The following is a 72089-nucleotide window of genomic DNA, read 5'->3' as shown; positions in this document are numbered from 1 at the left end:
ACGAATAGGGGTATGACATTTGCGGTCATATAGGGTTTCGGAAGTGCGGCGTTAGTACAAGAACGGTAACTATCGTAGTATGAGGGATCAACTAAAAGCGATAATGCGAGTTTGAAACATGTCTTTCCAGGATGTAAATCGTTCGTTTGCTCGGTTCGTCGGTTTGTGAGAGATACACGGTACATGTGTCTAAGCGGGTTCCCAAGGTCTCTTGTAACGCTAGAAGTGAAACGAGTATTTCGATACAGGATAAATGACGAAGATACACCGTGTTGGAATAGAATCTCTTAAGATATGTTTGAACAAGTCAGTTAGGGTTCGAAAAATGTTCGTTAGGACTATCCACCCTCGTGGCGAATACTAATGTAATATGAGGAGTTTATCTATCCATGGAGAAATGTTACAAGGAGTTTCCTTAAACGGAAATGCGAGCGATGAGGATAGGAGTGAAATGAGGACTGAGAATAGAATGGGCTTACATCTCGAGGTTGCCATAACGTGACTCTAGTTGTCAAAAGTTGAAGTCTGAAAGAGAAATGAGGTAGTACACGTAGTTGTATAGTTCGGGGTTGAATAATAGTTGACCGATTATCAGAAACACAAGGGCGTTAAGTCAAAGAAGAGTGAAGTATCGTTGGATGGTGTGCTATCTTAAATTCCAGTAATATCAGACGGTAACGGTGAAATATCAGAGGTGTGTAGTGTGGTACGTGATGACGAGAAAATTGATCGGATCCACAATTTAGTATTTGACTTCTTCGTGCAAAATAACGAATTTTAGTTACGTTAATTTTTGAGTCGAGAGAGTATGCCTTTCGGCGTTCATGTAGAAATATTTCCATGTTTGAGTTCCATCTGTTGCTATACGATTTTAACTAGAAATGTTGGTGTGAAGAATCACGCTCAAGGTTCGAACACGGAGAGGTTTAAAGTTTTTCCCTTAGTGAGTTAACGAGTTTAAAAGTCGGGTAACACGAGAAAAGTCAGAAATGAATCTTCGGTGATAACAGGCGAGTTCTAAGATTTTACGAATACAAGTCTGAGTTGAGAGAGTTTCATGATCACGTGTGGCTTGATTTCGAGATTGATTGTAATGCCTTGACCATTAACATCATGGTCTAGAAAATTGGACTTCGTTCAACAGAAATTCTCACTCGGAGAATTTGGTATAAAGTTGCTCTTTTCTCAAAAGTTCGAGCGTAAGATGGTGATGTTGTTCGTTTTCCTTCTTTACTTAAATAAGTTAAGATGTCATCTATAAATACGATAACAGATTTGTCTAGATAAGTTGCATACGTGATTTAGGAGGTTCATGAATACGGACGGAGTCCTAAATAAATCAAACGGTACTAAGAGAGATTTACAACTAACGTTGCGAGTTCGGAAATGGCTTAGGAGACATCGTCTCACTTAACCCCCAATTGATGATAACCGGAACGGAGGTCGTTTTGGTATACACACGGGATTCATGCAAGAAGTCATGAGGTCATGGATGCGAGGGAGAGGGTATCGGTTTCCAACCGAAAATTACTCAGTTCACGATAATCTATACAAGATGATGGGGAAACATTTTTTTTTTTTTTTTTTTTTTTTTTTTTTTTTTTTGCGAGCTCCCTAGTTCTATAGGTGTCAAGTCAAAAGTCTTAACGTATATCCTCCAATAAAATTTATAGGCACACAATATTTTCCGTTGGTCACTTAAATCGTCTAAGTAGTATCTAGGGAAAAAGTGGAATGTAAAGAGCACGAGTCAAAGACTTGTTTATAAAATGTCTAACGGTAACCGAATCGAATAAACATGAAACGTGAGAATTTCGAGAACAAACATACCCGTGACTAGTCCATCGTCGTCTCGGGCATCCTAGGCGTTGATGTTGAAAGTTTAACGGCGTGCGTTGGGGTTGATTTTCTTATTTGGGCACGCACTCCTAAAATGACCCGGTTGGCCACATTCAAAACAAACACCCGTCTTGGGTGCATTGTGCTCCTTTTGGGAGACGGGAGCGGTATTCCTACAATCGTGGGCTACATGGCCACTTCTTTGACACTTCAAGCAAAATGGTTTGCCACATTCGCCTAAATGATGTTTGTAGCACTCGTTACAATACGGTAGGTGTCCGGTATAACCTTTCTTGCCGTCGGAGGTGTAAGGCTTCTTAGCAAAGTTGTTGTTGCTTGATTGAGAGGGTTCCCACTTCCTTTTGTTGCCGCCCGATTTATCCTCGGCCTTAGGTGCCGGAACTACGATTTCGTCAACCGTTTCAATTAGTTGGCGAGCCATGTTCATAGCGGCTTGATGAGTAGTGGGTTTGGATGACATCACCCCTTGTTTGATGCTTTTTGGAAGACCGAGCATGTAGAGCTCAATCCTTTGAGATTCGGGGTTAACAAGATTAGGACACATCAAGGATAGTTCGGCGAAGCGTTGATTATAAGCCTTAAGATCGTTTCCGACCGCTTTCAAAGCTCTTAGTTCTTCCTCGAGCTTTCGGGTTTCTTCGCGCGGAAAATATTCAACAATCATCTTTTCCTTTAGATCGGCCCAAGAGAGGGCATGAGCTTCATCGGTACCCACCGATTGAACATAGGTGTTCCACCATGTTAGAGCAATTCCGGAGAAAGTGTGAGTGGAGTATTTGACCTTGTCTTGGTCCCGACAACCGCTTATGCTAAAGACGGCTTCCGTTTGCTCAAACCATCGGGTGAGCACGACCGGTCCCCCGGTTCCATCAAAAGTGTGAGGTTTGCACCCCATGAAAGCTTTATAGGAGCATCCCTCGTTTGAGTTTCCGGCTCCATTGTTGTTGTTGTTGTTGTTGTTGTTGTGGTTGTTATTATTATTGTTGTTGGATGAGTGACCGGCCATGGCCGCATCTACGGCGGTAGCTATCATCCGTTCGAGAGCTTGTTCGGGAGTTTCATTGCGGCGTACACGACGAGGAGCCATTGTTCCTTCAAGACACAAGAATATCGTTGGTTAGTATTTTCAACAATACTAACCGGAGTATGGAATAAGGATAGAGAGGAAATTTTCCTTGACTCGCCCTAAATTCTTTATGTCATAATGTCGGAACGTCCATGTGAATCACCGTAATATAATCCCGGAAATTATATTACCCTGATTCTCATGTGCATTTAACATTACTTCATAAAGTCAAGGTGGCGCATCAACAAAATTTATCAACGTAAGATCAAGATCGAATACGAGTTAGATATGATAGAAGAGTTCGAGTATAAATGCACAAATAGTCAAGTAATTCCTACTTCAGTCTATATGCCGGTTGTAGTCTAGATTCACCTATGTACCCTATGACTCGGGGTGGACACAAATGAACTCTAAATCCCTACAACCAAGGCTCTGATACCAACTGTAGCGACCCCGACAAATCGTCAAGTGACGGCGTCGGCTACGTGGGTCCCATTACCTGATTATAAGTCTTTAAGATAACGTTTGACCAAAATATGTCGCCTTCATTTCAAAATAAAGATTGTTTCAAAGTTTACAAGAATTGTTCAACCAAAAGTTAAGTTACAAGGTTATAAGTACAAATGAAATCTAGGCGACACGGTTTAAAGTAAAGTCAAAAGACGTTCCACGAAAAACATGTATACTCGACATCCAATGCAAGTATCAAATAATGAGCGGAAACATGTATCACATATCGTGCAAGACCTGAGAAAAACATAGAAATCTGTCAACGAAAACGTTGGTGAGATCATAAATGTATTTGTAAAAGTATATTTTGAATCACAAGGTTTAGTATCAAGGCGTATACATCTCTAAAGATGTGTTTGTAAACCACAAGATTTAGTATAAAGTGAATATCAAGCGTATACATCCCAAAAGATGTTGTCTGTATCACGAGCACCCAATTACCAAAACTTAACTGAATCTTCCCTCTGAATTTTGAATATAGTGTTAGAACATACACTATGCACGTTGAAATTATATTTCATCCACTAACGGTAGCGAACCGTCTGAATGAGGGTTCGTTAAACCCGTATGGCCACACAACATAATCACTCGCTTACACTTACACCCTGCAAGTGGAACTAATGATAATTGGATTGAGGACTTTTGTTCTAACTCGTCTGTATCTTTGTATTCGTATTTGTGTTCAAAGTATAAAAGTATGAAAAGTATATATACATGTGAAATGTATATAAATATGTAATGTATATGTTTCTCAGCCCACGATTTAAAAGAATAAAAATTGTTGAAAAGGTGGGACTATGATCTCACCTCAAGTGCACGAGTATAAATGTACTTCACAAAGTAAACGTGTGCATGAAAGTTGCTTAGCCTTGACCTAAACAAGTAAGTTATATCAATTAATCGGTTACGACACAAGGTCGGGTGAAATGTGTTCAATTAGTCCTATGGCTCGTTACGACTCAATCATAATAGCATATGAATCAAATTGTCATGTTTCATGCAAGGTACAAGTATAAAAACATGTTAGAACGATTGCACAAATATTTGGTTAAGTTTGATTAAAAGTCAACTTGGTCGGGTCAAAGTCAACAGAAAAGTCAACGGGGTCGGGTTGGATATCCGACAATTTTTCTAAGTTACATAATCATATATGAGCATGTTGGCCAAGTTTCATGTTAATCGGAAGTCCGTAGCATAGCAAACATTTTCATGTCAAATGACCAAGCGAACAGCCAGTTTTAGCTAAATGGGACGGCGTCCTGTGAAGCTAGACGGCGTCCCGGTTTGAAGGCTGGGACGGCGTCCCGAGAAGCTAGACGGCGTCCCGGCTGGTTTCCAGGCCCTGTTGTTTCTAAGTGCACGAACCAACAATCAAACAATCACATTTTATGATCCGCTAACAATTAGAACAAGTATTTTATATCATCGGAAAGCTCTTTCGACAAGGAACACATCTAAGCATTTTTCATCAAGCAAAAACATCATATACAATAACCTAAATCCCGTCAAGTGATCAATAAAGGTTCATTTCAAGTTTCAAGTTCATCAATTTGCAATTCAAGACTCGGGAATCCAATTTATACATATGATATGCCGTTTCGAAGGTAATGAAGCATGTAATACAACTAAACACTTATCAATAACGTTAACAAGCATTCAACGCATCAAAAGTTTATCTAAAGCTTATCAAACCCTAGTCAAGTATCACAAAAACAATAATCATGTTAATGAAGTTTCCTTAATCAACCTATACATCAACATGAAGCTAATGATGCTAGTAACACTTTTAAAACATGCACTTTAACAATCTAACAACATTTGGTCATCCAAAATCAAAGATTTAGCAAGCAATTTTCATAATGAACTAGTTACACCAAAAACAACAAATCGAGCATACAAATTACATACACGACATCACAATGAGCCATAGACACTAATGAACACACTTTTAAGTCAAGAACACGAATTTAAAGAAATCTAGTGTTTTAGAAATGTTACCCAAAAGTGATGAAGTTGGTATCAAATCGAAGAGGATGAAGAGGGGATCACGAATATGTATTTTGTTTTGTTGCTAGCTCCCTAATCCGGATTTAGATGATGAATTTGTGGTTGAATGTTGAGAGGATTTGAAAGTAGTAAAAAGAAAGAGGAGGTGAAATGAATGGATGAAAGGGAGAGTTGACCCTTTGACCTAGTCAAAGGTTTGATCCTTTGGCGAGTTTGGTCCCTCAACTTTGAATCGGGTGCGAGAAATAACCGAACGAATTATTTTAAGTTACACGGGAGTACGGGAGATATTACAATCCGATAACGAGAATTTTTAAAACGTTACTTAACAAAGGATACGAATATAGATACGAAGGGTATTATTAAAAAGAAAAAGACGGCGTTAAAAATAATTTAACGGAAAAGTGCGGGATGTTACACCTTAGCTCTAGCTCGCTCGGAAACTCGTTTTGAAAATTACTTGGACAGTACTCCGTCGTAATATTTTATGTACATTATTATTTTTGTATCGCAAAAATAATAATACTAATAATAAGATTAATAAGATTAATAATAATCTTAATAATAATAATAATAATAATAATAATAATAATAATAATAATAATAATAATAATAAATATTATACGGAGTAATATATATTTGTGTATGTGTGTTTGATTTTTCATTCGAGCAAAACACCTGAATTTATAGTACCTGGCCTGGAATCTGGAGTCATGCGACTCGCATGGAAATGGCCTTCTGGCCATGCGACTCGCATGAGGACCAGGGACAGCTCACATTGTTTTGGCTCCTAGCTTGTCGACATAATATAAAATAAATATAAATATAATATATATAATTTAAATTAATTAATTATATATTATATTAAATTCACGTGCATAGTTGACTTGTAATTTTTGTTCCGATAAGTCGTACGTTGTCACTCGACTTATGTCCCGGTTCCGGTTTTTCGAACGCCCTTTCGTACGCTGAGAAATCTTGTACTTTACGTTTCGTGAATCGTACCTTTGTCAAAATATAGTCTTAAATCATCCATAAAATATACCACTGTAGCAAAGTTACTGTAGCAAAGTCAATTTCACTGTAGCAAAGTCAATTTCACTGTAGCAAATTCACTGTAGCAATTCACTGTAGCAATTTTTAACTGGTTCATCTTAAATTCAATTTTTACTGTAGCAATTCACTGTAGCAAAGTCAATTTCACTGTAGCAAATAGTGATTTTCAAAAACACTGTAGCATTTTGAGTAATGTGGCAATTTGAAAACACTGTAACAAATTAGTGTTTAACTGGTTCATCTTAAACGCTTTAGTTAACTTATCTAAATATCAATTGAATTAATAAACGAATGTTACTATCGTTTATTATATATATGTATATATCTTTTTAATATACATAAATCAGTTTTTAAATACACATTGGAAGTTATTTATAAATAAATTTTAATAATAAATATTTCAATTTATCATATACATTCAAATAGATATTTAAACCAATAAGTTTAATGTACGGTATCAAACAATTAATACATTGTTACCTTTTCATGTTATAGTATATATGTATCTATTTACATATAATTGTTCGCGAATCGTCGAAAACAACCGAAGGGTATTTAAATATATAAAAGTAATTCAAAAATTTTGAGATTCAGTTTTACAGACTTTGCTTATCGTGTCGGAAATGTTAATCATACAAATATTAAGTTTAAATTTAGTCGAAATTTCTGGGTCATCACATGATCACAACTCAAACTATATATATTTTGGAATCAACCTCAACCCTGTATAGCTAACTCCAACATTCACATATAGAGTGTCTATGGTTGTTCCGAAATATATATAGATGTGTCGACATGATAGGTCGAAACATTGTATACGTGTCTATGGTATCTCAAGATTACATAATATACAATACAAGTTGATTAAGTTATGGTTGGAATAGATTTGTTACCAATTTTCACGTAGCTAAAATGAGAAAAATTATCCAATCTTGTTTTACCCATAACTTCTTCATTTTAAATCCGTTTTGAGTGAATCAAATTGCTATGGTTTCATATTGAACTCTATTTTATGAATCTAAACAGAAAAAGTATAGGTTTGTAGTCGGAAAAATAAGTTACAAGTCATTTTTGTAAAGGTAGTCATTTCAGTCGAAAGAACGACGTCTAGATGACCATTTTAGAAAACATACTTCCACTTTGAGTTTAACCATAATTTTTGGATATATTTTCATGTTCATAATAAAAATCATTTTCTCAGAATAACAACTTTTAAATCAAAGTTTATCATAGTTTTTAATTAACTAACCCAAAACAGCCCGCGGTGTTACTACGACGGCGTAAATCCGGTTTTACGGTGTTTTTCGTGTTTCCAGGTTTTAAATCATTAAGTTAGCATATCATATAGATATAGAACATGTGTTTAGTTGATTTTAAAAGTCAAGTTAGAAGGATTAACTTTTGTTTGCGAACAAGTTTAGAATTAACTAAACTATGTTCTAGTGATTACAAGTTTAAGCCTTCGAATAAGATAGCTTTATATGTATGAATCGAATGATGTTATGAACATCATTACTACCTTAAGTTCCTTGGATAAACCTACTGAAAAAGAGAAAATTGGATCTAGCTTCAACGGATCCTTGGATGGCTCGAAGTTCTTGAAGCAGAATCATGACACGAAAACAAGTTCAAGTAAGATCATCACTTGAAATAAGATTGTTATAGTTATAGAAATTGAACCAAAGTTTGAATATGATTATTACCTTGTATTAGAATGATAACCTACTGTAAGAAACAAAGATTTCTTGAGGTTGGATGATCACCTTACAAGATTGGAAGTGAGCTAGCAAACTTGAAAGTATTCTTGATTTTATGAAACTAGAACTTTTGGAATTTATGAAGAACACTTAGAACTTGAAGATAGAACTTGAGAGAGATCAATTAGATGAAGAAAATTGAAGAATGAAAGTGTTTGTAGGTGGTTTTGGTCATTGGTGTATGGATTAGATATAAAGGATATGTAATTTTGTTTTCATGTAAATAAGTCATGAATGATTACTCATATTTTTGTAATTTTATGAGATATTACATGCTAGTTGCCAAATGATGGCTCCCACATGTGTTAGGTGACTCACATGGGCTGCTAAGAGCTGATCATTGGAGTGTATATACCAATAGTACATACATCTAAAAGCTGTGTATTGTACGAGTATGAATACGGGTGCATACGAGTAGAATTGTTGATGAAACTGAACGAGGATGTAATTGTAAGCATTTTTGTTAAGTAGAAGTATTTTGATAAGTGTATTGAAGTCTTTCAAAAGTGTATAAATACATATTAAAACACTACATGTATATACATTTTAACTGAGTCGTTAAGTCATCGTTAGTCGTTACATGTAAGTGTTGTTTTGAAACCTTTAGGTTAACGATCTTGTTAAATGTTGTTAATCCAATGTTTATAATATCAAATGAGATTTTAAATTATTATATTATCATGATATTATCATGTATGAATATCTCTTAATATGATATATATACATTAAATGTCTTTACAACGATAATCGTTACATATATGTCTCGTTTAAAAATCATTAAGTTAGTAGTCTTGTTTTTACATATGTAGTTCATTGTTAATATACTTAATGATATGTTTACTTATCATAGTATCATGTTAACTATATATATATCCATATATATGTCATCATATAGTTTTTACAAGTTTTAACGTTCGTGAATCACCGGTCAACTTGGGTGGTCAATTGTCTATATGAAACATATTTCAATTAATCAAGTCTTAACAAGTTTGATTGCTTAACATGTTGGAAACATTTAATCATGTAAATATCAATCTCAATTAATATATATAAACATGGAAAAGTTCGGGTCACTACATATGTTGCGTAGTTGATCGTAGTTAAGGTTGCCATTCTTTTAGTAGTATTAGTTGCCTATAGTAGTGGTAGTTGACTGGTTATATGTGCACAAGTTGTTGTTGTTGTTATTGTTGGAACCTTGATCTGTTAGGTTCAGCTCTGAGAGGTCAACCTAGTTGTGGTTGGGTCTAGTTGGCAACTGTTTGTTGAGTATAGTGTTGAATGACGCATCACCTGCGTGTGGATGACTATACTGGGGATTCAGTAGTAAGGACTATCAGTAGATTCTATCCTGATCAGCTAGGGTCGTGTGCCCGTACAAGCCGCCGGTCCTCTAGTTGGAGCAAAGTTGCTAGTTACTAGTTGTTAGTTGTTGTGTGTTGTGTGTGGTTGTATGATGTTGTTGTTATAGGAGTACAAGTTGGTACTGTATGCTAGACCTTTTGATAGTTTCATTCACTTAGCCTTGTGCTAACCCCTCACCTCTTCCCTTGCCGGTTTTGGATCTTAGTGCCGGTGGGGACGGGAGTCGGGCTAACGATATGTTTGACAAGACGAACTTTGATGTCTTAACTTTTCTAAAATATGTAGTTAGTTGTTTAACGTAACACCTGTGGTTTGTAATTAAGTAATTAACGAATGATTTGTAATAATCATGTTTGTAACTAACTAAGGGTATTTATGTAAAATAAGTCTTCAGCTGTGATATATATATATATATATATATATATATATATATATATATATATATATATATATATATATATATATATATATATATATATATATATAGTGGTAGGATCAAGGGGGAAGTAACCAATCGGGGGGAAGCGGGAGAAATAATTTTTTTTTTTTCATTTTTTGAAAAAACTTTGTTCACGAACATTATAGATTGGATGAAAATATGAACATTTAATAAAGACACTTTGTGATAAATGTTTTTATTTTGGCGGAAAAATGCTCGAAGAAGTAATATATAACAATTATCGTGTTTTTCGAGCGTATGTTGAGGTTTTAGATATTAGGATTTATAGGGTTTAGAAATTTAGGGTTTAGGGTTTAGATTTAGGATTTAGATTGAGTTTTTAAAACGAACGGTTTAGAGTTTAGGGTTTAGAGTTTAGGGTTTAGGGTTTGGTGTTTTGAGTTTATGGAATAAACCCAAAACACCAAACCCTAAACCCTAAACCCTAAACTCTAAATCGGACTAAATTTTACTTCACGAACAATATTATCTTGAATATTATTTTTGTCGATCGTTTTCCCGCCTAAATCATAACATTCATCACGAAGTGTCTTTTCTAAACGTTCATATTTTCATGTGATCTTGATGCCGGAAAAAAAATTCCAAAAAAACGAAAAAAAAATTTCTTCCCTCCGCTTCCCCCCGATTGATTACTTCCCTATATATATATATATATATATATATATATATATATATATATATATATATATATATATATATATATATATATATATATATAAGGGTGTTACAAATGTGGTATCAGAGCATAGGTTTGGTCGCATGTACATTGTGTTGAATGTCATGTTTCTAAACCTTGTGTTGTGTCAAACATATCTGAGGGGACGGGATAAGTGAATGTAGGGAATACATGCGTTAGTTGATAGGTACTAACCTGTTTTTCACTAAGATTTGTGTGAGTTGTTGTGGTAGTGCAAATATGACAGATAATACAGGAAACGCAACTGGTCCGTCAGCCCCCGGAACATTCAGAGTCCTAGATGAAGATGGGTATGTGTCAGAAGAAGATCCGCATGAGCAAATTCTAGATTTAGAAAGTAAGTTAAAGGAAGCACGTGATCGAATAAGGGAATTAGAACAACGCCAGATAATAGTGAATCCAAGTGGTAGTGTACCGAATCAAATATTTAGTGGGTATCCGGTGCAGTCAAATATTTATCAGTTAACTGGAAGTGCTTTCCAACAACAACAATGGTTACCACCTCAGTGTCAATTTCCTCAACAGTATCAAGTGCCACCTCAGTTTAATCAACAGTTCACAAATCAGATGTGGGGTCCGTATCAGATGTCGACGTTTCAACAACCGAAGAAATGTACCTTCAAACAGTTTATGCATTGTAATCCACCAGAGTACTCAGGAAGTTCTAACCCAACGGTAACCCTTAACTGGTTAAGAGAAATAGAAAAGGTTTTTGAGGCCTGTCAGTGCGAAACGGAATTACAGGTTATTTATGCTAGTCGTATGTTGAAAAATTGGGCAATGATTTGGTGGGATACGGTTATTTCTAGTATACCGAAAGAGCAAGTGAGCATGATTACTTGGGAATAATTTTATAGTAAAGTTTGTGAGCAGTATTGTTCGTCCTATGACCTCAATTGAATTAAGACAGAATTTTTGGAAATGAAAATGACACCTTAGATGACGATAGATGAGGTGATTGAGCAGTATATGGATATATTAAGGTTCGTGCAGCAGTGGGTTCTAGATGAACAGTCCAAAATTCAGCATTTTGCTAATATAATTTTACCAGAGTACAAAACAATGGTTAGGATGGTGATGACGTTATCTCAAGCGTTTGTTATGGCTAAGATGGTAGAAGATGATGTCAGAACAGCAAGAAACAGAATGGAAGGTTATGTGATGGCACAACAAGATCAGGTGATGAGTCAGTCGGACACTAGGTCAAAAAAGTCTGTTAAGTTGAAACAGAAAAGTGGGTCAGAACAGAGTGGGTCAGTATCAAGTCAGAATTCTTGGTGTAATAGTTGTATATCATCTCATAGTGGTCCTTGTTCGGATTCAACCAAAAAAATGTTTGAGATATGGTATTGTGGGACACGAGATTCGAATGTGTTCATTCCAAGAGGATGTATGTTAGAAATGTCATCAAGTGGGGCATAGGTCAGCTCAGTGTCCGTATGTAAGAGGATCAGGTTCTGGGGCGAGGCCAGGAGTGCAGTCGGGATTGGTAGGTGGATCTTCTGGCTCTTCAGTAGGGCATAAAAGAAAGAATCCACCTACGACAACAGCAAGAGTTTATCAGATGGTTGCAGATGCGGATGTTGAATATTGTAACATCCTCAATCGGGCCTAGATGTAAGATTACTAAAGTGCCCTTAAGTTAGTATTGTGTTATTATATGCTTTTATTTTTATTTAATATTTATTATTATTTAATAATGTGGTTAGGATCAGTTTGTGACAAGGGTCACAGAACAGGTTTGGTGAGTGGGACTAACTGGAGAATATAGTATATAGAAGCATGTTATATTATGATTGCCATACTTGTTAGATATACTTATTGTTGTGGTTAGTTAGTTGTTGTGATGACTGCATGTAGTTGATGCTTGTCTGCTGGAGCCCAGTGCGTCCCTATTGTGTGGTAGCCGCTCAGTAGTAGATTATCTGAGCTGGTTGCTGGTATTTGGTGAGTGGGACTAACTGGAGAATATAGTATATAGAAGCATGTTATATTATGATTGCCATGCTTGTTAGATATACTTATTGTTGTGGTTAGTTAGTTGTTGTGATGACTGCATGTAGTTGATGCTTGTCTGCTGGAGCCCAGTGCGTCCCTATTGTGTGGTAGCCTCGGTAGGAGAGATCAACCTGCGGGTTGGGTTCCTCTGTGGTAGCCTAGACAGCCGTGGTGTATATATATGTGAATGACGCGTCCGTCGCGTGTGGATTATGTATATACATACGGTGGTGGAAGAACTTCTGGTAAGCCCCAGTCCGATCAGCTGGTGGTTAATGGTTTGGCCGAGCCGCCAGAGTCTCTGTAGACGGCACGTGGGTGATGTTTGTGTGTTAGACTATGTGACATGATTAGTATAACAGTTATGTATGCTATGTTCTGTAGTTAGTCGTACTCACTTAGCTTCGTCCTAATTCCCCTCCATCTCCTCCCTGCAGGTTGTTAGCTTTTGTAGATAGTGTTTTTGGGAGAAGACGGGCATGATGATGTTATGTTTGACAGGAGTCAACTCTGATGTTGTCTTGCTTTATGAAAACAATAATCTTTTTGTAAATATGTCTTCTCTGTATAAACAAGTATTTTGTAATGACACGTGACACAGGTTGTATTAACAATAGTTAATGTGGATATCGTATTGAATTAATATTATGCTTCCGCCACGTATATAAAAAAAAAAAAATTTAGCGGTGTCACAAATATGATGTGAATACAGGTATGTTTCAAAATCCTCGTACTGTTTAGTGGTATATATATATATATATATATATATATATATATATATATATATATATATATATATATATATATATATATATATATGTTTGTGTGTAGATTGGTAGATCTTGATTGTAGTGTAAGATTTACTTTGATGAGTTATGTTGTTGTATGTTTGGTTGCGACCCTTGTGTGCCTTGTGGGGTAAGGGTGATCCTTAGGTTAACAGTCTGGGATTGAAAACTGTGACTTGGATAGAGATTTGTTGTGATTTATGTAGTGGACTCTTTGACGCCAGAAGACTATTAGATAATGATATTGTTGTTACTGATGTGATGGAATGAGGGTTGTGTTAATTGGACAATTCTTTTGCTTAACAAGATGTATGATACTGTTAGTTGAGCGTATTTTGACATTGAGGAACATATGTTGCGATTTCCTATGCTTGCTAGATATGGGGTAATGTTAGTAGATTATATTTGAACATTTGATGGACAATGTTTAAATAACTATGATTGGACATATGGTGTGATTGATTAATTATTAAGTAGCTTATTTATTTGCCGAGGCATTTGAGGAGATTCGTTGGACTTAAGTTAGTGGATGGAACAAGTAGTATTTTTCCGTTTCGAGCGACTCAGAATGAAGGTTTGATTCAGGATAATATACTTGTGTCTGGCCAACAGAAGTGTATTATGGTGAATCATACAAATTTCTGGGAAGCTGGAAGAAAAATTAGGTGGCCTGTGCTATATTGGATTATGATATGAATGGACAAAAGACGAATAACCTGGAATATTGCCTTGAATTATGGACAATTTTGTGGACATAGACACATGACTTAGAATGATAACTAATTCTATAGCCTGAGCTTGGAATAATTGTGAAATGTTGACTGTGTTAGAAGTTAAATTTGATGACAGATTGTGAAAATTCGATACAGAATGACTTAGAAACGTGAACTTTGACTTGGATACTTGGATTGACAGTGAAGATTTGTGGATTCAAGTTGTTGACCAGTGGATATGGTGGTAATTTGTATTGTATCGGACGTGAGTAAAAGTTAGAAATTCCATATGCATGCACTTGTTTGAAGAAAGACGATGGGTATTGGAAGGGTGATTTTCTATTTTTGGTTGATTATTGTGAAAGCCTTAGTTGAGTTTACGGTTTTGTTGACCGTAGTTGACCCTATTCCGAGGACGGAATCTCTTTAAGGGGTAGATTTGTAACATCCTATAATCGGGCCTAGGTGAAATGACCATATTACCCTTGGGTATGGCGTAATTAGTAATTTTAGTAATTATATGTTTATAATTATTTGTTGTTTTAGTTAAGACCAGTTTGTGACAAGGGTCACAGAATAGGTTTGTTTATTTAATTTGGACTCCGTTAGGGCCGCCTAACGAGGTACGAAAGATTTTAAATAACTGTTAAATACCCGTGTGTTGAGGTGTATGTGGTTTTAACCCAAATAAGTGACTATGAGCTGGTTGTTCAGCTCATTTCTCTCCATCTCTCTAGAAACATCACCTAAACACCCCTTACCTAACTTCATCTCCTTCTTGAAACCCTAATTCTCTAAATCTCGATTTGAAGTTTGATTTGTGTTAGAAATCGGTTCTTTGTGTTTTACTTATTCAAACAAGGTAAGAATTACCCATTTTCATTACCTAAATTTGTGTCAAATTAGATTTGAAGTTAGGTTTTTGTCAAAGTGGGTTTTGATGTCAAATTGGTGCAATTTGTTGTTGTTTTGATGTAATATTTGTGGGTTTATGTCCCAAAAGGTTTTATAAACAAGATGTGATAAGTTTTGAGGTCGAAAACGAGTATATGGTTGAGATTTGGTGAATTTTGGGTCAAATCCGTAGCTGTGTTCATCTTATCCATCAGATAAACACACTCGGCCGAGTGTCTCTTGACACTCGACCGACTGTGTAGACGATCGACCGGTTGAGGGACACACTCGACCGAGTGTGTCTGAGTTTTGACCAGATGATTTAAACTTAGTCAGTCGACCGTGTGTGAGGACACACGACCGTGTGTTGACACAGTCGACCGGCTATGTGAGTAAGTCAACCGAGTGTCTTTGTGGGCAGAATATTTTACTAAGTGTTGATGTCTAGCCGTTATGTTTCCTGCGTGACTTATGATGATCAGGATGTAAATTCTGAAAATGCATAAGTGTTAGGAAGATTTTTAATGACACTTTTGTTACTAACTTGCTGTATTATGCTGTTTTGTGCTAACGGACAGAAACTAACTTGATTTCCTTATGTTTAGGTGATAAGGATAAAGAAGAAGCTCAGTGATAGATTATCTGAGCTAGTTGTTGGTATTCGGTGAGTGGGATTATCTCTTGGTGTAGTATAGAGTAGCAAGTTGCGCTACTATGTTTATATTGTTGATAATTGCCATGATTAGTAGTTATGTTGCATAGTTGATCGCAGTTAAGGTTGCCATGCTTTTAGTAGTATTAGTTACCTATAGTAGTGGTAGTTGACTGGTTGTATGTGCACAAGTTGTTGTTGTTGGAACCTTGATATGTTAGGTTCAGCTCAGAGAGGTCAACCTAGTTGTGGTTGGGTCCAGTTGGCTACTGTTTGTTGAGTATAGTGCTGAATGACGCATCACCTGCGTGTGGATGACTATACTGGGGATTCAGTAGTAAGGATTATCGGTAGATTCTAGCCTGATCAGCTAGGGCCGTGTACCCGTACAAGCCGCCGGTCCTCTAGTTGGAGCAAAGTTGCTAGTTGCTAGTTGCTAGTTGTTGTGTGTTGTGTGTGGTTGTATGATGCTGTTGTTATAGGAGTACAAGTTGGTACTGTATGCTAGACCTTTTGATAGTTCCATTCACTTAGCCTTGTGCTAACCCCTCACCTCCTCCCTTGCAGGTTTTGGATCTTAGTGCCGGTATGGACGGGAGTCGAGCTGACGATATGTTTGACGAGACGAACTCTGATGTCTTAACTTTTCTAAAATATGTAGTTAGTTGTTTAACGTAACACCTGTGATTTGTAATTAAGTAATTAACGAATGATTTGTAACAATCATGTTTGTAACTAACTAAGGGTATTTATGTAAAATAAGTCTTCCGCTGTAAATAAGTCTTCCGCTGTGATATAGATATATATATATAGATATATATATATATATATATATATATATATATATATATATATATATATATATATATATATATAATAAGGGTGTTACACGTGCTTTATCTTACCAACAAATACATTGTTTATTGCATAATAAATCATAAATAAATAATGATGACTTAAAATGAGAATTTTAAAAGTCAAATTATTATGAAAATTAATTTCTGATAAAAGACATTAATTACTTGCTAATATAATAATTACACTCTTGAACGAAGTTACAGTATAGATAATCTCTAAATAAAAAGGTATTTAGTATAGTAACAAAAACATTTAAATAGGATGTTTTTGGTACGTTAGAACTATTGGAATATTTACATTAGCTTAAAATGTATATGTATTGCGCCATCTATAGCTATGATAGGTAGATTTAAATGGTATTAACTAATAGCAAATACTTTGAGAGTTAATACTTAATTGTCAATGATTATTTTTTGAAATACCATATACTTACCAAAAATGAGAATAAAAAGTATTCATCACTATATGAAAAATATAATAGAGAAACAAAATCAATCATAGCCGAAAACGAATATAAGATCGAACAAATTGGATAACAAAATAAATTGAATTGAATAATATAATAATAAAACAAAAAGTCTAATACGACTGTTTAGATGCACCGAAATTTTTTATAAGTTATTATAATATGCATACAATATTTATGACATCATCACATAGCTTTCATTTGAGACACTTGTCAAGACATTGCATAAGATTATGCCAAGTAAACAATAATTGACATCATCAATTTACAATTTTATATGATACTATATATATATATATATATATATATATATATATATATATATATATATATATATATATATATATATATATATATATATATATATATATATAATTTTTCTAACGATAGTTTTAGAAATGATACTCAACTTTTTTTATTAACATTTTATTAAAAAATTATTTAAATAGTTCAAATAAAAATAGTTTACCGTTTATAGAAAATTGAGGTAAAAATGTTACTTTTAACTAGAATTTGCTCTAATAAAAACTAGCAATATGCTAAAAACATATTACTCCCTTTGTCCCAAATATCTATCTTCAGACAAAAAACACATAGTTAGAAAATGTTATTATGACATCGTATCCTATCCTTCGTTTTTTTACCATCGACCGTATTTTACTTGTGTTGCTGCCTTTTCTTTGCCCAACGTTGCTAGCCTTTCTGTTCCATCGTTAACCGCTACTATTGTTTCACTTCACCTGTTGGTGGGATTAACGAGGTCTTTCCGGATATCCCATCGTCAATTTACACTTCCTTGCGACGGGCTCAACGTACCGCATGAAAGCTGTCTATAATGTGTGGGTTGATTTGACCTTTTTAGTAGTTTTAAGGTTAGGTTAATAGTTTAGGTTGTAGTAATGTGTGAAACATTTTTAGGTTTTGTCTATGATGTGTGGTGACGATAGTCGATGGTTTCAACTAGCTCAATGTACATATATGGATTTATGTGGTGTCAGTAGATATGGCTATTTCAATTGATTTGTTCACGGTTTGGTGTTTCATATGATTTACATCGCTCTGGTTCTTCAGTGTGGTCTTTCGTAGAGGCATTATTTACATGTGATTTATCTCTTTGGTTCTTTTTCGTACATCTTGTCATCTCGAAGAAACCTCGACCGGTTTGGATGAGCTATTGTTAGTGTTCTTGATTTCTTTGGCGCTTGCCTTGTTTTCCACATAATACTGCTCTAGCGGGTTTACTGACCACTTAAGTGATTACATACTTCCTCATATATGTTTTGTCCGTGAGGTTTCTACTAGAACTGTAAATGAGCCGAGCTACTCGAGTTCGACTCGTTAAAAGTTCGATTCGAGCCGAGCCTAAACGAGCTCGTTCTCGAGCTTGAACATATTTGAAGCTCGTTTAATAAACGAGCTAGAACGAGCTCGCGAGCCTAAACGAGTTTTTCGTATATACACTAAACTTTATTTTTATAATTAGATAATATATAATTATATAATAATAGTTACAATTATAGAAATTATAGTTAAAATAATAGTATTAAATATGATTTTAAGTGAATAAAAATTACCTAACAATAAAAATATAAAAATTAGATTTAAATAAATAATATGAAGAAAAATAAAATGATATAATTAACGAGCTTAAGATACTAGGCTCGAACCGAACCAAGCCCGAGCTAGATCCTACCCGAGCTTGAGTTTGGCTCGGCTCGTTTACACCCCTAGTTTCTACCTTTTGAAGTCTCGGGCGGAGTTGAAGTGGATTCACATCAGTCGGATTTAAGTGACGTGAATTTAAGCCATTTCAGTGTCTTCGGTTCTAGTTACTACGCCTCCAAGTTGTATGTAGGTGGTCGGTGAGTTCGATGATTGTAGTTTTTAAGGCTTCTTGGGGCTTATAGAGCTGCTATTCGCTTTCATCAGATTGTCACACGTTCTCATAATCAAATGCAAGTTGATGATTTACTTTCTGATGTATCCCTCAGTTTGTGTTGTGCGAAGAAAAAAATTGATGGTTCATACAGTTGTTTGTTGGTGTTTGTTGATATTCGTATAAAATAATAGGGTCTAGTTCATTGGTAATCTTAAATATATCGTAAGATTTTGTAATCAGAATATCAGATATGTGAGTATGAATCAATTAGTACCCAATTAGATCTTTAATTAGATCTTATCTATTTTGTCAAAACAATTTTTCCCTTTTTAAATGTGTTTAAAAATTAGACATTACAATTCATGATTATCGGAACAAAGTCTTCAATTTATCATGTTTGATTGTAACATACTAACACCAATACATCATGTTTGCTTTTTGGCGTGACAACATGAAAATACTTAAAATAGACTATTCCTTGCACCTTTTTATTCTTTGTTTTATGTATTTGTTTGATTGTTTGATTTATCTGATAATTGATGATGCAACATGAGTGTGTTTGGACGAAAGTAGCTGGAGCCGGAGCTTATAGCTGGAGCTGGAGCTTATGAGCATGAGCTGGAGCTGGAGCTTATTTTTGAAGCTGGTAGCTGAAGCTTATTATTTTTTATAAATGTTTGATAAACTAGTTGGAGCTTATTTTTCAGTTCATAAGCTCTACTTTTTTTCATAAGCTACTACAAGTAGCTTATTTTTTCAGAGCTTATGATTTTCATAAACTCTACTTTTTTTTCTACCAAACGAAGCTTATGACTTGGACTTATTAAAATAATAAGCTCAAGCTCCCATAAGCTTCCATAAGCTCCAATAAGCTACGCGCCAAACACACCCTCGTTAACCTTTTCATAATGTTCTTGTGCATTTTTTTACGTCGAGGTTGCTTCAGACACACCTAAATAAATCAGTTAATCTGAAATGCTACTATTGGTTTGATTCGCTTAAGTTAGTTCGATTAATTGGGCTATTCGATTCTGAATTAGTCTTCAGTTAAGTTTACTCAAACCACACATCCCTTATCTTTTACATTTTTTCACAATTCCACCAATTATTTATTTGTTCCACTTAAGTTACTTTAATCATATCACGAAAGATAAGTAATCGAAACATACCACCAATGTTACTGATATGTCGATATAATAATAATAATTAAGCTAATTAGATAACCAAATTACATCAAGAAGCGCAGATACAGCAAGTAATACGCAGTTGAAGAACGCAAAAGCAATTGAAACTCCAACACGATCACAAAAGTGATGTAACGGCTTACAGAAATTGGGTAGAGGTGCATGCTGAATCCCTGTTCGGTTTAAATTAGTCACACCTGTTGCAGCTGATCCAGCACTTACAGTCACATACGCAAACACCTACATACATTTACATTAATGATTTATATAATAAATCCTAATTAATTACTTACAAATAATCATTCGTTACATGAAAGGTTGGCATGCTTGAGTAACTGTTGTAACAATTACTAAAAGTTTTAATCGCTAGAGGTGACAATTTAAATTGACTTCGATTTAAGTTTCATATTTAATTTTAATTAATTTTTTATAGTCAAAGGATAAAACATATTGTTCGAATTCACCGAAAATATATTTTCAACGCATAAAAAATTAGATTATATTAACCAGTTACAAAACTTATGCTCTACATGTATAAATTATTATAAACTATATATTTGTTAGAAATAAAGCACGTGAGCCCTAACAAGACTAAATAACTCTAGGTTATCAAACCCACTTACAATAAACGAAAATAATTGATGTATATGAAGAAACTAGCAAAAACGATAAAGACAAGAGAACTTAACGAGATTATATGTAATCACAAATGATTACTTTAATCCTCGGCCACCAAAGAGAGATCTTTTATTAATAAATTTCGTGGATACATGTATGAGTTACAATAAGATGCTTATATAGGCAAAACTCAACAAGAAAAAAGCTTTGGGAACAAGAAAACGCGTTTTTGAAAACTTGCTCGTCAGGTCGAAGCGGCTCCGCACCCAGAATGGGACGCGCCGCCTCCAAGGCAAAATCCAAAACAGCCTTTTTCTTCAACCTTGAACCTCATCCATGTACTAGGCCGCGTCGCGCCCAGGCTAGATGCGGCGCGCCTTATAGCTACAATCAATTCTTCCTTTTCTTGTTTAACTCGATTCGCAGTCCAACAATCTCCCACTCGAAGATACGTTAAACAACATCCATCTTAACCTAACATCATCAACTTCATCATCATCCCACAATAACAACTTTGACCCGCTAATTATACCTCCTTTTGATACCGCCGGATTTGCACCCGAATCACGCCGCACTTCATTCGATAACCTTCGAACAAGTGAAGTCTTTCGACACCAAAAAATTACCGCTGAGCTATAATTCGATCCTTTTGTTACTAGCTTGGGAAACAAGAACCTCTCTTTGGCTATGGCACATACCTCCTTAGTTTTGGAGATAATTGTAACATCCCGCCTTTTTCCATTTACTTTTACGTTATACTAATTTAAACTCCGTTATATGTTTATAACATCTCCCGTTGATACGCGTTTTAAATTATCTCGTTTAGGTAATTCACGCACCCGAACGAAAGTTGAGGGACTAAACTTGACAAGGGATCAAACCCTTGACTAGGTCAAAGGGTCAAACCCCTTTCACCCATTCATTATCATCTCCATCTCTCTCTCTTTCTCTCTAGCAAGAACACACACCCAATTTCCAAATTCATTCAATCATCATCTAAATTCAATCTAGGAGGCTTACAACAAAATAAATTACATATTCGTGATCCTCTCTTCATCCTCTTCATTTTGATACCAACTTCATCTCGTTTGGGTAACATTTCTAAAACTCTAGATTTCTCTAAATTCGTGTTTGTGACTTGAAATGGTGTTAGTTAGTGTCTATGGCTCATTGTGATGTCGTGTATGTAATTTGTATGCTCGATCTCGTTGTTTTAGTATAACTAGCATGAACTTGAATTTTTGGTGTGTTGTTCTTGAATTTTAGATGATCATATGTTGTTAGATGTTAAAAGTTCATGTTTTAATTGTGTTACTAGTATCACTAGCTTCAGTTTGATGTGTAGGTTGATTTGAAAAACTTCAAAAACATGATTAATGATTTTGTGATTCTTGATTAGGGTTTGATCGTTCTTGAGATGAACTTTTTGATGCTTGAATACCATGAAATGTTAATTGTTAGTATTTAGTTGTAATGCATGTTTCATTACCTTCAAAACGGCATATCATATGTGTGAATTGGATTCCCGAAACTTAAAATGCATTTTGTGAACTTGAAACTTGAAAATGGACTTTAAATGATCACATGACGAGAAATCTGTCATTGGAAATGATGTTTTTGTTTGATGAAACATGTTTAGTTATGTTCCTTGTCAAAAGAGCTTTCCAACGATATAAGGTGCGAGTTCTAAATGTTTACGGTTTGCATTTTGTGCTAAAACGAATTTTGGATCAAGACTTGAACATTTGAAACTGGCCAGGTACCAGCTTCCGTGTATTGTCGCGGCGCGACAATTGTGGGCCGCGGCGCGGCATAAGCCGTGTCCAGGCTCTGACCTCTTTGGTCAAAATACGAAAAATGTTTGGCACACTATGGACCTCCGATTCACATGAGACTTGTTCTAACATGCTTATATATGAATAAAAACCTCAGAAAAATAGTTCGGGACCCGACCCGAACGTGTTGACTTTCGTTGACTTTGACCGACCAAAGTTTGACTTTTTGTCAAACTTAACCAAATGATTATGCAACCTTCCTAACTTGTTTCTGTACTTGTATCTTGCATGAAACTTGACAATTTGATTCACATGCTACATAATCGAGTCGTAACGAGCCATAGGACTAATTGAACATCTTTGACCCTTCGTGACTATCGTTATTGATACAACCTATTTGTTTAGGTCAAGACTAGCATTGTTCTTTGCACACGTTACTTGTCGAAGTACTTTTTGGTTCGTGCATACAAGGTGAGATCATAGTCCCACTTTTACTCTTTTTGAACTTACTTTTGGGATGAGAAAACACAAACGTTCTTTTAAACTACGTGAACACAAGTACAGGGAAAACAAACATTCTACATACGAGTTTGAACACAAATCCTCAATTCGATTATCATTAGTTACATCAGATGGTGTAAGCGAGAACTTATGTTATATGGCCATATGGGTTTGACAAACCCTCACTTCGGACGGTTCGCTACCGTCTACGGGTGAAATATATTTTCGGGAAACAGTGTATGTTCTAACACTATTATTACGGGGTTCAACGGACGGAATGTTAAGCTTTGATAATTGAGTGCTCGTGAATATTAACTTTTAGAATGTACTATGACTTTATCGATGTTGCAAATCTTGTGGTTCAACTTACTTTTACTCACTTACTTATTTAAACCTATGATTTCACCAACGTTTTCGTTGACAGATTCTCTATATTTTTCTCAGGTCCTTGAACTTAGGTTATACATGTTTCCGCTCATACTGTTTGATACTTGCATTGGATGTCGAGTATACTTGCATACGTGGAGCGTCTTTTTGACTACTTTTAATTGTGTCGCACGTGTTTCATACAAACTTTAAACATTGTTATGTACTTGTTATGGAAACTACTTTTGTAAACTTTGAAACATCCTTATTTATGAAATGAATGCGACATATTTTTCGGTCAAACTTTGTTATAAAGACTTACGACCATGTAATGGGACCATACGTAGATGACGCCGTCATTTGACGATTTATCGGGGTCGCTACAAGTGGTATCAGAGCCTTGGTTGTAGGGATTTAGAGTTCATTGGTGTCGACCCCGAGTCATAGGGTACATTGGTGAGTCTAGACTACAACCGGCATATAGATTTGACATAGGAATTACTTGACAAATTGTGCATTTATACTCTGACTCTTCTACTCATATCTACTCTTATTCTATCTAAATCTTGCGTTGTATAATTTAATTGACACGCCACCATGACTATATGATGTAATGTCGAATGCACATATGAATTAGGGTAATATAATTCCCGGAAATTATATTACGGTGACTCATATGAACATACCGACATTATGACATAAAGAATTTAAGGCGAGTCAAGGATAATTTTCTCTTTATCTTATTTCCATATCACGGTTAGTATTATTTAGAATACTAACCAACGGTATTCTTTTGTTTTGAAGGAACAATGCCTCCTCGCCGTGTACGACGCAATGAAACTCCCGAACAAGCTTTGCAATCCATGATAGCCACCGCCGTGGATGCGGCCATGGCCGGTCACTCGTCTAACAACAACAATAACACCAACCACAACAACAATAACCAAGGAGCCGGTAACTCTAGCGAAGGGTGCTCCTACAAAGCTTTCATGGGGTGCAAACCTCACACTTATGATGGAACCGGGGGACCGGTTGTGCTTACTCGTTGGTTTGAACAAACGGAGGCCGTCTTTAGCATAAGCGGTTGTCGGGATCAAGACAAGGTCAAATACTCCACCCACACTTTCTCCGGGGTTGCTCTAACATGGTGGAACACCTATTTTCAATCGGTGGGTACCGATGAAGCTCATGCCCTCTCTTGGGCCGATCTAAGGGAAAAGATGATTGTTGAATATTTTCCGCGCGAAGAAACCCGGAAGCTTGAGGAAGAACTAAGAGCTTTGAAAGCGGTCGGAAACGATCTTAAAGCTTATAATCAACGCTTCGCCGAACTATCCTTGATGTGTCCAAATCTTGTTAACCCCGAATCTCAAAGGATTGAGCTCTACATGCTCGGTCTTCCAAAAAGCATCAAACAAGGGGTGATGTCATCCAAACCCACTACTCATCAAGCCGCTATGAATATGGCTCGCCAACTAATTGAAACGGTTGACGAAATCGTAGTGCCGGCTCCTAAGGCCGAGGACAAGTCGGGTGGCAACAAAAGGAAATGGGAAGCCACTCCATCAACCAACTACAACAACAACACCTTCACCAAAAAGCCTTTCAACAACGACGGCAAGAAGGGTTATGTCGGAAACTTACCTTTTTGCAACAAATGCCACAAGCGTCATCACGGCGAATGTAACAAGCTAGTTTGTCACCGTTTCCAAGGTGTTGGTCATAGGGCCAACAATTGTACAAGCGCCGCCCCCGTTGCTCGAAAGGGGCTCAATCCTCCAAAAACGGTCACTTGTTACGAATGTGGCCAAACGGGCCATTATAAGAACGAATGCCCGAAAAAGAAAGCCAACCCCAACAACCGAGGCCGAGCCTTTAACATCAACACCGAGGAAGCCCGAGATGACAATGAACTAGTCACGGGTACGTTTCTTCTCAACAACTCTTATGTTACTTGCTTATTCGATTCGGGTGCCGATAAATGTTTTGTGTCTAAGACTTTGGCTCCTACCCTTCGCACTCCACCACACCCTTTAGATACTACTTATTCCATCGAAGTGGCCGACGGAAAACTCTTAAGTGCCGACACATATTACCGGGGGTGTACTTTGAACATTTTGGGTAAGGAATTTGAAATTGACTTGATACCCATGGAATTAGGGAGTTTTGATGTAATAATCGGTATGAATTGGATGGTCAAAAATAAATCTCACATTCTTTGCGATCTTCACGCAATCCGAATTCCTATCGAGAACGGTGAACCCTTGATTGTCTATGGCGACAAAAATTGCACCGGACTCAATCTCGTTTCGTGCCTTAAAGTTCGAAAGCTACTTCGCAAGGGTTGTTTCGAGATTCTTGCTCGCGTTAAGAAAGTCGAGGCCGACGAAAAGCGCATCGAAGATGTGCCAATTGTTAGTGACTTTTCCGATGTATTTCCCGACGAATTACCGGGTCTTCCACCTCATCGACCGGTTGAATTTCAAATCGATCTTATTCCAGGAGCCGCACCCGTAGCGCGTGCACCGTATAGACTCGCTCCATCCGAAATGCAAGAATTTCAAAGTCCAATCCAAGAACTACTTGACCGTGGTTTTATCCAACCTAGCCATTCACCTTGGGGCGCTCCGATTTTGTTTGTTAAAAAGAAAGACGGATCCCTACGAATGTGCATTGACTATCGTGAACTAAACAAATTGACGATTAAGAACCGATATCCTCTTCCTCGCATCGATGACCTCTTTGATCAATTACAAGGGTCTTGTGTATATTCAAAAATCGATCTCCGCTCGGGTTATCATCAATTAAGGGTTAAGGGGGAAGATGTCTCCAAAACCGCTTTCCGGACTCGTTATGGTAGTTATGAATTCCTTGTCATGCCATTTGGTCTTACTAACGCACCGGCGGTGTTCATGGATCTTATGAACCGCGTGTGCAAACCGTATCTCGATAAATTCGTTATTGTGTTCATCGATGACATATTGATCTATTCTAAAAATGAAGAGGAGCACGAACAACATCTCCGACTTGTGCTTGAACTCTTGAGACAAGAACGACTTTATGCCAAATTCTCCAAGTGTGAATTTTGGTTGAAGGAGGTTCAATTTCTTGGTCATGTTGTAAGTGATCAAGGTATTAAAGTCGATCCATCAAAAATCGAAGCCATTAGTAAATGGGAGACTCCTACTACTCCTACTCACATTCGTCAATTCTTGGGTCTCGCCGGGTACTATCGTAGATTCATCGAAAACTTCTCTTTGGTTGCACGTCCTCTAACCGCATTAACTCACAAGGGAAAGAAATTCATTTGGGAGACCGAGCAAGAATCCGCGTTTCAGATCTTGAAAACGAAGCTAACCACCGCTCCTATCTTGTCACTTCCCGAAGGCAATGATGACTTTGTTGTATATTGCGATGCCTCAAAACATGGTTTTGGGTGTGTATTGATGCAACGAACGAAAGTCATTTCTTATGCTTCTCGACAACTCAAAATTCATGAACGAAACTACACGACACATGATCTCGAACTCGGAGCCGTTGTCTTCGCACTTAAAATGTGGAGACACTATCTTTATGGAACCAAGAGTACTATCTTCACCGATCACAAAAGCCTTCAACACATCTTCGATCAAAAGCAACTAAACATGAGACAACGAAGGTGGATTGAAACTTTGAACGATTACGATTGCGAGCTTCGTTACCATCCCGGGAAGGCAAACGTAGTAGCCGATGCCTTAAGTCGAAAAGAAAGAGCGGTGCCTCTTCGTGTCCGAGCCTTAAACATCACCATCCACACCAACCTTAATAGCCAAATTCGGGTAGCCCAAGATGAGGCTCTCAAGGATGAAAACGTTTCACACGAGCTCTTGAACATTCTCGTCTCTCGATTCGAAACTAAGGAAACCGGACTCCGATATTTCGCCGGAAGGATTTGGGTGCCTAGTTATGGGAACCTACGAAGTCTCATTTTAGATGAAGCCCATAAGTCACGATACTCGATCCACCCCGGTGCCAATAAGATGTACCACGACCTTAAACAACAATATTGGTGGCCGAACATCAAAAGGGACGTAGCTACTTATGTTTCCAAGTGGTTGACATGTTCCAAAGTCAAAGCCGAACACCAAAGACCGTCCGGACTACTTCAACAACCCGAGATCCCGCAATGGAAGTGGGAAAGAATAACGATGGATTTTATCACCAAACTACCAAAAATGACGGGCGGTTATGATACCATTTGGGTTATTGTTGACCGTCTCACCAAATCCGCACACTTTTTTGCCATGAAGGAGACTGACAAAATGGAGAAACTTGCGCAACTTTACATTAAAGAAATCGTAGCCCGACACGGTGTACCTTTATCAATTATCTCCGACCGAGATGGCCGTTTTGTTTCTAGATTTTGGCGTACCTTGCAAGAAGCGTTGGGAACGCGTTTAGACATGAGCACCGCATATCATCCTCAAACCGACGGACAAAGCGAACGCACAATTCAAACCTTGGAAGACATGCTACGAGCTTGCGTTGTCGACTTTGGAAAAGCTTGGGATAAGCACTTGCCTCTCGCCGAATTCTCCTACAACAATAGTTATCACGCGAGTATTAACGCCGCACCATTCGAAGCATTATATGGCCGAAAATGTCGTTCTCCTCTTTGTTGGGCCGAAGTAGGCGACAAACAAATCACCGGTCCCGAACTTATTCATGAAACAACCGAGAAGATCGTTCAAATCCGAGATAGGCTTCGGACGGCCCGGAGTCGTCAAAAGTGCTATACCGACAAAAGACGCAACGACCTTGAATTTCAAGTCGGTGACCGAGTAATGTTAAAAGTTGCACCTTGGAAAGGTGTAATCCGTTTTGGGAAACGCGGGAAGCTAAATCCGCGGTATATTGGTCCTTTCGAAATCTTGGAGCGTATTGGAAACGTTGCTTATCGTTTAGATCTTCCGCCTCAATTGAACTCCGTTCATCCTACCTTCCATGTATCTAACTTGAAAAAGTGTCTTGCCGAACCCGACATCGTCATCCCTCTCGAGGAACTTACTATTGATGACAAGCTTCATTTTGTGGAGGAACCGGTTGAAATTGTGGACACCTCCGTCAAGACATTGAAACGAAGCCGAATCCCGATTGTTAAAGTCCGTTGGAACGCCAAAAGAGGACCCGAGTTTACTTGGGAAAGGCAAGATCAAATGCAAAAGAAATACCCTCATTTATTCCCAATTCCGGAAACGCAGGATTCCGAGGAAGAAACAACGACTACTACGCCTACTTAAATTTCGGGACGAAATTTCTTTTAAGGAGTAGGTAATGTAACATCCCGCCTTTTTCCATTTACTTTTACGTTATACTAATTTAAACTCCGTTATATGTTTATAACATCTCCCGTTGATACGCGTTTTAAATTATCTCGTTTAGGTAATTCACGCACCCGAACGAAAGTTGAGGGACTAAACTTGACAAGGGATCAAACCCTTGACTAGGTCAAAGGGTCAAACCCCTTTCACCCATTCATTATCATCTCCATCTCTCTCTCTTTCTCTCTAGCAAGAACACACACCCAATTTCCAAATTCATTCAATCATCATCTAAATTCAATCTAGGAGGCTTACAACAAAATAAATTACATATTCGTGATCCTCTCTTCATCCTCTTCATTTTGGTACCAACTTCATCTCGTTTGGGTAACATTTCTAAAACTCTAGATTTCTCTAAATTCGTGTTTGTGACTTGAAATGGTGTTAGTTAGTGTCTATGGCTCATTGTGATGTCGTGTATGTAATTTGTATGCTCGATCTCGTTGTTTTTGTATAACTAGCATGAACTTGAATTTTTGGTGTGTTGTTCTTGAATTTTAGATGATCATATGTTGTTAGATGTTAAAATTTCATGTTTTAATTGTGTTACTAGTATCACTAGCTTCAGTTTGATGTGTAGGTTGATTTGAAAAACTTCAAAAACATGATTAATGATTTTGTGATTCTTGATTAGGGTTTGATCGTTCTTGAGATGAACTTTTTGATGCTTGAATACCATGAAATGTTAATTGTTAGTATTTAGTTGTAATGCATGTTTCATTACCTTCAAAACGGCATATCATATGTGTGAATTGGATTCCCGAAACTTAAAATGCATTTTGTGAACTTGAAACTTGAAAATGGACTTTAAATGATCACATGACGAGAAATCGGTCATTGGAAATGATGTTTTTGTTTGATGAAACATGTTTAGTTATGTTCCTTGTCAAAAGAGCTTTCCAACGATATAAGGTGCGAGTTCTAAATGTTTACGGTTTGCATTTTGTGCTAAAACGAATTTTGGATCAAGACTTGAACATTTGAAACTGGCCAGGTACCAGCTCCCGTGTATTGTCGCGGCGCGACAATTGTGGGCCGCGGCGCGGCATAAGCCGTGTCCAGGCTCTGACCTCTTTGGTCAAAATACGAAAAATGTTTGGCACACTATGGACCTCCGATTCACATGAGACTTGTTCTAACATGCTTATATATGAATAAAAACCTCAGAAAAATAGTTCGGGACCCGACCCGAACGTGTTGACTTTCGTTGACTTTGACCGACCAAAGTTTGACTTTTTGTCAAACTTAACCAAATGATTATGCAACCTTCCTAACTTGTTTCTGTACTTGTATCTTGCATGAAACTTGACAATTTGATTCACATGCTACATAATCGAGTCGTAACGAGCCATAGGACTAATTGAACATCTTTGACCCTTCGTGACTATCGTTATTGATACAACCTATTTGTTTAGGTCAAGACTAGCATTGTTCTTTGCACACGTTACTTGTCAAAGTACTTTTTGGTTCGTGCATACAAGGTGAGATCATAGTCCCACTTTTACTCTTTTTGAACTTACTTTTGGGATGAGAAAACACAAACGTTCTTTTAAACTACGTGAACACAAGTACAGGGAAAACAAACATTCTACATACGAGTTTGAACACAAATCCTCAATTCGATTATCATTAGTTACATCAGATGGTGTAAGCGAGAACTTATGTTATATGGCCATATGGGTTTGACAAACCCTCACTTCGGACGGTTCGCTACCGTCTACGGGTGAAATATATTTTCGGGAAACAGTGTATGTTCTAACACTATTATTACGGGGTTCAACGGACGGAATGTTAAGCTTTGATAATTGAGTGCTCGTGAATATTAACTTTTAGAATGTACTATGACTTTATCGATGTTGCAAATCTTGTGGTTCAACTTACTTTTACTCACTTACTTATTTAAACCTATGATTTCACCAACGTTTTCGTTGACAGATTCTCTATGTTTTTCTCAGGTCCTTGAACTTAGGTTATACATGTTTCCGCTCATACTGTTTGATACTTGCATTGGATGTCGAGTATACTTGCATACGTGGAGCGTCTTTTTGACTACTTTTAATTGTGTCGCACGTGTTTCATACAAACTTTAAACATTGTTATGTACTTGTTATGGAAACTACTTTTGTAAACTTTGAAACATCCTTATTTATGAAATGAATGCGACATATTTTTCGGTCAAACTTTGTTATAAAGACTTACGACCATGTAATGGGACCATACGTAGATGACGCCGTCATTTGACGATTTGTCGGGGTCGCTACAATAATGGGTCGTTTGAGTCCGACCCGACCCAATTAACCCCATCGCCCAAGCGATCTACCCCTACACAATATCATCCACCCGATTCAACTTTCCAACAAAGAATAAACCCGCCAGTAGATCAAACATGTGGACAACACCATCAAGGCAGCCGTGTGAGAACGCAATCACACCCTTGATCTTCCACATAACCGCCTTTGCTTTCACCATTGGAACACCGACCACATACATGCGCACGTCTTTTGACAAACCCGATTTTCCATCTCGGGCTAACTCCCATTGTACGGATGTATCATTAACCATGACTCTTAAGAAAACCTCTTGTTCATCTTCCTCGGTCTACCACAACAAAGTTGTCATTGGAGAAGATCTACCCGAAGTACCGAAAGCTATAGTGTACCCAATTCGACCCGAATTTTCACTAGGTTCAACTTCCTTTGAGCTCCCACTTAAACAAGATCCCTCAACAATTCCAGAAAGCATTAGCATGCTAGGACTTTTAACGCCCAAAAAATCACCTAGTCATTCCTCCTTAGGAACTTCAACCATATACATGGTTCCCCTTTTAAATCCGCGAACAACCACATAATCTCCCTTAAACACTACACACTTTTGATCTCCAAATAGGACATGACAATTATCGTCATCCAATTGCCCAACCGAAAACAATCGACTCTTGAGCTTTGGAACAAACCACACATTCCTCAAGATCCAAGCATAATTCAAGTGTCTAACCACGAGATCACCAGTACCCGCAATTTCAAGTGTACTCCCATTCGCAACTCGAACCTTACCGGAGTATTCCTTGAAGTTCACCATCTCGTTCATGTATGGGGTAACATGATACGAGGCACCCGAATCTAAAACCCAAGATTCGTCAAGAACCACTTTTAGCACATCAACGCATCTTCGATCACCATAGTCGATACGCTCCCACCCGACTTAAGACTCGGGCACTTTGACTTATAGTGACCAACTTATGGACAGTTCCAACACACTACGTTCTTTCTCCTTGACGGACTTCTTGACCCAGCTCTTCCCCAACTAACACTTAGAACCGAACCCGAACTTCCATTCGAATCTTTCCTACGAATACCTTCGCTAAGAATCAAATCCCGAATTCCTTTAAAAGTTAACTTAGTAGTTCAGAATGAACTACTAACCGCCTTAACCGTAATGGCCCAACTCTCGGGCAAAGAAGATAGCAAAAACAACGCCTCAAGCTCATCATCGAATTTAATATTCACTGATTTCAAACGAGTTAAAATCGAATTAAATTCGTTAACATGATCCGCCGCCGAGGAACCCTCCATCATCCTAGAATTCACCAATTGCCGAATCAAGAAAACTTTATTCAAAGCGGATGGTTTTTCATGCATGTTATATAAAGCAGCAAGTACACCTGCCGTTGTGGTTTCACCACGATGTTGTAAGCAACGTTCTTGGCCAGAGAAAGTCGAACAACTCCTAGGGCTTGCCTATCCAACAACTCCCACTCGCCTTGAGTCATCTCTTCCGGTTTAATACCCTTCAACGGTTGGTAAAGCTTCTTTTGATAGAGCACATCTTCAATTTGCATCTTCCAAAAGCTAAAATCATTCCCATCAAACTTATCAATCTTCACATCACTCTTTTCCGCCATTGTTCCCGTGAAACCGAACTGAAGCTCTTGATACCACTTGTTAGAAATAAAGCACGTGAGCCCTAACATGACTAGATAACCCTAGGTTATCAAACCCACTTACAATAAACAAAAATAATTGATGTATATGAAGAAACTAGCAAAAACGATAAAGACAATGGAATTTAACGAGGTTATATGTAATCACGAATGATTACTTTAATCCTCGGACATCAAAGAGAGTTCTTTTATTGATAAATTTCGTGGATACATGTATGGGTTACAATTAGATGCTTAAATAGGCAAAACTCAACAAAGAAATAGCTTTGAGAACAAGAAAACGCGTTTTTGGAAACTTGCTCGTCAGGTCGAAGCCGCGCCACGCCCTGAATGAGCCGCGCCGCATCTCTAAGGCAAAATTCAAAACAACCTTTTTCTTCAACCTTGAACCTCGCCCATGTACTAGGCCGCGTCGCGCCCAGGCTAGACGCGGCGCGCCTTATAGCTACAACGAATTCTTCCTTTTCTTGTTTAACTCGATTCACACTCCAACAATATTATATTATATTATATTTTATAATCAAAAGATTAATAGATGTGTATATAATTATAAATTAGTGAAAGTCGATTAATGCAACTTTTACAAACACGGAAAGTTTTAATAAAATTTAACTGTTTTTTTAGACGGAGAGAGTATTATACAAATTTAACGTTTTGGACTCGTTAAACCCAACCAAGATTTTGCTAATGGGATGTTACTCATTATAACCCAAAATCGTAACTGTATTCTAATCATTCAATTATATAATATTAGGCCCAATTTGGGCTTACATGCAAAAGACCATCTTACATGTGTACTACATAAATGGATTCATAAGATCAAAAATACAGTTTGTGACATCTCTAAAAGAATATTTTAATACTCTAAATGTGCGTTTAACGATTGCTCCTTTTAGGTAATTGTTATTTTGTTTTACACGTTTTTGGATTAGGGAAAAAAAAATTCTGTTAAATTCATATGTAATATGGGTCAAGACTTACTGTTTACTCTTAAAATGATTGACATAGTATAAAACGCTACCTGATCAACAATAAGAATAAGCCATGCATGATTCCTAGACGAAAAGACCGATGTTTTTCTAAGTGTTCTTGAAACCGTCATCACTAACTGAACAAGCGAATGGACTCCCACAACCGAAGAAACTCCAACTAAATACCTGCAAATCAATATTAATGTCTTTTGTCAGAGACAGCATAAAAAAAAGCATGATCACCAAAATCATCATGAAATTAAGCAACTTAATCCCACACGCATTCACCCTCTTATCGATCCAAAACTACATACCGATAGTATGTTTAACTTTTTCGGTTCATAATAATCTTGTACGTTTCTAACTGCTTCTACAAAGGTAGCTAGATAATGCAAATTTAACCTGTAGCCGAGTTAAAGTTTGCATGAAATTAACAATTGTTTCAATTAATTATACTAATTTAATCAAACGGGTAAAAATTCTTTAATTTTACTGTAAAGCTTTTAAATTTATTCAATTATATAAATGCATGTGTACAAAAAATACAAATAAATTAATTTAGGACTCACGGGTTTCAATAAAACTTATAAAGGAACAAAAACACAAATTCGAAATGTGAAAGGTAAAAATCAAAGTCTCACATCGCTCAAGAGACAAAACAAATGTATGTATATAAGTCTAAAGGGAAGTTTATCTATCACCAATTGATTTTAGTAAAGAATGTACTCTTGGTATTATATTATCTTCAGCGACGGAGCTTATGTGGGGCAGGGGGTGCCATGGTCTCCCCAAAAAATATGTCCTTAATAGTAAATTTTGTAGTTTTAGGGACTAGACATGATAAATTTAAATATTGACCTCATCAACCTCACTAGCATACTGTACACGGTTTTAAAACTAGATCATACTAGCTTCATGACTTCACATATTTCTTCACCCCATTGGGCCTTTTGGGCTTCAAAAAGAAATCATATGGTTTGTATCATTATTTATATCGTATCTTGATTTAAATGTTAAAGTAATAGGTTTTTTATTAAACAACAAAACCTAATCGTCGTCTTGCGTAGTGGTTTATATCGAAAGAAAAATTGTAGAAATGTTTGATTCAGAGTCCGTAATTGATGGATTTAAGGACATTAAGGGTCGTCGAGGAGTTGTAGTGTTTTTCTTTGTCCACCATCAATCATTCTATCTACGTTATTTTGAACTTTATGGATTTTATTTATATATATGAGACTACATGTTTTGATTAAATTATTATGGCCTCTTCATTGTTAATGTTCAAGCTCCGTCGTTAATTATCTTACTATCTTTTTATTTTATTTTTTTTGACAAAAATACTAAAACTATATAAAAATCTAATCTCCAAAAAGGAGACTAGAAAAACAGAGATACAAGGAAACTGCCACGACTAAAGGCTCGAAGACAGAAAACAACTCTAACCATCTAACCGAAACACTAACTAAAACCGAGCCTTGACGTGGACTAGACAACACAAAAGAAAACAAACCCATACATCGGAGCTAAAATGAACCAAACAATGAACAAACACTAAAAACCTAATCAAGTACCACTATATGAATTGTTGATGCCGTCTTCCGCAGTTGCCTTATATTATCTTACTGTTATAATGTTAAGGAGTTCGTTTAATAACAATCTTTAACGTTGTTTTAAGAAACTTTTTTGCATATAAAAACCAGTAGTACATTTGTAAGTTACGGAGTAAATGTTTGTTTGTTTCCGGAAAATAGTTGATTATTATAATGAATAATGAATAATGAATAATGAAAACTTAGTGTTCAAATTTTTTTAAGACAACAAATATTGTTATTAGAAACTAAATACGACAACCCACTTTAAGCAAATCAATTTGATTTGGTCGGTTTCATGGTCGAAACCATTTAGTGCACACCTCTAAATGTGAATAGTTCATCTTACTTTTTGTAAATTTTTTAAAATAGTTGTCAAGTTATAAAAACTACTTCGTATTTAATATCATTAAATGCCACATTTTAGCCATATTTATTATTATTAACCATTTATTTTTATAAATAAATTAAGTCAAACCTATAATTTATATAAGAGCAAAACAGAAATTTAACAAACATCTTTTTAATCAATTTTACAAAATTGTTGAGAGAAAACAATTTTGAGACGTATAAAATATCTAAATTAATTAACTAATTGACTAATTGACAATGTACGTTACTATGGTCAGTGTGAAATTGAATGCATATAATCTTATTATTATTATTATTATTGATTATTGATTGATAACTCTACGTACGTTACTCTATATAATATAATTAGTAATGTAAAGAGTATCAAAAATTTCACTCATATTCTCACATTACTTTCATAAACAGGTGTTTTTCATTTAACAATCAAACTTTTAATAGGTAAATATGTTATTTCTCATGTGAAAAGTGTAGTTAGCGGATCTGTTTACTAAATTAATAAAGTGAATATTTTGACTTAGACGGAATTCAAGGAGTATCTAGTACTGTGCCATTGAGCATTCTCACGATCAAAATTTAAGAGGTAAATTAGTTTTAGTGATATTGAACTTACTGAAAGGATCCGGAGAAGGACCACTTGGAGTAAAGAGGTAAATTAAATCCATAGATCAAGATGCTCGATTTTTCTTGAGCCGAAATCATGACAAAAACTGATATTAAGGAAGCCGCTAAGGAAACAAAGCGTAAAATGATGAACACCATGTCATAGTTTAGTGAAAACTTTTTGGTTGATGTGACCGTACGTCCATTCATGGTGCCGGTTTCGACCTCGGCAGCAACTTTGATGGGGGTGGTATCGTGATCGTTTAGTTGTACGGTGGTTTCAAGTGGTGGTGGTTTGTGATCAGTTGACATCTTTGTGTTGTTCTTAGTAGTATATATGTAATGGAAAAAGAGAACATATATATTAGTGAGTTTTTTTTTTTTTTTTTTGAAATATAATATTCAACTTAATAGTATACTAGGGAATATATATTATTATACTAGTTTAATGTCGTGCAACGCACGAACTCATATATTATATTATTATACTAGTTTTATGAGTCCGTGCGTTGCACAACATTTGTATACAGTCGTAGTTGATAACTTTAATATTGATACTTATCAAATGAGAGATGATTCTCACACACCACTTTTTTGATCCTTGTACACTTTTGTCTTGTAAAATTACAGTTATGCCCCTAGAATGTTGAATTTATATTATTATTATTATTATTATTATTATTATTATTATTATTATTATTATTATTATTATTATTATTAAGGGTAAAATAAGTAATTAGGTGTACATGGATCAAAAAATAGTGAGTGGGGATCACATCCCTTATCAAATTTATTTTATAATACAATTATAATAATAATAAAAAATCCTTATTACTGATAACATTAGTATTGAATACTAATACATATATTATGAGCCCCTTCATTGAAATCATTTTAATTTCAAGTGACCAATAATCGATAAAACCCAAACATTAGCCCTAAAAATTTGTTTTAAAAATGATCGTTAAGAATAATATTTTATGTATATATCTAATTATGTATGTTTTTAATATAAACTAATTTTATTATGTCAATATCTCAAACGAAGCATAGCAGACATACATATAAACATCTATAAGGATTATTAAATAATTATTTTAACTTCAATTGACAACAATGAGTCCGTGCGTTTATATAATATCCTACAAATATTATATTAACGTATTTTTAAATTTATACTCAAACTGTAAATTAATTTTATATTATAAAATATCATTCATAAATAATATTATAATTTTAATAGAGATATATCTATTTTATAATTTTTATTAATATAAAAAATATTGTAAATAATTTTCAATAAACGACCATTTACAATTATTATCAATATTATCAATATTTATATTAAACGAATGTATCGGTTTAATATAAATCTAAAGTTATTATGATATTATCTATTTTATTATAGAAAACTAATAATTTAAACCTCATTTATCAATATTATTGTTAATAATATAATTATAACATCTTTAATATTAATATTAATATTATATTATATTAAAATTTGGTATAATATTTTGGGTAATGATATCTGTATATTAAATTAAATTAGAAAATTTAATAATTCAATTAATATATGGAAATAACTTATAGACTGACACGTGACAAAAATAAAGGAGGTGTTGACACGTGACAGGAATTAATGAGGACTTAACACATAGGATTATTATCAAACGATTTATATACTGCATAGATAGATACTCCGTATCATATATTATATATTATAATAATAAATATTAATTTATTTATATTTATTATTTATGATTACTAATATAAACCGTTACATTTATGGAGTAATATTTTGGAGGAAAATATTAAGTTTTGCTAACTTTGATTAAATGGGGGTTTGGTTTGTTAATTTTGTTGTCGCTTGATCGACACTGTTTTCATCATCCTTCTGGCTTGAAATCTCAAGTTCTATTTCCCTCATATACGAGGGAATATATATTATTATACTAGTTTTGGGTAATGATATCTGTATATTAAATTAAATTAGAAAATTTAATAATTCAATTAATATATGAAAATAACTTATAGACTGACACGTGACAAGAATAAAGGAGGTGTTGACAGGTGGCATGAATTAATGAGGACTTAACACGTAGGATTATTATCAAACGATTTATATAATGTATAGATAGATACTCCGTATCATATATTATATATTATAATTATAAATATTAATTTTTTTATATTTATTATTTATGATTACTAATATAAACCTTTACATCTATGGAGTAATATTTTGGAGGAAAATATTAAGTTTTTTTTTTTTTTTAACTTTGATTAAATGGGGGTTTGTTTTGTTAATTTTGTTGTCGCTTGACCAGCACTGTTTTCATCATCCTTCCGGCTTGAAATCTCAAGTTCTATTTCCCTCATATTGATAAATGGTTCTCATAGGCGTATCCTCAAATTAAAATTATTACATCTACTTTTATCTCCGAGCACTAATTGTATAGTTGTATATAGGTCCATGTAATTCCTGAGACGACCCGTCCTAATCCTCATGGACGAAATCTTTAATATATGGTCCCATTGCGAGATACTATCCTAAATATGCCACGAACGACTCCATGTAATACCTCTAAAATGAGCAAATGCACAGCGGAAGATTTCTTTCATACCTGAGAATAAACATGCTTAAAAGTGTCAACCAAAAGGTTGGTGAGTTCATTAGTTTATCATAATCATTCATTTCCATCATTTTAATAGACCACATGATTTCATTTAATCAATAATCATACACTCGTAAGTGTTTAAAATTCATTCATATGGATTGAACACCTGGTAACCGACATTAACAAATGTATCTAGAATATCCCCAAACATATAAACATCGAATTACTAAAGTAGTTCAAATTCTCTGACTGGGGCGTGTCAAAGCCCATAGATCTATCTTTAGAATTCGCGTTAATTGGTGGCAATTATAATAAACACCAATTCTTAGGTTACCAAGTTCAACAAGGGCGATATCTGGTATAACAATTCAACCGTAGAATGTAGTTTCAAGTACGTGTGTCTATTTCGTAAAACAGTTATAAAAGCAGCGCATGTATTCTCGGTCCCAAAATATATATTGCAAAAGCATTTAAAAAGGGAGCAAATGAAACTCACAATACGATATTTTGTAGTAAAAATATTCATACGACGTTATTGAACAATGCAAGGTTGGCCTCGGATTCACGAACCTATATCAAGTATATATATTAACACTTATAATTGTAATCGAACAACTTTATATTTATTTTGTTATGTATTCAGATTAATATTCTTATATATATTTTATTAGTACTTATAATATGTTATAATACTTATTTGATATATAATTCCATTAATGTTATACTATTGTATTACTTAAAACATAATTTTATGTAATATTAGTATAATATTATGTAATAAATATATTTAATGTGCAAAATATTCATTTGTTAAAATGATAGTTTTGAAGATATTGATTTACTAATATTAAAAATAATGATAATAATATTAATTGTATGAATGATACTAATAATTATATTTTTAATATTTTTAATAATAATAATAATAATAATTACAATAATAATAATAATGATAATAATAATAATAATAATAATAATAATAATAATAATAATAATAATAATAATAATAATAATAATAAAAATAATAATAATAATAATGAGTAATAAGTAAACTACCTCAAAGAAGTAGCACTTAAAAAAATGCCTAAGTCCGGGTTTGAACCCGCGACGTCCCGCTAATCCGATAACATCCCTAACCCAAATCTATATAGCTCGTTTTTCTATTTTAATTCCACTCCAAAAATATATAACCCATAATAACCGTTTCATCTTCTTTTTCATCTAAATTCCAAATCGACATCATCATCATCTTAAACTCACCTCCTCCTCATCATCATCATCATCGTGAGCATCATCATAAACTAATCATCAACATTTATCATCTAACACAATTAATATCATTAATTATCAACGTATCATAATCATCATTATCATCGATCACATCATCATTGTCTTCAATATTGATCACCATCATGCCTCACTATTATGTCATCATTCTCATCCCTGTTAAACATCTTCGACATCGTCATTATTATAAAACCACGATCGTATCATAATCTTCTTCATTTACGGTTTCCAATCTTGATCACCATACATGAAAACATCATCAATATAATCTTATCATTATCATCTATATCATTTATCATCATCGTTTAACATTATCGATTAGTCACCTTCACTAATGGACTTCTCGGCCCCAAACAGAATCAAAACACGGCCCAACACGAAATGAAGGACTTTGGCCCAACAACAACTTCTTACTCCATATACACAAGCCCAATGATATATGCTAATTAAATTGAACGTAATTAGTGGAGGTGGGGTCTTCGACAGACAAGCAGCATGATCAAAATAACTAAATAACTATCATGACACTCTTTATCTTTACTCCACCATCATAAAGTGAATCGAAAAAAAAGAAGGAAATAAAAAAATAGTTCAATCACCGATTATTCCTTTTCTTTGTTCTTTCATCATCACGACTCATTTATTCATCATCATTCTCATCGTTAATCATCATCATGATCACGTCCATCGTTTTCATTTTCATACGGTTTTTCATCATCATCAACCGTCGTAATCCCCATCCATGGTTTTCATTATCTTTGCATCGTCACTTGTTGTCATTGTTAACAGGAAACATAAACGATAGTGTAGCAATGGAGTCGATGGTGTGGCGGTAAAAATAATACATAACATTAACGGTAATAGTGGCTATTGGATTGTGGTGGTAATAAGGTGGTTGGTGGTGTGTGGTGATTGACGGTTGCTCGACATAAAACAACAAAGAAATAAAGTAAACACAGCTGGTGTGCGTGTGGTTGTAGCTGCAAAATAGGAAGAAGACGTGGTATTGATGGGTTTAAATCAAGAAGATGGTGGTGGCGGGTTTATGGTTGTGAAGGTAAACAGAAAAATTGTAAGTAAAGGGTGGCGTTCAGTTTAGTACAACCAACAATCAAATGGGTTTTGGTGATTGATAGGTGGTGTAAGGTGGTGTTCGGTTGAGGTGTTTCAACAAAGGTGACGGATGGTGAGGTGGTTCAATCCGAGGTGATTTCATGGTGGTGGAGTGAAGATGATTCATTCCCGGTTGCACAGGTTAACGAAATATAAAAATGGAAATGGTTTGTTGTAGTTTACGGTGGTGTTGTTTGGTGGTGATTGAGGAAGAAAGGTGGCCGTGGAAGGTGAAGGTGGCCCGAGGGGGTGGCGGCAAACAATATTTATGATGATTGGTGGCGTTCGTGATGGATTGAAACAGAAACGCAGCAGCATATAACTTCGAATAGTGAGGTTCAGTTTTGGAACTAGTAATTGGCTAGAAATAGTGCAGATGCACTTATTTTATGTTGGTGGTTGAACTGACCGAACAAAACAAAAAAAAATAAAATAAATAAGCGGCATCTGTAAACAAAACGAAGTAGTCACCCATTCAATGGTATTTGGGATCTTCTTGGGTGTAGGTTCACGAACATAAAGCAAAAAGAAAAGGTGATTTAATGGCTGATCCCGAAAAATGGTGATCCGAAATATAGCATCAGGTTTGAAGGATGAAATGTCCCGTTCTTATTGATTAAAAACGTTCCATATTAATTGATTTCGTTGCGAGGTTTTGACCTCTATATGAGACGTTTTTCAAAGACTGCATTCATTTTTAAAACAAACCATAACCTTTATTTCATAAATAAAGGTTTAAAAAGCTTTACGTAGATTATCAAATAATGATAATCTAAAATATCCTGTTTACACATGACCATTACATAATGGTTTACAATACAAATATGTTACATCGAAATCAGTTTCTTGAATGCAGTTTTTACACAATATCATACAAACATGGACTCCAAATCTTGTCCTTATTTTAGTATGCAACAGCGGAAGCTCTTAATATTCACCTGAGAATAAACATGCTTTAAACGTCAACAAAAATGTTGGTGAGTTATAGGTTTAACCTATATATATCAAATCGTAACAATAGACCACAAGATTTCATATTTCAATACACATCCCATACATAGAGATAAAAATCATTCATATGGTGAACACCTGGTAACCGACATTAACAAGATGCATATATAAGAATATCCCCATCATTCCGGGACACCCTTCGGATATGATATAAATTTCGAAGTACTAAAGCATCCGGTACTTTGGATGGGGTTTGTTAGGCCCAATAGATCTATCTTTAGGATTCGCGTCAATTAGGGTGTCTGTTCCCTAATTCTTAGATTACCAGACTTAATAAAAAAGGGGCATATTCGATTTCGATAATTCAACCATAGAATGTAGTTTCACGTACTTGTGTCTATTTTGTAAATCATTTATAAAACCTGCATGTATTCTCATCTCAAAAATATTAGATTTTAAAAGTGGGACTATAACTCACTTTCACAGATTTTTACTTCGTCGAGAAGTAAGACTTGGCCACTGTTGATTCACGAACCTATAACAATATATACATGTATATTAAAGTATGTTCAAAATATATTTACAACACTTTTAATATATTTTGATGTTTTAAGTTTATTAAGTCAGCTGTCCTCGTTAGTAACCTACAACTAGTTGTCCACAGTTAGATGTACAGAAATAAATCGATAAATATTATCTTGAATCAATCCACGACTGTGACGACCCCGTCAAAACACTTAACGGATCCGTCAGTTGGTCCCACAGCTTGATCGGACTTAAATGAATTAAATAAACAAAGTTGCATTCTTTTACTTCAAAATTTTTCCCAAAAAGGAAACAAACCAAAATATGTAGTTTAAAACAACCCAACATATTAATAATCCAAAAGTTGACACAAAACCTTGCCAACAAACCCACAATTTAAATTATCCAAAAATAGAATGCAAGCTTAAGTTTCATAAAATCTGCCCAAATGCATGCAGACTCTTCTAACGACAGCGGAAGCATCATATAACTCAAGTACCTGTGAAAACATGCAAGTAAACTGTCAACACAAAGGTTGAGTGAATTATAGGTTTAAATAAATAAGTAAACTTTAGACCACAAGATTTAAAAATGTTAGAAAACATTAAACATTATTCCATTATCAATGAGCCACCTGGTAACCACTTAACCCTTTATTTACCCTTGCCAAACACAATAAAAATATACACTTGGACAGTGTATCTACAACAAATTACGAAGTACTAAACATTCCGATTATAAATTGCTAGCGCGACTAGCTCGAAATGGGGTTGTCAAACCCGATAGATCTATCCGTAGGATTCGCGTTCACCAGTAGAAACCAATGATTACAGTTACCAGACTAGGGAATATTTTTGTCCAACTCACAATGAATAATTAAATTTAACTGTTACTTGTGTCTAACCGTAAATAAAAATCTGCATGTAATCACATCCCAAAAATATACTTTGAAAAGTATGTAAAAACAGGACTATAACTCACCTTAAATAGCAACTGAAGAAATCTCACAAACAAGCGAACAGCAAGTAAAGTAAAGTGATCAAGAAAGATCACAACGCCGACCTATAAATAAAGCAGGTCGAAATAAATAACTAACTTAGGCCAAGTCTTAGTATGATAGCTATTGTACATGTTGCAAGTAGGCATAGAACATTACTCAGCAAGCATCGGTTTGATTGGAATAGCATAAGGACACACACACTTTCTATTTTTAGAAAGTTTCTATTTTTAGCAGGTTTCCATTTTTGGAAAGTTTTCTACTTTAGGAAAGTTTCTATTTTTGGAAAGTTTCTATTTTTGGAAAGTTTCTATTTTTGGAAAGTTTCCAAATTTAGAAATTTCTATTTTTAGAAAGTTTTGAAGTTAGGAAAGTTTCCTTATTTAGAAAGTCAATAGAAGTCAACTGAAAGTCAAAGTCAACCGAAAGTCAACTCAAAAGTCAACCTTGGTCAAACATAGTCAACATTAATTTTAAAAGTGTAAGTTACAATAATAACATAGGTTATAATGTTAATTAAAGTCAAAAGTGTATAATAATGTCTTAACATAAGTTTAATTAAATAAAATGAATTATTAAAGTTAATATAAGTTGAAATGTTATAATTAGTATAACATAAGTATTTAATTAATTAATTAAATATTAATCATAATATAAATATTATTAATTTATAATAAATTTTAAATCATATCATAAGTATTATTAATTAATAATGAATTATTAATCATATCATAAGTTTCTAATTAAAATTATTAAATCATAAGTATTTAATAATTAAATCATAATTAAATAATAATTAAGTCTTATAATAATTAAATAATTATTTAATGTTTATTATAAGTCTTTTAATAATTTCTCAAAAACAAATTTAATACTTATCATAAGTATTTTCCTTTAATAATAAAAGTATTATTAATCATAAGTTTAATTAAAATATTAATTAAATTATAATTAATAATTAAATGATATAATAAATATTTATATCATAAGTCTTAAATAATAATAATTACTTCTTTTATCATAAGTAATTAATTAATAATGAAATCCATAAATTTTAACATAAGTTTAATCATTAACCATAAGTTTTAAGTTTAAAAGTTCATCGGGTCGTATCTTGAGCCCCGGATGTCGGTTTCGGGCAAGCCACATATGCAACTTCACCTACTCAAACCACCCGACACAATTATGAACTCAAGAACACTCCAAGAACAGTCCCTAGGCCGTGGATATCAGCCATGACAACACTTGGGAAAACAATTTACTCAAAACAGTAATTCGGGCACAACGGGCGAACCGTGGCTCGGATTTAGGTGACCCGAACATGAAAATTCGTCCCACCATCAGTCCTAACCAAATAACACACCCTAAAGACACCAAGGATAGTCACCAAGTCGGACTCAACCTTGTTCATGCCAAGAACACCCTTCAATCTTTAACAAAAATCAAATTAAGCATATCTAGGGCTCCGGGAATCGAAACGACATGAATCCGGAGTCTAAAATTAATGTCTTGATGAGAGGAACTCATTTATGTACTTTATTTTAACATTCATATCAGTTACAAAGTCAGAAAACACGAATCAAACTGCTGTCCAAAATTTACAAACCGAAAACATATGCAAACGAGTAATTCTACGCATCCAAACAACATTACAACAACTAATATACATCATACTAATAATATAAACTCATAATACAGAAATATAAATAAATATGAAAAGTTCTAGGGTTAGGGTTTTATACCCTAATCGAGAATCAAAGAATATAGATGTGTAGAGGAGATTGTGTAGAACGCGTTGGTGTTAAATGTTTCTTGATCCAAGCAATAAAAAGTGATGATTTTGGTGATGTATGGTGGTGGTGGCAACGGCACAAGAGGGAGGGAGGAGAGGAGAGAGCAAAAATAGATTTTTAGGTTTAAGAATGCAAAGTGATAAAATGAAAATGAATGAGAAAAATGAAAAACAAAGGGGGTACTCCCCTCCCCTTTGGTTCGGCCGAATGGGGTGTGTGGGGTGGGCCCCACTAGCCCAAGTTTGTTAAATGGTGAAATCCTTGTGGCCCGAAATCCCGAACGAAGCCCGAAACGCGAAAACACGCTTACGCGATTAAAAATCCGGAAAGATAACAAACGCGCGACGAAAAATAAATATAAATACACCTAATAATAATATGATCATAAAATATCATATTTAAAATATTTAGGATTTAAAAATCCCGAAAGCTCGACCGTTGGTTTAAAAACCGAAAAGATTCGCCGGATAGAAATCTGCGAGACGTAGAAACGTATAAATTAAAATATGAATACATATATTCACATAACACATAATAATTAATATATATATATATATATATATATATATATATATATATATATATATATATATATTATTACAAAAATAATAATATAGGTCATAGAAATGACGTGGCACACTAACAGTTAACGGTCGTTAAATAATTAACGGAAAAAGATAACGGAAAAAGTAGGGTTGTGACAGTACCTCCCCGTTACGGAAATTTCGTCCCGAAATTTAAGCAGGCGCAGGGGTTGACTCGGCATCTGAGAACAAATGCGGGTACTTCTGCTTCATTTGGTCTTCACGCTCCCAAGTGAACTCGGGACCGCGCCTAGCATTCCATCGGACCCGAACAATAGGAATTCTGCTCTGTTTAAGAGTCTTAACCTCTCGGTCCATGATCTCAACTGGCTCCTCAATAAAATGCAATTGCTTGTCAACTTGAAGTTCCTCCAAAGGAATAGTCTGATCAAATTCAGCCAAACACCTCTTTAAGTTCGAAATATGGAAAACATCGTGAACAGCACTGAGTTCTTGTGGCAACTTCAAACGATAAGCCACCGGTCCAACTCTTTCAATGATCTCAAACGGTCCCACGAAACGAGGACTTAACTTCCCTCTTTTACCAAAACGAATAACACCCTTCCAAGGCGAAACCTTTAACATAACACGATCACCAACTTGGAATTCAACATCTTTCCTTCCCTTATCGGCATAACTCTTTTGCCGACTTCTAGCAGTCCTTAACCTTTCTTTAATTTGAACAATCTTCTCTGTAGTTTCGTGAATAATTTCTGGACCTGTAAGTTGAGCATCCCCAACCTCATTCCAACAGACAGGAGACCTACACTTCCTTCCGTACAAAGCTTCAAACGGTGCGGCTTTAATACTTGCGTGGTAACTGTTGTTATAAGAAAACTCAGCTAACGGCAAATACTTATCCCACCCATTCCCAAAATCAATCACACAAGCTCGCAACATATCTTCTAATGTCTGAATGGTCCTCTCACTTTGACCATCCGTTTGAGGATGATAAGCGGTGCTCATATCCAATCTAGTGCCCAAGGCTTCTTGCAACGATTGCCAAAATCTCGATACAAATCGACTATCTCTGTCGGAAATTATAGAAACGGGAACACCATGCCTCGAAACAATCTCTTTCAAATACAAACGGGTGAGTTTCTCCATTGAATCTGTTTCCCTAATCGGCAAAAAGTGAGCCGACTTAGTGAATCGATCTACAATCACCCAAATCGCATCATAACCACCCGAAACTCTTGGTAACTTAGTGATAAAATCCATAGTGATACCTTCCCACTTCCACTCGGGAATCTCTGGTTGTACCAACAATCCGGACGGTTTTTGATGTTCAGCTTTGACCTTAGAACAGGTCAAACACTTAGACACATACTTAGCTATGTCACCCTTCAAATTATGCCACCAATACAACTCCTTAAGATCCTGATACATCTTTCCTGAACCAGGATGAATAGAGTATCTAGACTTATGAGCTTCATCTAGAATTAACTGTCGAAGACCTCCAAACTTCGGAACCCAAAGACGTCCCGCAAAGTACCTAGTACCATCAGCTCGAACTTCAAACTTCTTAGCTACCTTGGCTACATTCTCTTTCACGAAATTCTCCTCCTTTAAGGCTTCTTGTTGTGCCTCAAGAATCTGCCTAACGAGGTTTGATCGAACTGTTATATTCAAAGCTCTAACCCTTCGTGGTTCAGCCCTTTCTTTACGACTCAAAGCATCAGCCACAACATTGGCTTTACCCGGATGATACAAAAGGTCACAATCATAATCATTCAACGTCTCAATCCATCTTCGTTGTCTCATGTTCAAATGTTTTTGATCGAGAATATGTTGAAGACTCTTATGATCGGTGTACACAGTACTCTTAACACCTAAAAGATAGTGTCTCCAAATCTTTAGTGCAAAAATAACAGCTCCCAACTCTAAATCATGAGTTGTATAGTTCTGTTCGTGAACCTTCAACTGACGTGACGCATACGCAATAACCTTCTTTCGTTGCATCAAAACGCAACCATAGCCTTGTCGTGATGCATCGCAATAAACAACAAAATCATCATTACCCTCCGGTAGAGACAATATCGGAGCGGTAGTCAGTTTCTTCTTCAAAATCTGAAAAGCATTCTCCTGTTCATCCTTCCACTCATACTTTTTCCCTTTATGCGTTAAAGCAGTCAGAGGTTTCGCTATACGAGAGAAATCCTGGATGAACCTTCTATAGTAACCTGCCAATCCTAAGAACTGACGAATTTGAGTAGGAGTTTTCGGGGTTTCCCACTTTTCAATCGCCTCAATTTTAGCAGGATCAACTTGTATTCCTTGTTTGCTAACAATGTGACCAAGGAACTGAACTTCTCTTAACCAAAAAGCACACTTAGAGAACTTAGCGTACAACTCTTCTTTCTTTAACAAATCAAGCACTAACCTCAAATGTTCTTCGTGCTCTTCATCACTCTTAGAATAGATAAGAATGTCATCGATGAAAACTATAACGAACTTGTCCAGATAGGGTCTACACACACGGTTCATGAGGTTCATGAACACAGCAGGTGCATTTGTCAATCCGAACGGCATAACAAGAAATTCAAAGTGACCGTAACGGGTGCGAAAAGCAGTTTTTGAAACATCAGATTCTTTAACACGCAACTGATGATAGCCAGAACGAAGATCAATTTTTGAATAAACAGAAGAACCCTGAAGCTGATCGAACAGATCATCAATTCTCGGAAGAGGATAACGATTTTTAACAGTGAGCTTATTCAGTTCACGATAATCAATGCATAAACGAAAAGAACCATCCTTCTTCTTAACAAACAGAACAGGAGCTCCCCAAGGGGATGAACTAGGACGAATAAAACCTTTGTCTAACAACTCACGGAGTTGACTTGACAATTCTTGAAGTTCAGAAGGCGCAAGACGATAAGGAGCACGTGCTACAGGAGCAGCGCCGGGAACAAGATCAATCTGAAATTCTACCGCGCGTTGCGGCGGAAGGCCAGGTAAGTCATCGGGAAACACCTCGGGAAAATCCCTAACAATATGAACGTCATCAACGTTCTTTACTTCCTTACTAGGATCAACAACATGAGCAAGGATAGCATGACAGCCTTTGCGGAGATGTTTACGAACTTTCATACAGCTAATAAGGTTCAACTGTGTGCATTTCTTATCTCCAAAGACCATCAGTGGCTCTCCAATCACATCAGTAATACGAATAGCCTTATCATAACAGACGATCTCGGCACGGTTTGCAGACAACCAATCCATACCAATAACAATATCAAAACTACCAAGTTCAATCGGTATCAAATCTATCTCGAAATCCCTACCACCCAGATTAATGTTACACTTACGATGTACAGTCTTAGCAGTAAGTTCCTTACCATTAGCTACTTCAACAACATAAGTATTGTCTAAGAGAGTTAACGGCGTTTTAATTCTCGGACTTAATTTACTCGACACGAAACTTAAATCAGCCCCTGAATCAAATAGAACATAAACTGATAAATCGTTGACTGAGAACGTACCAGTAACAAGCTTAGGATCTTCCTCCGCATCCTTAGCATTAATGTTGAACGCTCGGCCGCGTGCAGTCTCTGCAGTCTTCTTGTTGGGACAAGCATCTCGGAAATGCCCCGGCTTCCCACACTCATAACAAACCCTTGGATTACCTCCATTATTCAATTTCCCATTACCGTTACCATTACCACCTCTATTACCAACATTATTATTATTACCACCAGTCGCGGGAGTAGCAGACCCCGGCAAAAGCACTGTACAATCTTTAGCAATGTGCCCTTGCTTAGAGCACCTCTTACAAGTAACTGTGCAGTAACCATCATGAGCTTTATAGCAACGAGGGCACACCCGCTGATTTCTGTTATTAGCACCTGAGGTATCCTGTTTCTTCTGCTGACCCTGGTTTTGATTGCGGTTGTTATCCCACTTTCGTTTCCCATTGTCAGCCTTCTTGACAACCTCCTCACTACTTTCAACAACTGTAGTCTTGCTTCTTCTCAACACCTTGTCATTAAGTTTGTGGGCCATAGACATAGCTGCCTCAATAGTCTGGGGTTCACTGGACTCAACCCCGTGTTCAATCTTCTCGGACAAACCATCAATGTAAGCCTCAATTTTGCGGTCCTCATCCGCATAAACCCTAGGACACAGCAAATTTAACTCGAAAAACCTTCGTTCATAGGCATCTAACTCGGTGCCATGCATTTTCAAATTCTTGAGCTCAACCTCTAGCTTCTTAAGCTCACCCCGAGGTCTATAGCGGGTGATCAATCTTTCCTTAAAATCATTCCAGGCCAATCCATAAGCTACATCGCTTCCCAAACTACTAACCAGATTGTTCCACCATGTCAAGGCACTATCCTTGAGAGTGCAACTAGCGAAACTAACTTTGTCCTCTTCACGGACCCGACTGACCCTGAAAATAGATTCGATTTTCTCGAACCAATGAGTAAGCCCTATTGGTCCTTCCGTACCACTGAATTCTTGGGGTCGACCAGCCATAAAAGTTTTGTGGGAGCATCCCACGTTGTTGTTCACATTGGCGTTAACATTAGCATTTGCTGCCATAGCAGCAGCAATTCCTTCATTGATCAGGCGTTGCATACGCGCTTCAGTGGACTCTCTTGGAGGCATGATCTTCAAAATAGAATAACACATCCGTTAGTACCAAGAATAATACTAGTGTCATAAAGGAATAGATCAAAACACGAAAAGACTAACCATTAAGATATTAGTCAACTAACACTATGAGTAATAACATGACAGTTATGATTGTTATAGAAATAACCATCACATGCATACATATTTTATGATAACATCATACAACATACATAGCACCTAACATACATGAACATATATTACGCATAATATAACATGCCAAGAGCCACAACATCAGAAATAAAACATGATAATGATAATAGATGTCATAAAAATAACCATCCATACATAATGAAAAATATATCCCATAACAAAATCTTAATAAAATCCTCGGCAAAACGCCGTACATAACCCAAAATGTATGTATAAAAAGGACATTAAGTCTGATGAAATAGATAATCAATATGAATAATCACATCACATTCGCTTAGAGCGGGTGTGATAAGCTGGTCCAGCATGAGTCTCAGCAGGATCCTCATACTTATGCAACTTCCCTTTCACAACATCCAACTCTTCCTTCAACACATGAACAGTGCTCTCGAGAGCCTCGAACTTAGCATTAACTTCTCGATCACGCTTGCGGTTCGCATCCTCAACCCTATGCTTGAAAGTGATAAAGTTACCCATGTCGGCACGGATCTCGTCCATAACTTCATTATGTGGCAAGGTGCGCAAACAGTCACTAAGGGCGTTAATACGTGTCACCTCATTATAAGCCCGGTTCATATGAGTAATGGTAGAAAAATAGTAATGAACAGGATCATCGATCTCTGGTTGATTAGCACGACGTCTAGCAGGAGACGGTGGAGCAGGAGCAGCAACAGAGTTATCGCTCGAAGTCGACATCTGCAAACAGCAAAACTGCAAACCACATACTAAAAAGATATGAAAGCTAATAATATAACTTATACGAAATGAAATGCATAATAATGCTATAGCAAAAAGGTCGGGCTGTAGACTAGACTCTAATACACCCTAATAACCACGGGTTGACCACATTAAGACCGCCTAGTTCCCTACAACCTGGCTCTGATACCACATGTGACGACCCCGTCAAAACACTTAACGGATCCGTCAGTTGGTCCCACAGCTTGATCGGACTTAAATGAATTAAATAAACAAAGTTGCATTCTTTTACTTCAAAAGTTTTCTTAAAAAGGAAACAAACCAAAATATGTAGTTTAAAATAACCCAACATATTAATAATCCAAAAGTTGACACAAAACCTTGCCAACAAACCCACAATTTAAATTATCCAAAAATAGAATGCAAGCTTAAGTTTCATAAATAGTTTCATAAAATCTGCCCAAATGCATGCAGACTCTTCTAACGACAGCGGAAGCATCATATAACTCAAGTACCTGTGAAAACATGCAAGTAAACTGTCAACACAAAGGTTGAGTGAATTATAGGTTTAAATAAATAAGTAAACTTTAGACCACAAGATTTAAAAATGTTAGAAAACATTAAACATTATTCCATTATCAATGAGCCACCTGGTAACCACTTAACCCTTTATTTACCCTTGCCAAACACAATAAAAATATACACTTGGACAGTGTATCTACAACAAATTACGAAGTACTAAACATTCCGATTATAAATTGCTAGCGCGACTAGCTCGAAATGGGGTTGTCAAACCCGATAGATCTATCCGTAGGATTCGCGTTCACCAGTAGAAACCAATGATTACAGTTACCAGACTAGGGAATATTTTTGTCCAACTCACAATGAATAATTAAATTTAACTGTTACTTGTGTCTAACCGTAAATAAAAATCTGCATGTAATCACATCCCAAAAATATACTTTGAAAAGTATGTAAAAACAGGACTATAACTCACCTTAAATAGCAACTGAAGAAATCTCACAAACAAGCGAACAGCAAGTAAAGTAAAGTGATCAAGAAAGATCACAACGCCGACCTATAAATAAAGCAGGTCGAAATAAATAACTAACTTAGGCCAAGTCTTAGTATGATAGCTATTGTACATGTTGCAAGTAGGCATAGAACATTACTCAGCAAGCATCGGTTTGATTGGAACAGCATAAGGACACACACACTTTCTATTTTTAGAAAGTTTCTATTTTTAGCAGGTTTCCATTTTTGGAAAGTTTTCTACTTTTGGAAAGTTTCTATTTTTGGAAAGTTTCTATTTTTGGAAAGTTTCTATTTTTGGAAAGTTTCCAAATTTAGAAATTTCTATTTTTAGAAAGTTTTGAAGTTAGGAAAGTTTCCTTATTTAGAAAGTCAACAGAAGTCAACTGAAAGTATAAGTCAACCGAAAGTCAACTCAAAAGTCAACCTTGGTCAAACATAGTCAACATTAATTTTAAAAGTGTAAGTTACAATAATAACATAGGTTATAATGTTAATTAAAGTCAAAAGTGTATAATAATGTCTTAACATAAGTTTAATTAAATAAAATGAATTATTAAAGTTAATATAAGTTGAAATGTTATAATTAGTATAACATAAGTATTTAATTAATTAATTAAATATTAATCATAATATAAATATTATTAATTTATAATAAATTTTAAATCATATCATAAGTATTATTAATTAATAATGAATTATTAATCATATCATAAGTTTCTAATTAAAATTATTAAATCATAAGTATTTAATAATTAAATCATAATTAAATAATAATTAAGTCTTATAATAATTAAATAATTATTTAATGTTTATTATAAGTCTTTTAATAATTTCTCAAAAACAAATTTAATACTTATCATAAGTATTTTCCTTTAATAATAAAAGTATTATTAATCATAAGTTTAATTAAAATATTAATTAAATTATAATTAATAATTAAATGATATAATAAATATTTATATCATAAGTCTTAAATAATAATAATTACTTCATTTATCATAAGTAATTAATTAATAATGAAATCCATAAATTTTAACATAAGTTTAATCATTAACCATAAGTTTTAAGTTTAAAAGTTCATCGGGTCGTATCTTGAGCCCCGGATGTCGGTTTCGGGCAAGCCACATATGCAACTTCACCTACTCAAACCACCCGACACAATTATGAACTCAAGAACACTCCAAGAACAGTCCCTAGGTCGTGGATATCAGCCATGACAACACTTGGGAAAACAATTTACTCAAAACAGTAATTCGGGCACAACGGGCGAACCGTGGCTCGGATTTAGGTGACCCGAACATGAAAATTCGTCCCACCATCAGTCCTAACCAAATAACACACCCTAAAGACACCAAGGATAGTCACCAAGTCGGACTCAACCTTGTTCATGCCAAGAACACCCTTCAATCTTTAACAAAAATCAAATTAAGCATATCTAGGGCTCCGGGAATCGAAACGACATGAATCCGGAGTCTAAAATTAATGTCTTGATGAGAGGAACTCATTTATGTACTTTATTTTAACATTCATATCAGTTACAAAGTCAGAAAACACGAATCAAACTGCTGTCCAAAATTTACAAACCGAAAACATATGCAAACGAGTAATTCTACGCATCCAAACAACATTACAACAACTAATATACATCATACTAATAATATAAACTCATAATACAGAAATATAAATAAATATGAAAAGTTCTAGGGTTAGGGTTTTATACCCTAATCGAGAATCAAAGAATATAGATGTGTAGAGGAGATTGTGTAGAACGCGTTGGTGTTAAATGTTTCTTGATCCAAGCAATAAAAAGTGATGATTTTGGTGATGTATGGTGGTGGTGGCGACGGCACAAGAGGGAGGGAGGAGAGGAGAGAGCAAAAATAGATTTTTAGGTTTAAGAATGCAAAGTGATAAAATGAAAATGAATGAGAAAAATGAAAAACAAAGGGGGTACTCCCCTCCCCTTTGGTTCGGCCGAATGGGGTGTGTGGGGTGGGCCCCACTAGCCCAAGTATGTTAAATGGTGAAATCCTTGTGGCCCGAAATCCCGAACGAAGCCCGAAACGCGAAAACACGCTTACGCGATTAAAAATCCGGAAAGATAACAAACGCGCGACGAAAAATAAATATAAATACACCTAATAATAATATGATCATAAAATATCATATTTAAAATATTTAGGATTTAAAAATCCCGAAAGCTCGACCGTTGGTTTAAAAACCGAAAAGATTCGCCGGATAGAAATCTGCGAGACGTAGAAACGTATAAATTAAAATATGAATACATATATTCACATAACACATAATAATTAATATATATATATATATATATATATATTATTACAAAAATAATAATATAGGTCATAGAAATGACGTGGCACACTAACAGTTAACGGTCGTTAAATAATTAATGGAAAAAGATAACGGAAAAAGTAGGGTTGTGACAACGACCCAGTGTATACGTATCTCAGTATTGATCACAACTCAAACTATATATATTTTGGAATCAACCTCAACCCTGTATAGCTAACTCCAACATTCACATATAGAGTGTCTATGGTTGTTCCGAAATATATATAGATGTGTCGACATGATAGGTCGAAACATTGTATACGTGTCTATGGTATCTCAAGATTACATAATATACAATACAAGTTGATTAAGTTATGGTTGGAATAGATTTGTTACCAATTTTCACGTAGCTAAAATGAGAAAAATTATCCAATCTTGTTTTAAACATAACTTCTTCATTTTAAATCCGTTTTGAGTGAATCAAATTACTATGGTTTCATATTGAACTCTATTTTATAAATCTAAACAGAAAAAGTATAGGTTTATAGTCGGAAAAATAAGTTACAAGTCGTTTTTGTAAAGGTAGTCATTTCAGTCGAAAGAACGACGTCTAGATGACCATTTTAGAAAACATACTTCCACTTTGAGTTTAACCATAATTTTTGGATATAGTTTCATGTTCATAATAAAAATCATTTTCTCAGAATAACAACTTTTAAATCAAAGTTTATCATAGTTTTTAATTAACTAACCCAAAACAGCCCGCGGTGTTACTACGACGGCGTAAATCCGGTTTTACGGTGTTTTTCGTGTTTCCAGGTTTTAAATCATTAAGTTAGCATATCATATAGATATAGAACATGTGTTTAGTTAATTTTAAAAGTCAAGTTAGAAGGATTAACTTTTGTTTGCGAACAAGTTTAGAATTAACTAAACTATGTTCTAGTGATTACGAGTTTAAACCTTCGAATAAGATAGTTTTATATATATGAATTGAATGATGTTATGAACATCATTACTACCTCAAGTTTAGTAGGTAAACCTACTGGAAGTGACAAGAAATGATCTAGCTTCAAAGGATCTTGGATGGCTTGAAAGTTCTTGAAGTAGGATCATGACACAAAAACAAGTTCAAGTAAGATTTTTACTCGAATTAAGATAGTTTATAGTTATAGAAATTGAATCAAAGTGTGAATATGAATATTACCTTGAATAAGAAAGATAACCTACTGTATATAACAAAGATTTCTTGATCTTAGATGATTACTTGGAATGGATTAGAAAGCTTGGAAGTAAATTAGTAAACTTGAAGGGATTTTTGAAGTGTTCTTGAAGTGTTCTTCCTATGATGATTATAGCTTGATTCTTGAAGTGAATTTTAATGAAGATGATGATTAACTACTGGAAAAATACGTTCATAATAGTGTGTGTGTGTGTGTTGAGAGAGAATTAGAAAGAGAATTGGAAGTGAAATTGAGTGAATGATGAGTGGTAATTGGTGAGTGGTGAGTGGGGTTAAAAGGAGTTCTAGTTAGTTGACTAGCTCATGGTAGAAGTTAAAATTGATTAGTCATACTTGACATAATCAAGAGTGGAATCCCATGCTAGTTCCTATTGGTATATACCCATAGTAAGTACGTTTTGAAGCTGTGTATAATACGGGTAAGAATACGACTAGAATTCTTGATGAAAGAAAAGAATGGGAAAGTAACTGTAACCATTTTCGTTAAGTATGAGTGTTTTGATATATGTCTTGAAGTCTTCCAAAAGTATTTTAATACATCTAAATACACTACATGTATATACATTTTAACTGAGTCGTTAAGTCATCGTTAGTCGTTACATGTAAGTGTTGTTTTGAAACCTTTAAGTTAACGATCTCAATTAATGTTGTTAACCCATTGTTTATTATATCTAATGAGATGTTAAATTATTATATTATCATGATATTATGATATATTAATATATCTTAATATGATATATATACATTTAAATGTCGTTACAACGATAATCGTTACATATATGTCTCGTTTCGAAATCCTTAAGTTAGTAGTCTTGTTTATATGTATATAACTCATTGTTAATATACTTATGGAGATACTTACTTATCATAATCTCATGTTAACCATATGTATATCCATATATATATCGTCATGTCGTTTTTACAAGTTTTAACGTTCGTGAATCGCCTGTCAACTTGGGTGGTCAATTGTCTATATGAAACATATTTCAATTAATCTAGTCTTAACAAGTTTGATTACTTAACATGTTGGAAACATTTAATCATGTAAATATCAATCTCAATTAATATATATAAACATGGAAAAGTTCGGGTCACTACAGTACCTACCCGTTAAATAAATTTCGTCCCGAAATTTTAAGCTGTTGAAGGTGTTGACGAATCTTCTGGAAATAGATGCGGGTATTTCTTTTTCATCTGATCTTCACGCTCCCAGGTGAACTCGGATCCTCTACGAGCATTCCATCGAACCTTAACAATTGGTATCTTGTTTTGCTTAAGTCTTTTAACCTCACGATCCATTATTTCGACGGGTTCTTCGATGAATTGGAGTTTTTCGTTAATTTGGATTTCATCTAACGGAATAGTGAGATCTTCTTTAGCAAAACATTTCTTCAAATTCGAGACGTGGAAAGTGTTATGTACAGCCACGAGTTGTTGAGGTAACTCAAGTCGGTAAGCTATTGGTCCGACACGATCAATAATCTTGAATGGTCCAATATACCTTGGATTTAATTTCCCTCGTTTACCAAATCGAACAACGCCTTTCCAAGGTGCAACTTTAAGCATGACCATCTCTCCAATTTCAAATTCTATATCTTTTCTTTTAATGTCAGCGTAGCTCTTTTGTCGACTTTGGGCGGTTTTCAACCGTTGTTGAATTTGGATGATCTTCTCGGTAGTTTCTTGTATAATCTCCGGAACCGTAATCTGTCTATCCCCCACTTCACTCCAACAAATCGGAGACCTGCACTTTCTACCATAAAGTGCTTCAAACGGCGCCATCTCAATGCTTGAATGGTAGCTGTTGTTGTAGGAAAATTCTGCTAACGGTAGATGTCGATCCCAACTGTTTCCGAAATCAATAACACATGCTCGTAGCATGTCTTCAAGCGTTTGTATTGTCCTTTCGCTCTGCCCATCAGTTTGTGGATGATAGGCAGTACTCATGTCTAGACGAGTTCCTAATGCTTGCTGTAATGTCTGCCAGAATCTTGAAATAAATCTGCCATCCCTATCAGAGATAATAGAGATTGGTATTCCATGTCTGGAGACGACTTCCTTCAAATACAGTCGTGCTAACTTCTCTATCTTGTCATCTTCTCTTATTGGCAGGAAGTGTGCTGATTTGGTGAGACGATCAACTATTACCCAAATAGTATCAAAACCACTTGCAGTCCTTGGCAATTTAGTGATGAAATCCATGGTAATGTTTTCCCATTTCCATTCTGGGATTTCGGGTTGTTGAAGTAGACCTGATGGTTTTTGATGCTCAGCTTTGACCTTAGAACACGTCAAACATTCTCCTACGTATTTAGCAACATCGGCTTTCATACCCGGCCACCAAAAATGTTTCTTGAGATCCTTGTACATCTTCCCCGTTCCAGGATGTATTGAGTATCTGGTTTTATGAGCTTCTCTAAGTACCATTTCTCTCATATCTCCAAATTTTGGTACCCAAATCCTTTCAGCCTTATACCGGGTTCCGTCTTCCCGAATATTAAGATGCTTCTCCGATCCTTTGGGTATTTCATCCTTTAAATTTCCCTCTTTTAAAACTCCTTGTTGTGCCTCCTTTATTTGAGTAGTAAGGTTATTATGAATCATTATATTCATAGATTTTACTCGAATGGGTTCTCTGTCCTTCCTGCTCAAGGCATCGGCTACCACATTTGCCTTCCCCGGGTGGTAACGAATCTCAAAGTCGTAATCATTCAATAATTCAATCCACCTACGCTGCCTCATATTCAGTTGTTTCTGATTAAATATGTGTTGAAGACTTTTGTGGTCGGTATATATAATACTTTTGACCCCATATAAGTAGTGCCTCCAAGTCTTTAATGCAAAAACAACCGCGCCTAATTCCAAATCATGCGTCGTATAATTTTGTTCGTGAATCTTCAATTGTCTAGACGCATAAGCAATCACCTTCGTTCGTTGCATTAATACACAACCGAGACCTTGCTTTGATGCGTCACAATAAATCACAAAATCATCATTCCCTTCAGGCAATGACAATATAGGTGCCGTAGTTAGCTTTTTCTTCAATAACTGAAACGCTTTCTCTTGTTCATCATTCCATTCAAATTTCTTCCCTTTATGCGTTAATGCAGTCAAGGGTTTTGCTATTCTGGAAAAGTTTTAGATGAATCTTCTGTAGTAACCAGCTAGTCCTAAAAATTGGCGTATGTGTTTCGGAGTTTTCGGGGTTTCCCACTTTTCAACAGTTTCTATCTTTGCCGGATCCACCTTAATACCTTTTTTGTTCACTATGTGACCGAGGAATTGAACTTCTTCCAACCAAAATGCACACTTTGAAAATTTAGCGTACAATTCTTCCTTCCTCAATACTTCTAACACCTTTCTCAAATGTTCACCGTGTTCTTGGTCATTCTTTGAGTAAATAAGTATGTCATCAATGAAAACAATGACAAACTTGTCAAGGTATGGTCCACACACTCGGTTCATAAGGTCCATGAACACAGCTGGTGCATTAGTTAAACCAAATGGCATGACCATAAACTCGTAATGACCGTAACGTGTTCTGAAAGCAGTCTTTGGAATATCATCTTCTTTCACCCGCATTTGATGATACCCGGAACGTAAGTCAATCTTTGAATAAACAGACGAGCCTTGTAGTTGATCAAATAAGTCGTCGATTCTCGGTAGTGGGTAGCAGTTCTTGATGGTAAGTTTGTTCAACTCTCGGTAGTCGATACACAACCTGAATGTACCATCTTTCTTCTTGACAAATAAAACAGGAGCTCCCCACGGTGATGTGCTTGGTCGAATGAAACCATGCTCTAAAAGTTCTTATAATTGGCTTTGCAATTCTTTCATCTCGCTGGGTGCGAGTCTGTAAGGAGCACGAGCTATTGATGCAGCTCCTGGTACAACATCTATTTGAAATTCAACGGATCGATGTGGGGGTAATCCCGGTAATTCTTTCGGAAATACATCGGGAAATTATTTTGCGACGGGAACATCATTGATGCTCTTTTCTTCAGTTTGTACTTTCTCGACGTGTGCTAGAACAGCATAGCAACCTTTTCTTATTAGTTTTTGTGCCTTCAAATTACTAATAAGATGTAGCTTCGTGTTGCCCTTTTCTCCGTACACCATTAAGGGTTTTCCTTTTTCTCGTATAATGCGAATTTCATTTTTGTAACAAACGATCTCTACTTTCACTTCTTTCAACCAGTCCATACCGATTATCACATCAAAACTCCCTAACTCTACTGGTATCAAATCAATCTTAAATGTTTCGCTAACTAGTTTAATTTCTCGATTCCGACATATATTATCTGCTGAAATTAATTTACCATTTGCTAATTCGAGTAAAAATTTACTATCCAAAGGCGTCAATGGACAACTTAATTTAGCACAAAAATTTCTACTCATATAGCTTCTATCCGCACCCGAATCAAATAAAACGTAAGCAGATTTATTATCAATAAGAAACGTACCCGTAAAAAGCTCCGGGTCTTCTTGTGCCTCTGCCGCATTAATATTAAAAACTCTTCCGCGACCTTGTCCATTCGTGTTCTCCTGGTTCGGGCAATTTCTAATAATGTGGCCTGGTTTTCCACATTTATAACAAACTACATTGGCATAACTTGCTCCGACACTACTTGCTCCGCCATTACTCATTCCGACACCATTTGTTCCTTTCGTTCTATTAACCCCTGGTCCGTAGACCTCACACTTCGCCGCGCTATGACCATTTCTTTTACACTTGTTGCAAAATTTGGTGTAGAACCCCGAGTGATACTTTTCACACCTTTGGCATAGCTGCTTCTGATTGTTGTTGTTGTTGCGGTTATTATTGTTGTTGGGATGATTGTTGTAGTTGCTGTTGTTGTTGTTGTTGTTGTTGTTGTTGTTGTTGTTGTTGTTGTTGTTGTTGTTGTTGTTGTTGTTGTTGTTGTTGGGCCGTTTGTTGTAGTTGCGATTGATGTTGCGATTGTTGGGATAATTGTTGCGATTATTGTTGTAATTGCTGTTGTTATTGTATTGGTGATTCTTATCACCGTTTTCCTCCCACTTTCTTTTGACTTGCTTCACATTGGCCTCTTCAGCAGTCTGTTCTTTAATTCTTTCTTCAATCTGGTTCACTAGTTTATGAGCCATTCTACATGCCGGTTGTATGGAGGCGGGCTCGTGTGAACTTATATCTTCTTGGATTCTTTCCGGTAATCCTTTTACAAACGCGTCGATCTTCTCTTCCTCATCTTCGAATGCTCCCGGACACAATAGGCACAATTCTGTGAATCGTCTTTCGTACGTGGTAATATCAAATCCTTGGGTTCGTAACCCTCTAAGTTCTGTCTTGAGCTTATTGACCTCGGTTCTGGGACGGTACTTCTCGTTCATCAAGTGCTTGAATGCTGACCACGGTAATGCGTACGCATCGTCTTGTCCCACTTGCTCTAGATAGGTATTCCACCATGTTAACGCAGAACCTGTAAAGGTATGCGTAGCGTACTTCACTTTGTCCTCTTCAGTACACTTACTTATGGAAAACACCGATTCGACCTTCTCGGTCCACTGTTTCAATCCGATCGGTCCTTCGGTTCCATCAAATTCCAAAGGTTTGCAGGCAGTGAATTCTTTGTAGGTGCATCCTACACGATTTCCTGTACTGCTACATCCAAGGTTATTGTTGGTATGTAGCGCAGCCTGTACTGCGGCTATGTTTGAAGCTAGAAAAGTACGGAATTCCTCTTCATTCATATTCACGGTGTGTCGAGTAGTCGGTGCCATTTCCTTCAAAATAGTCAAATGGAACAAGTTAATCATACAGAATATTAAGAGTAGTTAATAGTATTTCGTAGCATAATATGAACTCATTTATAAAAGCTTTTTCTTCATATTAGCGTTTTATAAGTTTAAATTCGGGTAGTACCTACCCGTTAAGTTCATACTTAGTAGCTAATATACAATTCAACTACTACAATTCTATATGAAAAACTGATTATAATAATATTTCGCGTTCAAACTTTTACACAATATTTTACAAACTTACAATACCGCTTATTTTACATATAGCATGAAATATAGCACACAATAAATTTGATACAAGATGGGTGTGAAGATAATTCTAGCTAGTACACAATTCGTTCAGCAAAGGCAATAAAGACACGTAATTCATACATTCAGAAACAAGTCATGCATTCTGGTTTTACTAGGATTACTTCCCATCCTTGGTCTTGTGGAACATAACCGATATGGCCGTTGATAAGACAGCGTGTTGTAACGTCGTCAAAGGGACGAGGGTTACGTAATGTCCAACAGTCCCGTAACAATCTAAAAACCTCATTTCTTACCCCAATTACCGACTCCGTCACTTGTGGGAACGTTTTGTTTAATAGTTGTAGCCCGATGTTCTTGTTCTCACTTTGGTGAGAAGCGAACATTACTAATCCGTAAGAATAACATGCTTCTTTATGTTGCATGTTAGCCGCTTTTTCTAAATCACGAAGTCCAATATTCGGATATATTGAGTCAAAATAATTTCTTAACCCATTGCGTAAAATAGCATTTGGGTTCCCCGCAATATATGTGTCAAAGTAAACACATCGTAACTTATGGATTTCCCAATGTGATATCCCCCATCTTTCGAACGAAAGCCTTTTATAAACCAAGGCATTCTTGGAACGTTCTTCGAATGTCTTACAAACTGATCTCGCCTTAAATAGTTGTGCCGAAGAATTCTGACCGACTCTAGACAAGATTTCATCAATCATGTCTCCGGGTAGGTCTCTTAAAATATTGGGTTGTCTATCCATTTTGTGTTTTTATACTGTAAAATAGACAAGAGTTAGATTCATAAAAAAAATACTTATTAATACAAGCAATTTTTACATATATCATAAAGCATAAGCACACTATATTACATATATTACACCACACGAATACAACTATCTTATTCCGACTCGCTTGTTTCTTCTTCTTCGGTTTTGGTTCGTTTTGCCAAATTTCTAGGGATATATGATGTTTCCCTAATACGAGCCGTCGTTTTCCACATTGGTTTAGAAAAACCTGGTGGTTTAGAGGTTCCCGGGTCATTGTTACAAATTAAGGACTTCGGGAGTTGACGATACATATAAAGTTCATCGGGGTTGGAATTAGATTTCTCTATTTTTATGCCCTTTCCCTTATTATTTTCTTTTGCCTTTTTAAATTCAGTTGGGGTAATTTCTATAACATCATCGGAATTCTCGTCGGAATCCGATTCATCGGAGAATTGGTAATCCTCCCAATATTTTGCTTCCTTGGCGGAAACACCATTGACCATAATTAACCTTGGTCGGTTGGTTGAGGATTTTCTTTTACTTAACCGTTTTATTATTTCCCCCACCGGTTCTATTTCTTCATCCGGTTCCGATTCTTCTTCCGGTTCCGATTCTTCTTCTGGTTCCGACTCTTCTTCCGGTTCCTCTTCGGGAACTTGTGAATCAGTCCACGAATCATTCCAATTTACATTTGACTCTTCATTATTATTAGGTGAGTCAATGGGACTTGTTCTAGAGGTAGACATCTATCACATAATATCAAACGCGTTAAGAGATTAATATATCACATAATATTCATATGTTAAAAATATATAGTTTCCAACAAAATTTGTTAAGCAATCATTTTTCAAGTAAACACGGTCGAAGTCCAGACTCACTAATGCATCCTAACAAACTCGATAAGACACACTAATGCAAAATTCTGGTTCTCTAAGACCAACGCTCGGATACCAACTGAAATGTCCCGTTCTTATTGATTAAAAACATTCCATATTAATTGATTTCGTTGCGAGGTTTTGACCTCTATATGAGACGTTTTTCAAAGACTGCATTCATTTTTAAAACAAACCATAACCTTTATTTCATAAATAAATGTTTAAAAAGCTTTACGTAGATTATCAAATAATGATAATCTAAAATATCCTGTTTACACACGACCATTACATAATGGTTTACAATACAAATATGTTACATCGAAATCAGTTTCTTGAATGCAGTTTTTACACATTATCATACAAACATGGACTCCAAATCTTGTCCTTATTTTAGTATGCAACAGCGGAAGCTCTTAATATTCACCTGAGAATAAACATGCTTTAAACGTCAACAAAAATGTTGGTGAGTTATAGGTTTAACCTATATATATCAAATCGTAACAATAGACCACAAGATTTCATATTTCAATACACATCCCATACATAGAGATAAAAATCATTCATATGGTGAACACCTGGTAACCGACATTAACAAGATGCATATATAAGAATATCCCCATCATTCCGGGACACCCTTCGGATATGATATAAATTTCGAAGTACTAAAGCATCCGGTACTTTGGATGGGGTTTGTTAGGCCCAATAGATCTATCTTTAGGATTCGCGTCAATTAGGGTGTCTGTTCCCTAATTCTTAGATTACCAGACTTAATAAAAAAGGGGCATATTCGATTTCGATAATTCAACCATAGAATGTAGTTTCACGTACTTGTATCTATTTTGTAAATCATTTATAAAACCTGCATGTATTCTCATCCCAAAAATATTAGATTTTAAAAGTGGGACTATAACTCACTTTCACAGATTTTTACTTCGTCGAGAAGTAAGACTTGGCCACTGTTGATTCACGAACCTATAACAATATATACATGTATATGATAATGCTAAAAACGAACATATATTTCATAGCATTATTCCTCAAGAAAGACAAGCTTTTAGTTGCAATTGTTCTATTTACAAGTGATATTCGTTTAAATAATAAAAGGTGAAGACAAAAGACAGATTCGACGAATTGAAGACGCAAACGACCAAAAAGCTCAAAAGTACAAAAGACAATAAAAAAGGTTCCAATTATTGATAAGAAACGTCTCGAAATTACAAGAGTACAAGATTCAAAACGCAAAGTACAAGATATTAAATTGTACGCAAGGACGTTCGAAAATCCGGAACCGGGACCAGAGTCAACTCTTAACGCTCGACGCAACGGACTAAAAATTACAAGTTAACTATGTATATAAATATAATATAATATATAATTAATAATATTAATTATATATATATTATATTTATAAATAAAAAAAACCGTCGGCAGAGAAACTCCAAGGACTGAGCTGTAAAATTAACCTCCGCGACTAGCGGAGTTTGAAGGGGATTTTGCCGCGAGTCGCGGAGCCCCAAATTTCAACTCTGGCTATAAAGCAAACCGAATTCTGATCATTTTTAATAATCTATTTTCTCTCTTCTCTATCTATATCGTAAAATATATATATATATATATTTATAATTTATATTTTAATTTTAATTATAATTCTAATAATAAGGGTATGTTAGCGAATATTGTAAGGGTGTAAGTCGAAATTCTGTCCGTGTAACGCTACGCTATTTTTAATCATTGTAAGTTATGTTCAACCTTTTTATATTAATGTCTCGTAGCTAAGTTATTATTATGCTTATTTAAAACGAAGTAATCATGATGTTGGGCTAATTACTAAAATTGGGTAATTGGGCTTTGTACCATAATTGGGGTTTGGACAAAAGAACGACACTTGTGGAAATTAGACTATGGGCTATTAATGGGCTTTATATTTGTTTAATTAAATGAAAGTTTGTTAATGTTAATATAAAGATTTACAATTGGGCGTCCCTATAAATTACCATATACACTCGATCGGACACGATGGGCGGGGTATTTATATGTACGAATAATCGTTCATTTAACCGGACACGGGAATGGATTAATAGCCACTAGAATAATTAAAACAGGGGTGAAATTACATTCAAGGGTAATTGGTGTAATTGTTAGCAAAGTAGTAAAACCTTGGTTTACACGCAGTCGATAACCTGGTGTATTCATTAAACAAAGTATTAAAACCTTGTTACAATTCGAATCCCCAATTAGTTGGAATATTTAACTTCGGGTATAATAATAATTTGACAAGGACACTTGCAATTTATATTTATGACTGATGGACTGTTATGGACAAAAACAAGACGGACATATTAAATAATCCAGGACAAAGGACAATTAACCCATGGGCATAAAACTAAAATCAACACGTCAAACATCATGATTACGGAAGTTTAAATAAGCATAATTCTTTTATTTCATATTTAATTTCCTTTATTTTATATTTAATTGCACTTCTAATTATCGCACTGTTATTTAATCGCACTTTTAATTATCGTACTTTTTAATTATCGCAATTTTATTTTATCACATTTTTATTATTCGCAATTTCATTATCGTTATTTACTTTACGCTTTAATTTAAGTCTTGTATTTATTTTATATTTTACATTAGGTTTTAACTGCGACTAAAGTTTTAAAATCGACAAACCGGTCATTAAACGGTAAAAACCCCCCTTTATAATAATAATATTACTTATATATATATTTGTATTTTTAATAAAAGTAAACTAATATAGCGTTGAGCTTTGTTTAAAGATTTCCCTGTGGAACGAACCGGACTTACTAAAAACTACACTACTGTACGATTAGGTACACTGCCTATAAGTGTTGTAGCAAGGTTTAAATATATCCATTCTATAAATAAATAAATATCTTGTGTAAAATTGTATCGTATTTAATAGTTTTTCCTAATAAAATATAAAGCTATTTTATATACACCTCGCATAACATCAAGTATTTTTGGCGCCGCTGCCGGGGAATATCTTAAAAGCCGGAAGCGCAACGCTAATATAAAAAAAAATTTTTAGTTACTTTTATTAAAAGTCGTTTTTGTAAAAATACGTTTTAAAAATTCGAAAATATAAAAAGAAAAACAAAAATATAAGTATTTTTAAGATTTTGTTAAATATTTAAGTTTTATAAGTTTCTTTATTTTTATTTTAGTTTATAAAAATATAAGTTTAATTTTAATATCTTTTATTTATATAAAAATTAAAAACAGAAAATAAAATAAAAAAAAAATAAATAAAGAAAAACGCGTAAAAAAAATTCAAACCTGTCAGCTGAAATTCTGAACCCCGCGACTCGCGGGGTTTTCTTAATAAATTACCGCAACTCGCGGAGCTTCTCTGACAGGCGACAGGAAGCCCTAATTCAGCATTAATTACGGTTAATTATTAATTAATTATTATTAAAACCTAATTATTATTATTATTATTATTAGTTTTATTTTTATTTTTACTTTTTATTTAATTTATGTATTTAGTTTTAATTAGTTTTATAAAAATTGTAAAATTAATAGTTTAATAAAATAAATAATATAAAAATAATATTTTTATAAAAATTGTACTTTTTACAACTTTTTGTATATTTTTATATTTTGTCCCTTTTTAATCGTTGTAGCGTAATATTTGTATTTTTAGCTCATATTTAATTTTAAACTTAGTTTTTGCTATAATTATTTTTACTCCTAGATTTTTAGGCTTTGCCGTAGAATTCCTTAAGTACTTTTTCTTTAGACTAAGATTTAGGTGCTTTAGAATTTTGCGACGCCTTTTTAAGTTTTAGTTTCTTTTTAAGTTATTTCCATTTGGGATTTAGTTTTTCCTGTAAGCTCTAATATTTTTAGACACCTTTTACTATGTACCAATTATCATTTCAATTAGTAATTTCAATTTGCGATTATAATTTTAAGTTAGTTGTAGTAATAAGATTAGGTTAGTTAAGTATTTTTAAGTTTTGATAAGTTTCTTTTATTTTTCCGTCACCTTTTATTTTTCAACCATTTTTTTTTCCTTTTTCAATCTTTTTCGACGAACTCTTTTTCTCTCTTATTTCTCGCTATTCTAGTTTTAGGACATAGATTTTTATTCTACTTCTTATCTAAATTTCTTAAAATTACGAAAATTTATTTTGAGTGGTTAAATTGATAGACATCAAAATTTTCTGGTTCGTAGTAATAGTTGGATTTGTACGTGGACCGGGTTATTGGAGCCAAACAGTCCTCAATTATATTGAGACCAAACGAATCCTGCCCCTCTGCTGCATCTTTTGGCTATTCGAAACGTGGGCAAAATCAGAAAAGTCTATTGATTGGATAACTTATTATAATTTTTCTTTCCTTTTTAAAAAACTAATAGGATATTCAGTGAATGCACCGAGCAAGACGTTCACCACCTTTTGTACGTTCACCACCTGTAACTCGATCAAGACATCGTTTAACAAATATAACCGCCGTTGATTTTTCTTTAGAATCGTCATCCAGTCAACCAAGTACTTCAGTTCAAATTTCCGATAATCCATTTTTTGAACCCAACCTCACAATTGAGAATCCAGAGAATATTCAGGAATGGTTCGTAGATCCTGAACCATTAAACTTTCCTCCGGAGCCACCAATTAATCAAACAAGTATTGTTGAGGAACGAACTATTAAATCAGAATCATCTAGTGATACCGATTCAACAAATTCAATTATGGAGAATCTGGAACCTTTAAGTATGGAAGACCGAATGAGAGCTAAACGCACTGGCCAAGGTCACGCAATTACTCATCCAGACATTAATGCGCCAGATTATGAAATCAAAGGACAAATTCTACACATGGTGACTAATCAATGCCAATTTAGTGGTGCGCCGAAGGAAGATCCAAATAAACATCTACGTACCTTTAATAGGATCTGCACACTATTTAAAATCCGAGAAGTGGAGGATGAACAGATATATCTCATGTTATTTCCCTGGACTTTAAAGGGAGAAGCCAAAGATTGGTTGGAATCGTTAACTGAAGGGGCGATCGATACATGGGATGTTTTAGTTGACAAATTTCTTAAACAATTCTTTCCTGCATCTAAAGCCGTAAGACTTCAAGCAGAAATTGTTACGTTCACACAGAAACCAAATGAAACTCTATATGAGGCGTGGACAAGATATGGAAAGTTATTAAGAGGATGTCCGCAACATGGTTTAGACACCTGTCAAATAGTACAAATATTCTACCAAGGATGCGACATCACTACAAGAAAAGACATAGATATAGCAGCTGGTGGTTCTATTATGAAGAAAACCGAAACTGATGCTTACAAAATTATTGATAATACTGCTTCCCACTCACATGAGTGGCACCAAGAAAAAGATATCATTAGATCATCTAAAGCAGCTAGAGCCGATTCTAGCCATGACTTAGATTCCATTTCCGCAAAGATAGATGCTGTGGAGAGACGAATGGAAAAGATGACTAAGGATATTCACTCAATACGAATTAGTTGTGAGCAGTGTGGAGGACCACATTTGACAAAAGATTGTCTCAGTATTGAATTAACAATGGAACAAAGAGAGAATATTTCATACATAAACCAAAGGCCTGGAAATAATTATCAGAATAATTATCAACCGCCAAGACCGATTTACAATCAAAACCAGAATTATAACCGAAATATTCCATACAACAACCAACAAGGTCCTAGCAATCAACAAGTATCCAATAATACTTACAACCAGCAAAGACCAAATTTTCAAAACAAACCACCACAACAAACCGATGATAAAAAGCCAAATTTAGAAGATATGATGACAAAGCTAGTTGAAACTCAAACACAGTTTTTCACATCTCAGAAACAAACCAATGAACAAAATGCTCAAGCATTTAGAAATCAACAAGCTTCTATTCAAAATCTGGAACAAGAAGTAAGTAACCTAGCAAGGTTAATAGGTGAAAGAAAACCGGGAAGTTTACCAAGCGATACAAATGCTAACCCCCGGAATGAAACAGCTAAAGCCATTACCACAAGAAGTGGTACAACACTTAAACCACCTGAAATACCTGTAACTTCTGATGAAACTAATCCTACTCCACAAGAACCACAACCTGATCAAGATAAGGAAAAAGAACCGGTAGTTGAAAAGGTTAATGAAGATAACACAGTTAAGGATAAACCTTATGTTAAACCATACCAACCACCACTTCCTTATCCGAGTAAAATGAAGAAAGAGAAACTTGAAGCCGAGCAATCCAAATTCTTGGATATGTTTAAACAGATAAATGTAAATCTTCCTTTCATTGATGTGATTTCAGGAATGCCTAGATATGCTAAATTCTTGAAAGATCTAATCTCAAATAGAAAGAAAATGGAAGAACTCTCGGCTGTTACTATGAATGCTAATTGTTCAGCAGTGCTGTTGAATAAGATACCAGAAAAACTATCTGATCCAGGAAGTTTCACAATTCCATGTTTTCTGGGTAGTCTTAGTTCAATAGAAGCATTGGCAGACTTAGGTGCTAGTATAAATCTAATGCCGTATTCACTATACACTAAACTAGACCTTGGAGAATTGAAACCAACCAGAATAAGCATACAACTAGCCGATAGATCAATAAAATATCCTAGAGGGATAATGGAGAACATGCTAGTTAAAGTTGGTACTTTAGTATTTCCAGTAGATTTTGTTGTTTTGGACATGGAAGAAGATTCTCAAGTTCCTCTCATATTAGGAAGACCATTCTTAAACACGGCTAAAGCAATGATAGACGTGTTCGGTAAGAAACTGACCCTAAGTATAGAGGATGAGAGTGTTACCTTTTCAGTTGATAGAGCAATGCAACAACCACAATCTGCAGATGATACATGTTATTATATTCAAACTATAGATGCACATGCAGAATTATTAGAAGAATTTCCAGAATTACAAGGAACAGGAGAATTTTCTTTAGGAGAAGGTAATGAACCAATTGATGAAGCTGAAATGTTAGCTACACTTATAGCTAATGGATATGAACCAACAACAGAAGAAATTCAAATGCTAAAAGAAGAAGACAGATATCGATATAAATCATCGATAGAAGAACCTCCGAAATTAGAGTTAAAGCCACTTCCAAACCATTTGGAATACGCTTATTTACATGGTGAATCTGAATTACCTGTAATAATATCGTCTTCTCTTACTGAAAATGAGAAATCACAACTCATTTCTGTGTTGAAAGCTCATAAACCAGCCATTGCATGGAAGATTCATGATATTAAAGGAATAAGTCCTTCGTATTGCACACATAAAATCCTTATGGAAGAAGGTCATAAAACGTATGTGCAACGCCAACGAAGACTAAATCCTAATATGCAAGATGTAGTTAAGAAAGAGATTATTAAACTGCTAGATGCAGGTTTAATTTATCCAATCTCTGATAGTCCATGGGTAAGCCCAGTTCAATGCGTACCTAAGAAGGGTGGCATGACTGTCATTACAAATGAGAAAAATGAGCTTATTCCTACTAGGACTGTAACAGGATGGCGTGTATGTATTGATTATAGAAAATTAAATGACGCCACCAGAAAAGATCACTTTCCCTTACCTTTCATAGATCAAATGTTGGAAAGATTAGCCGGAAATAGTTACTATTGTTTTCTAGATGGATTTTCCGGATATTTTCAAATTCCAATAGCACCCGAAGATCAAGAGAAAACCACATTCACGTGCCCTTATGGTACTTTTGCTTACAAAAGAATGCCATTTGGACTTTGCAACGCCCCTGCAACCTTTCAAAGGTGTATGATGGCGATTTTTCATGACATGATAGAAGAATGCATGGAAGTATTCATGGATGACTTTTCAGTCTTCGGTGATACATTTAAATCATGTCTAGTTAATCTGGAACGAATGCTAATTAGATGCGAAAAATCAAATCTAGTACTTAATTGGGAGAAATGCCATTTCATGGTTAAAGAAGGCATCGTTCTTGGACATAAAATTTCAAAAGAAGGGATTGAAGTGGATAGAGCTAAAGTAGATGTAATTGCTAAACTTCCACATCCCACCAATGTTAGAGGAGTTAGGAGTTTTCTAGGGCATGCCGGTTTTTACCGACGTTTCATAAAAGATTTTTCTAAAATTTCCACTCCTATGAATAAACTCCTAGAAAAGGATGCGCCATTCATCTTTTCAGATGAGTGTATCAAATCTTT

The 72089-nt window shown here is 35.3% G+C and overlaps 1 protein-coding gene across 1 annotated transcript; it reads right to left on the bottom strand.

Annotated features, from left to right (window-relative positions):
- Positions 1-20237: 20237 nt before the first annotated feature.
- On the bottom strand, positions 20238-36614 carry LOC139904512 (CASP-like protein 3A1). Its single transcript, XM_071886427.1, has 3 exons — positions 36313-36614; positions 33792-33927; positions 20238-20450 (listed from the first exon to the last, which is right to left on the bottom strand). The coding sequence occupies exons 1-3, from the start codon at positions 36612-36614 to the stop codon at positions 20238-20240; spliced, it is 651 nt and encodes a 216-aa protein (XP_071742528.1).
- Between the last annotated feature and the right edge of the window lie 35475 nt (positions 36615-72089).

This window comes from Rutidosis leptorrhynchoides, chromosome 4, assembly GCF_046630445.1.
Source record: "Rutidosis leptorrhynchoides isolate AG116_Rl617_1_P2 chromosome 4, CSIRO_AGI_Rlap_v1, whole genome shotgun sequence".
NCBI lineage: Eukaryota > Viridiplantae > Streptophyta > Magnoliopsida > Asterales > Asteraceae > Rutidosis > Rutidosis leptorrhynchoides.
The sequence above is the reverse complement of the archived record's forward strand: the minus strand, read 5'-3'. Positions and strand labels throughout refer to the sequence as shown.

Coding starts and splice junctions, on each gene's coding strand:
- LOC139904512 (XM_071886427.1), bottom strand. CDS start 36,614: ATGTCAACTGATCACAAACCACCACCACTTGAAACCACCGTACAACTA. Junction 33,928..36,312: donor TCCTTCTCCGGATCCTTTCA/GTAAGTTCAATA, acceptor ATTGATTTGCAG/GTATTTAGTTGGAGTTTCTT. Junction 20,451..33,791: donor TTATTCTTATTGTTGATCAG/GTAGCGTTTTAT, acceptor AAATGTATGTAG/GTGTTTGCGTATGTGACTGT.